Source organism: Danio aesculapii, chromosome 25, assembly GCF_903798145.1.
Source record: "Danio aesculapii chromosome 25, fDanAes4.1, whole genome shotgun sequence".
In the NCBI taxonomy this organism is placed as follows: domain Eukaryota; kingdom Metazoa; phylum Chordata; class Actinopteri; order Cypriniformes; family Danionidae; genus Danio; species Danio aesculapii.
In genome coordinates, this window is record NC_079459.1 from 29378146 (window position 1) to 29450234 (window position 72089).

The following is a 72089-nucleotide window of genomic DNA, read 5'->3' on the forward strand; positions in this document are numbered from 1 at the left end:
TTATTTATTTATTTATCTACTTTTTTATTTACTTATTTATCTACTTTTTTATTTACTTATTTATCTACTTTTTTATTTACTTGTTTATTTATTTATCTACTAATTTACTTATTTATCTACTTTTTTATTTACTTGTTTATTTATTTATCTACTAATTTACTTATTTATCTACTTTTTTATTTACTTATTTATTCTTCTACTTACCTATTTATTTATCTACTTATTTATTTATCTACTGATTTACTTTTTTATTTATAAACTTTATTTATTTATTTATTTATTTTCTTATCTACTTATTTATTTACTTATTTTTGTACTTATTTACTTAGGTATTTATTGACTTATTTATCTACTTATTTATTTATTTTTATTTACATATTTATCTTCCTATTTATTTATTTACTTATTTATTTACTTATTTATTTACTTATTTATTTTTATTTACTTATTTACATATTTATCTTCCTATTTATTTACTTATTTATTTATCTACTTATTTATTTTATTTACTTATTGAGTTATTTTTATCTAATTATTTGTTTATTTGTTTACTTATTTTTTTATTTATTTACTAATTTATTTATCTTATTTATTTATTTGCTTAATTTTTATCTGCTTATTTATCTACTTATTTATTTACTTATTTACTAATTTATTTTTATTTACTTATTTATTTTTCTACCTATTTATTTATTTTCTTATTTGTTTAACAATTTTTTTATTTACTTACATATTTACTTATTTATTTTTTTATTTATTTACTTATTTATTTGCTTATTTATGTACTTATTTACATATTTATTTATTTACTTATTTATTTACTTACATATTTACATATTTATTTTATTTATTTAATTATTTATCAGCTTATTTATTTACTGGTTTACTTATTTATTTAATTATTTATTTATTTACTTTATCTATATCTATAAAGACATACATACATTTATTTATTTATTTATTTAGTTAGTTAGTTAGTTAGTTAGTTAGTTAGTTAGTTACTTAGTTAGTTAGTTAGTTAGTTAGTTAGTTAGTTAGTTAGTTAGTTAGTTAGTTAGTTAGTTAGTTAGTTAGTTTGTTAGTTAGTTATTTAACAGTTGTAATAGGGCAGGGGTTCCCAAACTTTATTTTGACCAGGAGGGGTGGAGATTGGTGGAATGTGTTGATTTTGGGATGTAGGATTTGCTGTTCAACGGGAAGGTGGCTGAGATCGGGGGGCAGCTTGGAGTGACCGAATAATCAAGGTATTGTTATTCATATTATTGTGTATTATTTGAGCTACACAGTTTTTTGTTTCTTTTTTTATAGCTGTATTACCTCGTGTGACTGGACAATGTAAACAATGTAACAATTCACACCATTTAATACTGGCTTATTACCTGCCTATTTTTAATATATTAACTCTTTATTAGCACTTATAAAGTTTGATCTTAATTTACATCCCTCATCCATCCCAATACCTAAACCAAATTACTACCTTACTAACTATTAATAAGCAGCTAATTAATATTTTATTGAGTTAAAAGGCTTAGTTAATGGTTAGTTCATAGCGTGAAATGAACAAAATGAAAACAAAATAATTATTTTTTCAACACACTATACAAGTTCCTCATAATATTCCTAGTCTACATTCTTGCATACTTTTTCTTCACACTTTACATTTCTTACATCTAACCCCCCCAAAAATAATATTGGCCCTCATACAAAAATATGACCTTTTCAGCAAATGATTGAGACATGTTTCTGGCCCCAGAATTCCCGAAATACGGAGAGCGCTTTCACCCTGAGGGGTGTGATCCAACACAAGGGTTCCTCTCATGCCTCTCGCCTCAGGCTGGAGAAACGTCTGCGCTTCTCTGTTTATTCAAGGTTTTTTTTTCAAGCTGGATTCGAGCCAATAGCAGGACGCAGTGAATGATGAAATTGTGAGGGCCTCTTTCCTAGAGTCTGGGGCCCGGAGAAACTGAGATGTGAGAATATGTAAAGGAAAGGCTTAGAAAAAGACGCGCAGTGCACTGAAGGAAAAGAAGTTTGAGAACACTGTGGCACATGTCTGCTTGAAATATTGAGTCACTGGACAGTCATAAACATGCCAAAACTTACAGCTTTTTTGGCCTTCAGAATGAAGGCTGGGTTGCTGGAGGATCTTTGAAGATGTTTGACTTGTGTTTTAGCTTTGAAGCTTTTGTGGAAGCATTGTTAATGGGTAGTTAAAGGGATAGTTCACCCAAAAATGAAAATATTGTCATCATATACTTATTCGCTTGTAACAAACTGGTTTGAGTTTGAGAAAGTGTTCATATTTTCAATGAACTCCCTTTATAAGTAATATAGAAACACTTTTGTTTGGGTTTTACACTACCTGACAAAAATCTTGTTGTCGCAACAGAATAATAACTTGACTTCTAGTTGATCATTTGGCAAAGTGGCAGAAGGTAGATTTTCTGCATCCCAATCATCACAAATACTGCAGAAGACCTACTGAAACCCGCATGGACTCAATATTCTCAGACAAATCAGTCAAGTTTGGTGAAGGAAAAGTCATGGTTTGGGGTTACATTCAGTATGAGGTGGCGCGAGAGATTCTGCAGAGTGGATGGCAACATCAACAGCCTGAGGTATGAAGACATTTGTGCTGCCCATTACATTACAAACCACAGGAGAGGGCAAATTCTCCAGCAGGATAGCGCTCCTTCTCATACTTCAGCCTCCACATCAAAGTTCCTGAAAGCAAAAAAGGTCAAGGTGCTGCAGGATTGGCCAGCCCAGTCACCAGACATAAACATTATTGAGCATGTCTGGGGTAAGATGAAGGAAAGAATCTTGATAAACTCTGGGAGTCCTGCAAGAACACTTTCTTTGCCATTCCAGATGACTTTATTAATAAGTGATTTGAGTCATTGCTGAGATGTATGGGTGCAGTCGTCCACGCTCATGGGAGTCATACACCATATTAAATCTTTCTCCACTGCAGCATGACTTTATATTCTATACTGTACATTATTTCTGTTAAGTGACAAGACTTTTGTCTAAGCAAAGTCAGACCTTACTGTCCTAATTAAAGAGTTAATAATCAAGGCATGATTATATTTTATTTAGGTAAAACTAAGCGTAATCTAGAGGCCTTTACCTTTCATATAAGCCACTTGTGATACCAAATGATCAACTAGAAGTCAACTTATTATTTGTTGTTCCTAAAACTTGGATAGGCGACAAGACTTTTGTCAGGCAGTGTATTTGTTTGATTTAGGACTGTACAGCCACAGTCATTCACTGTCTGTCCTGGAGGGAGTGCCAGAGTGCTAGATCTTCCTGATTCTTTATTAAACGCTGACTCAAAAGAAGGGGATAAATGAATAATGTCAAATTAAACATTCAAATGCATATTAAGTGACCTACTTTTTGCTTCAGACCATTAAAAATGGGTAAAAATGAGACATTCAGCTGCATTGAGATCCTAAATATTTCTGAGAGATAACCATATTGGACCTTAAATGGATAGTTCAACCAAAAATTTACATTTTACTCAAAAAGTAAATTTTACTGTAACAGTTTTAAAATGTACTCAACCTCAAGTGGATCAAAAGCTTAACACAAAAGAAGATATTTTGGAAAATGTTTGAAACCTGTAACCATTGATTTCCTATTGTAGGAATACAAAGTGAAGTGAATGGTTATGTCACGGATTGGTCAGGCTCTCACGATCCCCACTCACGAAGATCACCATCACCTGACTTCTAATGAGCACACAGCTGCATCACATTCACGAGCACCAGATAAAAGCACAGCACTCCAGTCGCTCATTGTCCGGGCTCGTCTCGACGAAAGCGGACAACTGAGCGACCACTCAGCGTAGTCATCCTCAGCTAAAACAAACGCTTTACTTACCTGTTCTCTTTGTATTCCTCCTAGTCTTCCTGGTCCACCCGAATCGTCCTGTCTTCCAGTCCTTCCAAGTCTGTGTCATCCTCTGTCAGCTGTATCTGGTGTGTGCTGTCCATCCTCGTGTATTCCTGTTACCCAGCCACGGAGGAAAAGACCCCAACATCATTCCTGATCCTCCTGGCTATCCTTCATGTGCTCCTTGTTGTCATTTAATAAACACCCTAACGTTTCCTTACCTCTGTCTCCTGTCCGCTTCATAACAGAAGCCCGGACCAATAACGACGACAACATGAGCACCCCCGATCACTTTCAAGAGCTGGTGGACCAGTTGAAGCGGATTCTACAGCCACCAGCTCCACTTTCCAACGCACCACCAGCACCGAGCACTTCCGCCTCCACAGTTTCTTCTTCGGCCCTTCCTTCCAGTCCCATGGCCCGACCAGCGCCCTACTCAGGCGGAGCGGGGGAGTGCAATGGTTTTCTGTTACAATGTTCCCTCATATTCGAAATGCAACCTTCTCTATATCCCACAGATAAGTCAAAGATCGCCTACATCGTATCACTACTCTCTGGGCCTGCACTTAAATGGGCTGAGACGATCTGGAACCAAGCCGGGCCGGTCATGAATTCCATCACTACCTTCACGGAGTATTTCAAAGAGGTGTTTGGACGTTCTGATGGGGAAGTAGCCGCTGGAGAGCAGCTGTATCATCTAAAGCAAGGTACTCTATCTACACAGGAATATGCTCTCCGGTTTCGCACTCTAGCAGCTGCAAGTGGATGGAATGAGAGATCGTTGTTGACCACGTACCGGCTCGGCTTGGAACCCACTCTCCGAATCCAGCTGGCCACATTAGATGATACTATGGGTCTGGAGAGATTCATCCAACATTCTCTCCGATGTTCCGATCGTCTCCGTTCCTATCAACAGGACACCATCACCCCCCTCGTCTGCACTCCTCCAATCGCCTGAGTCAACAGCCTCTCCAGAACCAGAACCCATGATAATAGAGTCTGGAAGACTGACATCAGCGGAACGACAGAGGAGGCTGACCCGGGGTCTGTGTCTATACTGCGGTGTCAGTGGACACACCCGTATGGAGTGTCCCCTTCGTCCCATTCGGACTTCAGTGAGTGTATTCAGTACGAATATTGAACAATGTAAACCACTTACTACCACCGTACAAATAACTACTGCCTCTATTTCTCTCCTTGTCACAGCCCTCATCGACTCCGGGTCAGCAGGGAACTTCATCTCCCAATCCCTCTGTCGTCAACTCCACCTACGTACTGAGGCGTCCTCGCATATATACCAGATACAACCGATAACCCAGTGCACTCGATCTTCGACCCGTATCCATCGACAATGCGAAGACATCCTTCTTCAAGTGGGGTTGTTACATCAAGAGAGGATTCAATTTCTGGTTCTGGAGGGTGCAAATATGGACATCATTCTAGGGCGCCCGTGGCTGGTGAAGCACGATCCCATCATCTCTTGGGGCACAGGAGAGATAAAGAAATGGGGATCTGGATGTACACCTACCTGTTTTCCAAATCTCCCTCTTCAAGGTCGGAACCCCCATTTCTTTGTTTACAACATCGGTCGAGAGTCCTCCTGAGAAGCAGTCTATCCACATTCCTAAGGAGTACAGCTCCTTTCATGATGTCTTCTGCCCCAAGAGAGCTTCCCAGCTACCGCCGCATCGGCCATGGGACTGCGCGATCGACCTAGTTCCAGATGCCCAGTTGCCAAGAGGTAGGATCTACCCGCTCTCGCTTCCAGAGAATCAGGCAATGGAAGATTACATAAGGGAGGCTCTGAGTCAGGGGTACATACGTCACTCAAAATCACCAGCCGCCTCAAGCTTCTTCTTTGTGGCCAAGAAGGACGGAGGGCTGCGTCCATGCATCGACTACAGGGTCCTAAATAACGGTACAGTAAAATACCGATATCCCCTTCCTCTGGTACCAGCCGCTTTGGAACAGCTCCGAGAAGCTAAAGTCTTCACTAAATTGGACCTCCGCAGCGCGTATAATCTGATAAGAATACGTGAGGGGGACCAATGGAAGACAGCATTCGTGACCCCTACTGGCCACTATGAATATGAGGTCATGCCTTACGGTCTGGTCAACGCCCCCCTCCGTATTCCAAAACTTCATTCATGAAGTCCTCCGGGAGTTTCTTCACCACTTTGTAATAGTGTACATAGATGACATCCTCATTTACTCCCGGAGTGAGGCCGAACATCGCCAACACGTTGCGGAGGTCCTACACACATTGAGAGAACATCACCTCTACCTCAAAGCGGAGAAATGCTCATTCCACCAGAAGTCGATTCATTTCTTGGGATACATCATTGACCAAACCGGTATACGTATGGATGGGAAGAAAATTGAGGCTGTTCTATCCTGGTCAGAACCCACTTCCATTAAGGAGCTCCAGAGGTTTCTTGGGTTTGCTAACTTTTATAGACGGTTTATCAAGGACTACAGCAGGATTACATCACCTCTCACTAATCTCCTCAAGGGTAAACCCAAAGGACTGGAGTGGACCAAAGAAGCAGCCGCAGCCTTCCGCCTTCTTAAGAAGGAGTTCACAAGGGCCCCACTCCTGACTCATCCTGACCCAAATCTTCCTTTCGTGGTGGAAGTGGACGCATCCACCACCGGCGTCGGGGCAGTATTATCCCAACATCATGATACACCGCCCCGACTGCATCCCTGTGCCTATTTCTCTCGGAAGTTGAGCCCGGCGGAGCAGAATTACAGCATAGGAGACAGGGAGCTTCTAGCAATCAAGCTAGCCTTGGAGGAGTGGCGTCACTGGTTGGAGGGAGCCAAACATCCGTTCCAGGTGATCACAGATCACAAAAACCTCCAATATATCAAAGAGGCCAAGAGACTATGTCCACGTCAAGCCAGATGGTCACTTTTCTTCTCACGTTTTGATTTCTCCATTTCCTATCGTCCAGGACCCAAGAATCTAAGAGCAGACGCTCTCTCTCGTTTACACGAGCATCACGATCATGAAGAACTCCCAACGAAGATTCTTCCCGAACACATCTCCATTTGTCCGATCACCTGGAACGCTCCTCCAGTCGTTGCCACTCCGGAAGCCCCTGCTCCGCCGGGATGCCCTCCTCATCGGCAGTTCATACCACCTGAACACCGGGTAGATCTGATCCACTCCTTACATACCTCGCTAGGCACTGGACATCCAGGGATCAACAATACTCTCTCGCTAGTATCCCAACGATTCTGGTGGCCAAACATGGCAAGGGATGTGAGGCAATATGTTCAGGGCTGTAAGGACTGTGCCCAATCCAAGAGCCCACGTCATCTACCCGCTGGAAAGCTCCATCCCTTGCCGATTCCGAACCGTCCCTGGTCACACCTAGGAGTGGACTTTATCACTGACCTCCCCTCGTCAGAAGGTAATACCTGTATTCTAGTCATCGTAGATAGATTCTCAAAGTTTGTCAAACTAATCCCTCTGAAAGGTCTTCCCACAGCCTTTGAAACAGCCGACAATATCTTTAATCAAGTCTTCAGGTCATTTGGTATTCCAGAAGATATTGTGTCGGACAGAGGTCCACAGTTCATCTCACGTCTATGGAAAGCCTTCTTCAAGCTCCTAGGTGTGGCCGTCAGCCTCTCTTCTGGATATCATCCCCAAACCAACGGGCAGACAGAGAGGAAGATTCAGGAGGTGGGACGGTTCCTGAGGACCTTCTGCAGTGGTCACCAGAGCTCCTGGAGCCAGTATTTGGGCTGGGCAGAATATGCCCAAAATTCACTGCGGCAACCCTCCACCGGACTCACGCCATTCCAGTGCGTCCTGGGCTTCCAACCACCGCTCTTTCCCTGGGATGGCGAACCATCTGATGTCCCCGCAGTGGATCACTGGTTCCGGGAGAGCGAGAGAGTCTGGGCCGAGGCTCATCAACATCTGCAGAGGGCAGTCCGTCGAAGCAAGGTAACCGCCGATAGAAGAAGGTCTGAAGAACCCAGATACACACCCGGACAAAAGGTGTGGCTATCCACCCGGGACATACGCATGCGACTGCCCTCTCGCAAGTTAAGTCCCCGATTTGTTGGTCCCTTCACCATCGTGGAACAGGTTAACCCCGTCACCTACAAACTACAATTACCCTCTCACTACCGTATTCACCCTACATTCCACGTATCACTCCTGAAACCCTATCACGATCCTGTTCTTCCCTCCACAGAGCCTGACCACGAAGAGGAACCCCCTCCTCCACTGCTCCTAGAAGAAGGAGCCGTCTACGCAGTGAAGGAGATCTTGCGTTCCCGACGTCGTGGTGGCCAGTTGGAGTACCTGGTGGACTGGGAAGGGTACGGCCCCGAAGAAAGGACATGGGTTCCCAGAGCTGATATTCTCGATCCTAGTCTCATGGTGGAGTTTCATGAGAGCCACCCTGAGTTCCCAGCGCCTAGAGGCAGAGGGAGACCACCACGGCGTCGGAGGTGTCGGCCCTCAGGAGCGGGCCCTGGGGAGGGGGGGTACTGTCACGGATTGGTCAGGCTCTCACGATCCCCACTCACGAAGATCACCATCACCTGACTTCTAATGAGCACACAGCTGCATCACATTCACGAGCACCAGATAAAAGCACAGCACTCCAGTCGCTCATTGTCCGGGCTCGTCTCGACGAAAGCGGACAACTGAGCGACCACTCAGCGTAGTCATCCTCAGCTAAAACAAACGCTTTACTTACCTGTTCTCTTTGTATTCCTCCTAGTCTTCCTGGTCCACCCGAATCGTCCTGTCTTCCAGTCCTTCCAAGTCTGTGTCATCCTCTGTCAGCTGTATCTGGTGTGTGCTGTCCATCCTCGTGTATTCCTGTTACCCAGCCACGGAGGAAAAGACCCCAACATCATTCCTGATCCTCCTGGCTATCCTTCATGTGCTCCTTGTTGTCATTTAATAAACACCCTAACGTTTCCTTACCTCTGTCTCCTGTCCGCTTCATAACAGGTTACAGGTTTTCTGCATTTTTCAAAATGTCTTCTTTTGTGTATTAAAAAAATGAAACCCAAACAGGTTTGTGACATGTGAAGGAGGACTAAACTATGACAGAATTTTAATGTTAGAGTGAATTATGTCTTTAAATGATTACAAAAGTTCTTATATAATGATTAAAAAAAGGAGTTCATTAAGGGAAGGACTAGTGTCTGGACTTCAAAACAAGAATTAACAAGACCGAAGTGGCAGAATCCTGACAGAGAATGAGAGTCTGTGCTGCCTTTATTGGAACTTTATTAGATTAAACATTGGATTTTTTTGTACTATTTACTCATGGAGCCAAACTAAAATCCCTGTATCTTTGGCATTTAACCATATAAGGGATAAAAATATGCAAACCATGCTCAGTCTGAAAATGTACCGCTATATACATATTGGTTTTCGCAAATCCACCAGAGGGCGCTGTGTACGCTCTTTGAGATCTCAAATTTCTCTCAAGAGAGTTGTTCATGCCTGCTGTTCTCGTGTAAATCCACCAGAGGCCGCTAACAACTGACTGACTGACCGATCGACTGACCCACCATCCTCCTCCTCTAAACCCAACCAATAGTGTTTTCAAAAGCACCTATTGACCCGCCCACCGACTTCCCTAAAACCAACAGACAGTCTTAAAAAGCAATCCAGAAAAACAAAAACCCTTGCCTGATTTTTGCCACAGTTTTAGATTCTCACCCTGTTATTTACTTGTTTATTTTATTTTTTGGCTTCTGTTTTTCTTATCCGCTTTCTGGAACTGTTCTTTCGAACCCCATTGTCTTGGTCAACTCCTCTCTGCGTCTCAAGTCCGGTGACGCACATGGCCAGCCACTGGACAAACTGGTAGCATACGGAGGTAAGCGATCAGTTATAGTTTGATTCAAGGGATAGTTCACCCATGAATCAAAAATTTTAATGAAATGTGGTTCTATACCTTTCAGTTTCTTGCTTCTGTTGAACACAAAAGAATAAATTCTGTCATTTACTTACGCTTCACCTGTTTGAGTTTATTTTTACTGTTGAAGACAAAACAAATGATTTTGAAAAATGTTTGAGTTGCCTCATTTTGTTGAACACACAAAAAAAGTTATTTTGAAGAATGTTAGAAACCAGTAACCATTGGCTTTCATAGTAGGAAAAACTAATTCTATGAAAGCCAATGGTTACAGGTTTCCAACATTCTTCAAAATAACTTTTTTGTGTGTTCAACAAAATGAGGAAACTCAACCATTCAAAATCATTTATTTTGTCTTCAATAGAAGAAATAACCTCAAGCAGGTTTGGAACAAGTGAAGCGTGAGTAAATGATGACAGAATTTTCAGTTTTTGGTAAACTGTCCCTTTAAGGTTGCTTAAAAGGGATAATTAAGTTGCATCATCCTGTGATGATTCATTTGGATCTAACAAACACTGCAAATAACTAGTCTTATTTTTATTCCGAAGTTTATGACAACAAGCTTAGGTAAGTTGAGCAGCAGTGAGTTGTGAGTGTCTATTATGCAAGTTATGTGTGCTGTCTTCATTGAGTGTGGGAACATTCTCTGGCTCTTTTGCATTCATGTAAAGTGTTTGAGTGGTTTGTGTCTCCCTGAGCTGCAGGCGTCCTCACAGCGATCAGCAAATGTCATTATTTTCTAGCATCTCCACAAATACATCTATGATGCTCACATTTGCAAATATTGTGAGTTAGTTTGAGAGAAAAAGAAGTCTAAAAGTGTCATTACCGCATTGTTGTCTATCTATCTATCTATCTATCTATCTATCTATCTATCTATCTATCTATCTATCTATCTATCTATCTATCTATCTATCTATCTATCTATCTATCTATCTATCTATCTATCTATCTATCTATCTATCTATCTATCTATCTATCTATCTATCTATCTATCTATCTATCCGTCAGTCAGTCAATCAATTAATCCATCCATCCATCCATCCATCCATCCATCCATCCATCCATCCATCCATCAATCAGTCAATCTATCTATCTGTCTATCTATCTATCTGTCTGTCCGTCCGTCCGTCCGTCTATCTATCTATTTTTCTATTGTTCTATCTTTCCATCTGTCTATACATCTATCTATCTATCCGTCCATCTATCCATCCATCCATCCATCCATCTATCTAATTAACCATCAATCTATCTATCTCTATCTATCTATCTATCTATCTATCTATCCATCCATCCATCCATCCATCCATCCATCCATCCATCCATCCATCCATCCATCCATCCATCCATCCATCCATCTATCTATCCATCCATCAGTCAAACAATCAATCAGTCAATCTATCTGTGTCCTTCCGTCCATACGTCTATGTATCGTTCTGTCTATCTATTTTTCTATTGTTCTATCTTTCCATCCATCTATACATCTATCTATCCATCCGTCTGTCTGCCGTTTTTCTGTCCATCTATCCATCCATCCATCATCCATCCATCCATCCATCCATCCATCCATCCATCTTATTATCCATCTATCTATCTATCTGTCCGTCCGTCCGTCTATCTATCTATCTATCTATCTATCTATCTATCTATCTATCTATCTATCTATCTATCTATCTATCTATCTATCTATCTATCTATCTATCTATCTATCTATCTATCTATCATGACGTACCTGCCAGTCTGTCTGTCTTATTATTCTGTCTGTCAATCTGCTTGTCTTTATCTATCATTTGATGTAACAATCATTCTATCCTTCACATTCATTCTGTCTCTCTGTCTATCTTCCTATCATTCTACCACTCCATATATCCCCTGTTCTGTCTAATGAATATTCCATTCAAAGATCTGCTCTTCTATTTAGTATTTACATGAGAAAACTACAAAATATGTCCAACAGATGTTTCTATTTATTAGAATTGCTACTATCATTATAACAATTACAGTAAGAATTTAGATGGTATTAATGGATTAGTAAATGTTGAAATGTGATTAATAAATGCTGTTCATAATTAGTTCATGTTAGTAAATGCATGAACTAATGAAATCTTATTGTAAAATGTGACCATGAATATTAATCCAACAGAGGATGATGCCAAATCACTGAACCGCTGAGTGTGACAGTTTGTTGACTTGTATAGATCAGTCTTTTTGACAAGAATATTGTAACCCAAAACCTTTGCTGCACAGATAACATATTCAAACAGCAGCCTGTACTCTGTCTCCTGCACTGTAAGGAGGAGTCCGCAGAGCAGCCTTTCGATTGGTTCACTGCAAAATCAGCACCTACTGAAGTCATTTGCATTGTGGCTCATCACACTCTACAGGTGTCTAACCTGTGATTTGCTCAGTCCAGCACTAATGCCTCGATTTACGGTCCACGTTCGGGACGAGTGGATTACCGTCCCATGTAAAGATGCCACCAGCACCGTCAAATGGTTGGGTTTCGAAGCCCTCAAACGATACGTCAAGAACAAACCTGACAACGGAGGAATCAAGCATGTCAAAGAAGTGTGTTTCATGGTCAGGAGGTGTCAGGGTTTTGGGCTGCTGGACAATGATGATATCATAGAAGATGTGCTCGAGGATAATGACTTTGTTGAACTTGGTAATATGAATTATTTGTTGGCTGTTTGTGGAGAGATTGGTCGACAGATTGAGGATGTTACAAAACTGTTGAATGTTGTTTTATGATATAAAGGAGTAATGTGTGTTTTATTGTCGTCTTCAGCTATTGAAGGAGATACAATGTCACAAGATTTCATTCCAAGTCAGCCTGCGACGTCGCATCTGTATCTTTTATTATGGCTTTTGGGTACAGTTTTAATTAATTAATGCATATAGATGATTCATTCAGTTGATCAAACTAGCAGGGATTCAATCTATAGATCAATATTTGCAATGAAAACCCCCAAATTGAAATGTGATTTTAAAGGCTTATCGGGACAGTTTTTCTAAAATTATAACCAAAATCATAAAGATAAAACTCTTTTCATTACTTGAAATGAAATAAACATTAATTTAAAATTAAATAGATTTAATTTTTGACTTAAATGTATTACAGTATAATATTTTAACTACAATTTTTATTATTATGTCAAACTTATTTTTATTATAATTATTTTTAGGGGTTTTTCACCTTTAATTGGAAAGGACAGTGGAAGTTACAGACAGGATAGTATAGACCATTTCAATGTAGTGTTGTCATTGGCCATTAAACATGTTCTGCTTTTTGTCAAACAACTGCATTATTGTAAAAAGAGGCAATTCAATCATGACTTAACATTATAATAGGGATCATAACATTATTTATCAATATGTAGATCTTTTTTGATTCTCAGAAGCTACAGAAATTAAATATGTATAACAGGAAATATGTTAGGACCATTGCTATTGCTTACATCCCTCAAAATGGTCTATAGGGAGCTGAGAGGGAAAGGGTCGCCAAAAGACCTCAAACCGGGAATCAAACTCAGGTCACTGTGAACACCACGGGGCTTTATGTCAGTGCACTAACCACTAGGCTATTGACGCCGACATTAGTTGACATTAGACAACTTCTTGATTAAGTAAGTTGAATAAAAATAAAATGAATAAAATACAACTTCAAGTAAAATACAAACTACATTATGGAAATATAGACTTAAGTCAGTGTAAAATAACAACAAAAACTATGTTTAAAGTTACAATGAAAATATAAAATAATACAAATAAAAAATGCATTAATAGTTAATATTTATGTCTAGATATCTTGATATAGTTAATATATTAATAGTTAATATTTAATTAATATATAGTTAAGTTAATATCTTAGTTAATATCTATATCTAAATATTATTATTATTTTGATTGTTAATATATAATTATTATATACAGTGCATCCGGAAAGTATTAATAGCGCTTCACTTTTTCCACATTGTTTTTGTCACAGCCTTATTTCAAAATGGATTTAATTCCTTTATTTCCTTAACATTCTACACACAATACCCCATAATGACAATGTGAAAAAAGATTTGTTGAAATTGTTGGAAATTTATTAAAAGTAATAAAAAACCTGAAAAATCACATGTACAGAAGTGTTCACAGCCTTACTCAATACTTTGTTTATGCACCTTTGGCAGCAATTACAGCCTCAAGTCTTTTTGATATAATGCCACAAGCTTGGCACACCTGTCTTTGGGAATTTTTGCCCATTCCTCTCTGCAGTACCTCTCAAGTTCTATCAGGTTGGATGGGAAGCGACGGTGTACAGCCATTTTCAGATCTCTCCAGAGATGTTCAATAGGATTTAGGTCTGGGCTCTGGCTGGGCCACTCAAGGACATTCACCGAGTTGTTGTGAAGCCACTCGATTGATACTTTGGCGGTGTGCTTTGGGTCATTGTCCAGCTGGAAGATGAACCGTCAAGAGCACCTGCAAGAAGCAGGTTTCCATTCAGGATGTCTCTGTACATTGCTGCATTCATCTTTCCCTTTATCCTGACTAGTCTTCTAGTTCCTGCTGCTGAAAAACATCCCCACAGCATGATGCTGCCACCACCATGCTTCACTGTAGGGATGGTATTAGCCTGGTGATGAGTGGTGCCTGGTTTTCTCCAAACGTAACACCTGGCATTCACTCCAAAGTGTTCAATTTTAGTCTCATCAGACCAGAGAATTTAGTTTCTTATGGTCTGAGAGTCCTTCAGATGCCTTTGGGCAAATTCCAGGTGGGGAGTGACTTCCGTCTGGCCACTTTACCATACATGCCTGATTGGTGGATTGCTGCACAGATGGCTGTCCTTCTGTAAGGTTCTCCTATCTCCACAGAAGAACGCTGGAGCTCAGACAGAGTGACCATCAGGTTATTGATCACCTCCCTGACTAAGGCCCTTCTCGCCTGATTATTTAGCTTAGATGACCAGCCAGCTCTAGGAAGAGTCCTGGTGGTTCCAAACATCTTCCTCTTACGGATGATGGAGGCCACTGTGCTCATTTTAACTTTCAGAGCAGCAGAGATTTTTCTGTAACCTTCCCCAGCCTATGATAATCCTGTCTCGGAGGTCTAGAGACAGTTCCTTTGTCTTCATGCTTGGTTTGTGCTTTGACATGCAATGTCAACCCTGGGACCTTATATAGGTGTACGCCTTTTCAAATCATGTCCAATCAACTGAATTGACCACAGATGAACTCCAATTAAGCTGCTGAAACATCTCAAGAATGATCAGTGGGAACAGAATGTACCTGAGATCAATTTAGAGCTTCACGGCAAACACTGTGAATACTGATGTACATGTGATTTTTCAGGTTTTTTATTTTTAATAAATTTGCAACAATTTCTAAAAATCTGTTGTCACATTGTCATTATGGGGTATTGTGTGTAGAATTTTGAGGAAATAAATTAATTTAATCCATTTTGGAATAAGGCTGTGACATTAAAAAAAATGTGGAAAAAGTGAAGCGCTATGAATTCTTTCTGGATACACTGTATAATAAAGTTAATATCTATATCTATATATTGTCTTATATAATAAAATCAAAAATTTCAAATTGGTCATTTCAGCTTATATAAGTTCATCTTAAATACATATATTCTTTTTTTTTCATTATTATTTTGCTGCATTTTATGACATATTTCTTAAATGAATTATATTAAAACAATGCATTGAATTTACAGTTCTCGTTGCAGCTTCATGTAAAAAACTTTTACCTTTCAAATATTCACCCTGTCCCACTTTTGAAATCATTGCTTTATTGTTTGGCGAAATATAAACTTGTGTGTAAATGATTCTTTCATCTTTTGGAAAGTTTCTTTAATGTGTAAACTTTAATCACTTCTGTATATGTCCTTAATGTGAGTGTTAAAAACAGAACGAGAGCATACAGAGAACCAGAACAAGTAAGTATTTAGTCATTCTTAGTACTAAATGTACAACACTGTTACCGTCATTAGCACTGTCTGTCTTCAGCACATTACTCTGGATGGAAACAGCCTGACCTCAACCGATCTGGTGAATTTGGGCAAAGGCCTCTATAAGATTAAGGTACGTGGATTGATGATCATGGATGTAAAAATGAGTTTTATAGTCAATAACATTTATAAGATATATTTTAATCTGCCCCTCAGCTGACCCCAGAGGCCGAGCAAAAAGTTGTGGAATCCAGAGAGCTTCTGGACACCATTGTGAAAGAAAACAAAGGTGAGCCCAACACACTACATTGATGAGAATGGGAAATATACAGTGGTAGTAAAAATTTTCTTTTAAAAATATTTCCCAAATGATCTTTAACAGAGCAAGAAATTTGTCACAGTATTTCCTATAATATTTTTTCCTCTGGAGAAAGTCTTAATTGATTTATTTCGGCTAGAATAAAAGGTTAAAATTATTCACCCCCTTAAGTAATTTTTTTTTTCAATTTTCTACAGAACAAAGTATTATGTTTATAAATGTGTTGAAAAAAAATCTTCTTTTCATTAAACAAAAATTTGGGGGAAAATATACAGGAAATATATAAAAATTCTGACTTTATGTATGTGGTTTTCCCTCAAAAAATGAGGTTTCAAAAGTGGGTTTTCACCATAAAGAACCATTCGGGATCCTCTCACAATCATTCAGTGAACATTTCTTTAAAAAAAAGATTTCTACACTGTAATCATGCAAAATCACTGGGAAAAACAAGAGAGCAACCAGACCAGAGTTCATTTGAACTGAAGTAAACTATGTAAATCAACATTTTAACTTTAATAAAACCTGGACAAGTGTCTTAATTGTTCATAGAGTCATAGATCCCAAGAGAGAAATTAGATTTATTCTTATATACATTGAGCCAGAATGTTATTCAGTAGATGCACTAGCAAGCACTTAGAACACCTTAGCAACCACAGAAACCACGGTATATGACATTATAGCAGGAATTGTCAGAATCAGAATCAGAATCAGTTTTATTGCCAAGTGTGCTTCACACACACAAGGAATTTGTTTTGGCTACAGAAGCTTCCAGTGTACATAAAGTGACAAGTGACAACACAAAATAATAACAAAAACAAAAAAATAAAATAATAATAAAAAATTATGAACATTAAACAGATGCGGTTAGTGAAGAAACCTGGATGTTGAGTTGTATGTACAGATTGTTATAAATATACAGGTTATAAGGTGCTGTGTACAAGTGCGAATGTAGAGAGTATTGCATTGTATATTGATATAAGGTGCTGTGTACAAGTGCGTATGAGAAAGTATTGCACATATTTATTGCACAGTAGGGGAATATTTAACTGTTCATAAGGTAGACAGCCTGAGGAAAGAAACTTTTCCTGTGTCTGGCTGTTTTTGTGCTTGGTGCTCTGAAGCACCGACCAGACGGTAACAGTTCGAATAGGTAGTGTGCTGGGTGTGAGGCGTCCAGAGTGATTTTGCGAGCCCTTTTACTCACTCTGGAAGAGTACAGTTCTTGAAGTGTAGGAAGGGTCATAAATGCTGTTTGTAAAATCATAAAATTAGCTGACATTTTTACATCAGCATGAATGTATAAATATTGCTCATTAATACTACATAAAACTTTCTTTTTATCAAATAATATTCTGGCCTGGGTGACACGGTGGTGCAGTGGGTAGCACGTTCGCCTAACAGCAAGAAGGTCACTGGTTCGTTGGCATTTCTGTGTTGAGTTTGCATTTTCTCCCCGTGTTCGCGTGGGTTTCCTCCGGGTGCTCTGGTTTCCCCCACAAGTTCAAAGACATGTGGTATAGGTGAATTGGGTAAGTTAAATTGGCTGTTGTTTATGAGTGTGTATGGGTGTTTCCCAGTGACCCTGGCATCCGCTGCATAAAACATATGCTGGATAAGTTGGCGGTTCATTCCGCTGTGGCGACCCCAGAATAATAAAGAGACTAAGCTGAAAAGAAAATGAATGAATGAATAATCTGGCCCATTTATGATTCATTCATTTATTCATTTTCTTTTCAGCTTAGTCAGCTTAGTCCCTTAATCCAGCTTAATCCAGGGTCGCCACAGCGGAATGAACCACCAACTTATCCATCATATGTTTTACGCAGCGGATGCCCTTCCAGATACAACCCATCTCTGGGAAACATCTATACACACTCATTCACACACACACACACACACACACACACACACAACGGACAATTTAGTCTTCCCAATTCACCTGTACCGCATGTCTTTGGACTGTGAGGGAAACCGGAGCACCTGGAGGAAACCCACGCGAACGCAGGGAGAACATGCAAACTCCACACTGAAACGCCAACTGACCCAGCTGAGGCTTGAACCAGTGACCTTCTTGCTGTGAGGCGACAGTACTACCTACTGCGCCACTGTGTTGCCCCATTTATGATTCTTATTTGTATTTTTTCCAGTTGTGTATGGCATCACTACAGGGTTTGGTAAATTTGCACGGACTGTCATTCCAGTTAGCAAGCTCAAGTACGTATATTATTTCAAAGTTGTTCACTAGTTTTTCCACTCCTGAAACCTTTTGCATTGAAAATAAGGCGTAATTAAAACTGCTATTTTTCTGTTACAGGGAACTTCAGGAAAACCTTCTGCGCTCGCACTCATCAGGTGTGACATTCAAGTGAAATACAGTGGTCCCTTGTTAATCGCGGGAGTTACGTTCTAAAAATAACCCGCAATAGGCGAAATCGGCAAAGTAGTCCGGTTTATTTTTTACAATTATTACAGATGTTTTAAGGCTGTAAAACCCCTCACTACACACTTTACACACTTTTCTCAGACAGACATTAACATTTTCACACTTTTCTCTCGTGTTTAAAAACTCAAAGTTCAAAATTTCATAGAAAAATAAGTCTAGTATTACAGAATGAAACCAGAGATCAAAACCTGTTGTCAGGCACAAACATTCATCGCTGTCAGCAAAAGGTTCATAAAGCTTTAATGTTGGCAACCAGTGTAATGTTTTGATCCACAAAACTAAAGCAGACTCCATCATTAAGGGGATCCCACAATGGATGCGCCGCGCACATGAACAGAACTGAAATCGTATCTGGGCACCACAGACAGCCACTGACTTGCAGCGCCGGTGTGCATACTCTTATATAAACCTATATTTACTATTCTAAAATGTATGACGCTGTGTGGTGCACGGTGTGTGACCCCCCTTTTTTCGATGGTCTTGTTGCGGACAGTTATGGCCCTTTTTGCATCCATGTTGGAACTCACACTGCTAGCGATCGAAGATTTATGTTAATTTGGAAAGCTGAACACATTCTGTACAGGAGACATGGAGGAGATGAATTAACAATGGTCTACAGCCAATCAGGATGCAGAACATATTGCGCTGCAAGTTTTTAAAAAACCATGTCAAAAAATCAGCGAAACTGCGAGGCATCGAAAGGTGAACCGCGTTATAGCGAGGACCACTGTATACACAGACTTCTTTTAAACATTATTTTCTTAAAAATATCCTTAAAGGAACACTGAAACACAAAAACAGTTGAGTTTTACCATTTTTGAATCCATTCAGCCAATTTCTGGGTCTGGTGGGAGCGCTTTAAGCTTAGCTTAGCATAGATCATTGATTCGGATTGGACCATTAGCATCTCGCTCAAAAATTTGGAAAATACTAATTCTCCTATTTAAAGCTGGACTCTTCTGTAGTTACATTGTGTACTAATACTGACACAAAATGAAATCTTTCTATTTTATAGGGGATGTAGCTAGGAACTATACTCAAAGTCCCTTTAAGGCAAGTCATTTCACTCGGCGGCCATCTTTGAAACATCTCTCGGGCAGTATGCTCGAGCATTCTGTCTGAATGGGGAAACATCAAATTCTTTAAATCTGTTTGCCAAGCGTATGATTACGTTATATATTTGGAATCACTAATAAAATTAAACATCAACCGTCTCAAGTTTCATTTCTAAACAAACAAAATCAGCATATTTTTAGGTTGCCTAAGCTAATACGCATGCGCACCTAAAAGGAACAAGATCACGACACCAACCTCATTTATGGTCATTCTAATTATTATCATCCTCTGATAATGTCTCGTCTGATCGTGCTGGTCATCAGAAGTAATCCACAGCTTGGTCTTGATGGCGAATCTCATCCAGAAATGACAGCGGCTCTTTTTTTACACGTTTGTGGGCGTTCGAGTAGTTGCTGTCATGTGATGTGCGTTTGACAGGATGGACTATACCTCGCGTTCGTTTTATACAGATTACAAAACAAAAAAACCTTTGTTTTTTGTTTTCAAGTGCACTTGGTTCATTTAAAAGTACAGATTTCTAGCTTTATGAGGATATATTTCTTATGTTTGTGAAGCAAGTATTCGCTGAGATTCCAGTGCGTTTGTTGACCACCAAACTGTCGTAAAAGCACGCAAAAAACTGTTGTGCTTTTCCCCCAAAGAAACGTCAGTCTATAGTTATCGATGATTGGCTCCTGTACTAGTAGGCGGGGCTTCATTTGCCATATTGACTGTTACATTTTTCCTCATTCTAATCTATACGAGTAACACATCTTGTGTATTCTATAGTCTTTGCTATACTCTGATGCCGGCGTAATAATCAAGGAACTTGATTGGCTGCAGGAGGTGCAATATCAGCCTACAAATAATCAGCGTTTCATTTTTCCATCAGGTTTCAGTACACAATGTAACTACAGAAGAGTCCAGCTTTAAATAGGAAAATTACTGAAACTCTTTAATCATTTTTGAGCGAGATAGCACTGCTGCTCTTATAGTTGTGTAAATTGCTTCCTTGTCCTCATTTGTAAGTCGCTTTGGATAAAAGCGTCTGCTAAATGACTAAATGTAAATGTAAATGAGATGCTATTTGTCTAATCTGATTCAATGATCCATGCTAAGCTAAGCTAAAAGTGCTCTCGTCAGACCCAAAGATAGACTAAATGGATTCAAAAAATTGTAAAACTCAACTGCTTAACTCTAAGGATGTGGTAAAATGAGCCTATTTCCAAATCAACATAGTATCAATAATAAGAACCAATCATAGAGCAGCATATTGGTATAATTATATACTAATATAGCTGAAAATTCACAGAAATAATTACATTTTTAAAACAATAGACATTTATTTTATATTGTAACAGTATTACACAATATTAACCCAACTGTCATCAAATTGAGGGAGTCTTTTTTCTTTATACACTCACGGGTCAGTTTATTAGGTAGACCTGTCCAACTGCTCATTAATCAGCCAATCGCATGGCAGCACCTCAAGGCATTTAGGCATGTAGACATGGTCAAGACGATTTGCTGCAGGTCAAACAGAGCATCAGAATGAGGAAGAAAGGTGATTTAAGTGACTTTGAACGTGGCATGGTTGTTGGTGCCAGATGGGCTGGTCTGAGTATTTCAGAAACTGCTGATCTACTGGGATTTTCATGCACAACCATCTCTAGGGTTTACAGAGAGTAGTCGGAAAAGAGAAAATATCCAGCGAGCGGGAGTTCTGTGGGTGAAAATGCCTTGTTGATGCCAGAGGTCAGAGGAGAATGGCCAGACTGGTTCCAGTTGATAGAAAGGCAACTAACTCAAGTAACCACTTGTGACAACCGAGGTATGCAGAAGAGCATCTCTGAACACACAACACGTCCAACCTTGAGATGGGCTACAGCAGCTGAAGACCAAACCGGGTGCCACTCCTGTCAGCTAAGAACAGGAAACTGAGGCTACAATTCACACAGGCTCACCAAAATTGGACAAGACAAGATTGGGAAAATGTTGCCTGGTCTGATGAGTCTCGATTTCTGCTGCGACATTTATATGGTAGGGTCAAAATTTGGCATCAAAAACATGAAAACATGGATCCATCCTGCCTTGTATCAACGGTTTAGGCTGGTGGTGGTGGTGTAATGCTGTGGGGGATATTTTCTTGGCACACTTTGGGTACATTAGTACCAATTGAGCATCGTGTCAACACCACAGCCTACCTGAGTATTGTTGCTGACCATGTCCATCCCACACTGTACCCATATTCTGATGGCTATATCCAGCAGAATAACGCGCCATGTCACGAGTTCACTGTACTCAAATGGCCTCCACAGTCACCAAACTCAATTCAATAGAGCACCTTTGGGATGTGGTGGAAAGGGAGATTCGCATCATGGATGTACAGCCAACAAATCTGCAGCAACTGCGTGATGCTATCATGTCAATATGGACCAAACTCTCTGAGGAGTATTTCCAGTACCTTGTTGAATCTATGCCATGAAAGATTAAGGCAGTTCTGAAGGCAAAAGAGGATCCAACCCGGTACTAGTAAGGTGTACCTAATAAAGTGGCTGGTCAGTGTAAGATTTCTAAGATATTGGCTCAAAAATGGTCCTGTCATGAACTGACTGACATTATTGAACCCCCTTTGATCCTGTTTGCCATATGATTATTATTTTTGATTATCTGTCAATGTAGGTCTGGGAAGCCCTTTAAGTCCCGAAAGAACCCGAATGCTGCTCGCTCTAAGGATTAATGTTTTGGCCAAAGGACACAGCGGGGTTTCACCGGAGACGCTGCACAGCATGATACAGGCCTTCAACGGTACATTTATCCTTATTTTAGCTGAAGGAGACTATTGTTGGGGTTTTTTACATCTCTGGCATGGCATATGAAACATGGTGTGTCATTTCAAAGAATACTTTTATGTAAGCTCCTGCATCTTCTTCAAATAACATTAGCAAACGCTTCCTTTGAACTCTTCTCCTCAAGGAAGTTTTTGTACTTGAGGTGTTTTACTGTTTCCTCTGCTCTCAGCCTCCTGTTTATCCTACGTCCCGGAGAAAGGTACGGTAGGAGCAAGCGGAGATTTGGCCCCTTTGTCTCACCTCGCCCTCGGCCTGATGGGAGAAGGCAAGATGTGGTCGCCCAAAAGCGGCTGGGCGGACGCCAAATACGTGAGCTTATTGCCATTGGACGCCGTGGACTGTGAATCAATAATGAAAACAGCATGTAAACATATTTACTGCTCATTTATCCGTCAGTCACGTCTGACCTTTGAATTGCCCGCAGGTCTTGGAGGCGCACGGTCTGAAGCCCATATCTCTGAAGCCAAAGGAGGTACGGTTAATCCCCCCATTGTGCAGTCAACATGTTTATCTCTGTTGACTTAGAGCTGTTTTGTGGGTCAGAAATGGATGTCCTTGACCTGCATAGATTTTTAACAGTGGAGCTGCTCTTGGAGGCAATTCAACATTTAAATCTAGTCTCTTTTTTTTCTTGATTTGTTAGGTATGGGTTTGAGTAAAATTTAAATGTTTAAATCTATGAAGATCTGAAAACATTTATTTCAAATTTAACATTTAAAAATTGCTGGAAGTAGCTTTTGTTTTATTTAATTTAATTAATTTTTATTTTCCTTTATATTTTATTTAATATTTTAGATTTAATTAATTTAAATTATTTTTAGTTTTATTTTAATATATTTATTATTAATATTATATTTATTTCATTTAGTTTTTTATTTTTATTATTTCAATTTAATTTCATTACATTTTTTTTATTAAATTTTTTATTTTATAAAATTTTATTTTATATTTAATTTAATTATATATATATATATATATATATATATATATATATATATATATATATATTTTTTTTTTTTTTTTTTTTTTTTTGTATTTTATAAAAAAATTTATTTAAATTTACTTTACTTTATTTTAATTTAATTGTATATTTTATATTTTATTTTATAGTTTATATATTTTTTTTATTAAATTATATTAAATATTTTTTTATTTAATTTTAATTTAGTTTCATTTAATAATTTCTTTAAGTCAAATTTTATTTTATATTTTATTTCATTTTAATTTATTTTATATTTTATATTATTTTTCCTTTTATTTTATTTTATTTTAATTTAGTTAAATTAAATTTTTTTATTTAAATTTACTTTACTTTATTTTATTTTATAAAATTACATTTAAATTTTTTTATTTAATTTTCCTTTATTTGATTTTTAGTTAAATTTTTATTTTATTTTATTTTTTATTTGTTATTTATTAAATTTTTTATTTTATTTAAAAATTTATTAAAATATATTTTATATTTTATGTTATTTTTATTTAATTGTGTTTTATTTTTATTTAATTACATTTTTATTTAAATTTATTTTATTTTATTTTATTTTATTTTATTTTATTTTATTTTATTTTATTTTATTTTATTTTATTTTATTTTATTTTATTTTATTTTATTTTATTTTATTTTTTATTTTTTATATTATTTTATTTCAATTGGCCAGAGTGGAAAATCTTTTCATTTCAACAGTTTTTTTTCTTGTTCTGGAGTTAAAGGGACAGTTTATCCAGTAATAAAAACTTCATATGCTCATCAAAATTTCTACTAATGTTTTGCTTCTTAGATTTTTACACACCTGAAACTTGTCTATTGCGCTTGTTCACTGCTGCTCTTATAGTTGTGTAAATTGCTTCCTTGTCCTCATTTGTAAGTCGCTTTGGATAAAAGCGTCTGCTAAATGACTAAATGTAAATGTAAATGTAAATGTAAATCCTACTTCCAAAAAAAAAAGTGGAGAAATCCTTTAATAAAATGTTCTGGGTAGTTACTGAGACACAAATCTTATTGGGTGGTTTCTACAGTATGTTTACGTCTATATCTGTTATCTCTGTCCACAGGGTCTGGCTCTGATCAATGGGACACAGATGATCACTTCTCTGGGAGCAGAGGCCGTGGAGAGAGCGGAGGCCATCGCCCGACAGGCTGACATCATTGCTGCCCTGACCCTGGAGGTCCTTAAGGGCACCACCAAGGCCTTTGATAGTGGTGAGGAAAAAAGAAGAAGTGTTTGATGTGCTGGATGAGAGCAGACATATTTAGACACTGTTTTTCTGTTTTGCAGACAGAAATTGTAAACAATGCAGGAAACTCTTTCAGACTTGTCAGACAAAACATGACTTGGGAGACAAAACATAGGGTGCGTCTCAATCAGCTACCTGATGAATGAAAAACGTGAATGTTGGCAGGTATGGCTAATCGGCCATTTCAAGGGGTGTTTCAATCACAAAATTCTGGCAGCATTGTTTCATTGTGAGTAACAGTGCTCACTATGAGTTGGTGTTTACCGGAAGTTGCTGAAACTTTTATTTCAGTATGTCGATGTACTTCCAACTGTAACGGAATATTGAATAGAGGGCGGGGCTTTCTTTTTGCGGATGTTTCACTAATCGCTAACTAGCGGTTATAGTAGCGTAGTTAATAATATTGTGACTGCGTCAATCTGACATCATCAGAGAAGGAGCGCTACTCCAAACGTGGAAGCAAATGATCAGACTTTAAAAATTACCAACTTTTTTTTCCAGTGGATTAACACACACACAGATTAGGCACACAACGTGATATGACGTTAATTTAGGTCTATTTTGGTTGCAACTTCAGGTCATTAAAATTTAACATCAATTTGCCGTCAAATGCCGACATCAGCTGGCATCTAATACTGACGTCAGCTAGCGTTAATATTTGGTTGGTTGTGGCTATAACTAATAAAATCCAACATCATTTTGACGTCATGATATGATATCCATACAAGACCAAAGTCTAACATCAGTGGATGTTTATCTTTGGTTTTATGTAGTTTATTCAATTCACCTATACCGCATGTCTTTGGACTGTGGGGGAAACCGGAGCAGCCGGAGGAAACTTACACGAACACGAGGAGAACATGCAAACTCCACACAGAAATGCCAACTGAAATAGCTGGGACTCGAACCAAATATTAAACCAATCTTATAGAATTGAACTAATTGGATCTGGCTTTTTCTACAGCTAGATTTACTACCTGACAAAAGTCTTGTCGTCAATCCCAGTTATAAGAGCAACAAATAATAACTTGGCTTTTAGTTGATCATTGTGAAAAGTGGCAGAAAGTAGATTTTTCCGATGAATCATCTGTTGAACTGCATCCCAATCATCACAAATACTGCAAAAGACTTATTGGAACCCACATGAACCAAAGATTCTCATAGAAATCAGTCAAGTTTGGAAAAGGAAAAATCATGGTTTAGGGTTACATTCAGTATGGGGGTGTGTGAGAGATCTGATGGCAACATCAACAGCCTGAGGTATCAAGAGATTTGTGCTGCCCATTACATTACAAACCACAGGAGAGAGCAAATTCTTCAGCATGATAGCGCTCCTTCTCATACGTCAGCCTCCACAGCAAAATTCCTGAAAGCAAAGAAAGTCAAGCTGCTCCAGGATTGGCCAGCCCAGTCACCAGACATGAACATTATTGAGCATATCTGGGGTAAGATGAAGGCGGAGGCACTTAAGATGAATCTGAAGGATCTTGATAAACTCTGGGAGTCCTGCAAGAACGCTTTCTTTGCCATTCCAGATGACTTAACAAAAATCGAAAGGTTACAAACAGTTAATGACAAACTTCAGTGGGATTTTTATTTATTTGTATTTTTTTTTAATGTACTGACTCATGATCTTGGGAGCCAATTGAGATGCACCCATATTTGTGGATGTTTTAATACAGATATAAAGTCAGTCACAAATGAAGCTCTCTTCTAGTTCTCCATACTTTGGTTATACAGTGGTGAATGACAAGAGTACATTTCTTTGCAGATATTCATAAACTGCGACCTCATCCAGGACAGAAGGAAGTGGCCATGCGCTTTCGCTCACTGTTGGACTCTGATCACCACCCTTCTGAAATCGCAGGTCAATTTTGCTGTGTTCGTGTGCTTCATTTGGTGTTCCAGTTGTTTTATCATTTGGCGGCAAAATCGAATTTCTTTCTTTTTGATAACTGTAGAGAGCCATAGGTTTTGTGACAGAGTTCAAGATGCCTACACCATGCGCTGTTGTCCACAGGTAATGCAAGAGCTCATTATTTGTGTTGTTATAACCAGAGTTAAATATTTTATATGCATTGCGTTTGTATGGAAGACTTTTTTATGAAGTGGACTTCAATTATTCAGTAAAGTTCTGCCAGAAAAAAAATCTGAATTATCAACATATATTAATGTAAAACGTTTGATGTAACAAACTGGTGTTTCTCTTAGTTTGATTGGTTTGTATTGTATTTATTATATTTGTATTATTCTCAATGGTTTTTGCCATTAAGATAGCCAATGAAGCTGACATGGCATTTAAAAAAAACCCAATATGATATGATACAATACAACACCAGGATTATCATCAGAGACTAAAACATTTTTCATAATATGGACATTAATACAGCCACAAGACAATTTGAGATAATTTTTTAAATGAATCTAAACTTGTAATGAAAACAAATGACAACAATTAAGCTAGTTTAATTAACAGCAAGACTGGTTGAATCTATATTTCAATTCAATTTCCCTTAACTTAACCTGAACCTAAATGAAAATTACATTTAAACCTGAATAGTAATATTTAATAAAAAGAAATCACACAACCAAAATACAATATACAATTAAATTAAATTTAAATTATAGCAAATAAAAGGGTTTGTAAATAATACATTTACAAAAGTTGGCCCAATGTTAACTGTATTTTAATTCAGTTTGCTTTAATATTTTGCAGGTCCACGGAATCGTCAATGACACGATTGAGTTCGTCAAGAAAATCATTAATACAGAAATCAACAGTGCCACAGATAATCCTGTATCCTTTTTTAATCTGAAAGTTAATCACAATATCTCTTGCTTATGTGACCTCAAATTCTCACGAAAAATGAAGATATTCCGGACACTTTTTTTGTATCATTAGCTATGTTTCCATCCAAAGATGCAAATTAAATTCATGCGCAAAACTGGAATATTGCACTAAAGATGTGCAAATAAAGCAGCCTTTCCATTCAATAAGTCAAAGAGAACATTAACTGATTAACTGGCGCCAAATATCTAAAGTAATAACAGAATTTGTTGCGGTTGGAGAAAGTTCGTGAATATACTTTTTTATATATAATAAATTACTTGCGCTTCAGAAGACAATGCCGACAACCTCGGTACGTGTGGTAGCATTTGAAGGCGTGAGACACGAAGCAAGAGAGGCTCTTAACAATTCTGGAGGATATTAATAATATAATAACACTGATACTGAAATGGTTAAGGTGTTTTTGAATGACCAAAACAACATGTTTTACAATGCAGTCAGCATGCTGGTTTGTCCATTCACACACATTTTTATCATCACATGATCTCTTATAACAAAATCACATGACCTTTTTAAAGCACAAACTGCAATTTGTTCGGTAAAAGTGTTTCCTTCATAGTTTATGAGGATCTTTTCTTATCGGATAAACAGTTTATCCTACTCAGTTATGCGCATATGTTTTTATGCACATTCTCAAGATAATGCATCTCAAAATTATGCATCTTGGCGTTTCCATCAACCGTTTTTTTATGCGCATATCCAAAATGCAGATAAAAATAGGTCAATGGAAACATAGCTAATGATTGTCTGATTGGGCTCCTGCTGGTCAATGCTGTTACTACACCAGCCTATTTTTCATTCCTGGCCTTAGAGTTGCCATGAAACGAAAGTTAAAATTGTCCTTTTTTTCCTACTATTGAAACGGTCCTGAAATGAGAAAAAAATGTAGGGCTGTGCATAATTTTGTTCTTTGGAAACCAACTAGATTGTTGAAAGACGGGCGTTGCTAACAAAATAAAGGAAGATTGACGATTGGACGAGTTCCGAGTAGAAAAGAGGCACACCCTGATAGTCCTGCCCTAAAGCTCTGATAGCCCAGCCCTAAAGCACTGATAGCCCCTGATATCCCAGCCCTAAAGCACTGATAGCCCCTGATATCCCTGCCCTAAAGCACTGATAGCCCCTGATATCCCTGCCCTAAAGCACTGATAGCCCCACCATAAAGCACTGATAGCTCTGCCCTAAAGTACCTATAGCCCCACCCTAAAACACTGATACCCCTTCCCTAAAGCACTGATAGCCCTGCCCTAACGCACTGATAGCTCTGCCCTAAAGCACTGATAGCCCTGCCCTAAAGTACCTATAGCCTCACCCTAAAACAGTGATAGCCCTGCCCTAAAGCACTGATAGCCCTGCCCTAAAGCTCTGATAGCCCTGCCCTAAAGCTCTGATAGCCCTGCCGTAAAGCACTGATTGCTCCGCCCTAAAACACTGATAGCCCAGCCCTAAAACACTTATAGCCCTGCCCTAAAGTACTGATAGCCCCGCTCTAAAACTCTGATAGCTCCGCCCTAAAACACTGATAGCCCAGCCCTAAAACACTGATAGCCCTGCCCTAAAGTACTGATAGCCCCGCTCTAAAACTCTTGATAGCTCTGCCCTAAAGCACTGATAGCTCTGCCCTAAAGTACTGATAGCCCCGCTCTAAAACTCTGATAGCTCTGCCCTAAAGCACTGATAGCCCTGCCCTAAATCACTGATAGCCCTGCCCTAAAACACTGATAGCCCTGCCCTAAATCACTGATAGCCCTGCCCTAAAACACTGATAGCCCTGCCCTAAAACACTGATAGCTCCGCCCTAAAACCCTGATAGCCCCGCTCTAAAGCACTGATAGCCCTGCCCTAAAGCACTGATAGCCCCGCCCTAAAACACTGATAGCCCCGCCCTAAGGCACTGATAGCCCTGCTCTAAAGCTCTGGTAGCTCTGCCCTAAAGCACTGATAGCCCCACCCTAAAGCACTGATAGCCCCGCCCTAAAGTACTGAAAGCCACGCCCTAAAGAAATTCCTTGTAATCAGAATGTGAAGAAAAGTTGTTTTAAGGGGACAGGAAAGGTTATGGTGCTTGATTAAAGTTAATGAGGGCAAATTAATTTGTACAAAATAATGAAAAGCACAGAAGCATTGATTAAAACAAGATCTACTATATACATATAAAAAAAGAGTCCATTTTGATTTCATAGCGACTATAAAGTCTGCATGAACCGGAAGCTGCGACCGTTTTTTTTTTTCCTATTGTGACGCAGTTCCTAGAGAGACGGAGTAATAAATGAGAAAACAGTGGGCTTGGCTTGTTTTTTCTTCCGCAAGCTGATTGGATGTAGTAAAGTCATTCAAAAAGATTAGGAAAAGGTTTCGGGAGAGTTATTGCAACCTAATAGACTCCTCCTCCTCACCATTTTTGTTTGCTGACAAAACTGATAGCTGGAAGGGGTGTGGTTAAGTATGTTAGCCACGCCCAATACCTCAGACAGACATAATCTGTCTTTCATTTAAAACAAACAAGTGCATTTTCAGATGTGGATTAAAGATTACAAGGGCAAACTATTTGTGTTTCCTAATGACATGCACAGATGAATTGTTCACCACAAAACTAGCAATGTAAGCTTACAAAATCATATGGTTGCTTTTGATTTCATTTGCCTTCACTTTAACTGTAAATCAGATGGTGTTTGCAGAGAGAGGGGAGACCATATCTGGTGGAAACTTCCATGGAGAATATCCAGCAAAGGTATCTCTCATCATACCGCATTTAGCAAAACTGTTTGGACAACGTCCATGTTCATTCTCTTTTTCCTTTCTTATAGGCTCTTGACTATTTGGCGATCGGGGTGCATGAATTGGCCTCCATCAGCGAGAGGCGCATCGAACGTCTCTGCAATCCCTCTCTCAGTGAACTACCTGCGTTTCTGGTCAACGAGGGAGGCCTGAACTCTGGATTCATGATTGCGCACTGCACCGCTGCAGCTCTCGGTTAGCATCGCAAAGTTCAGGAGAGCGTAGTTCCTTAACCAAATAGTGGAAAAGTTTAATTTTGACTACTGTACTGGACTCATGTTGACCATTAACTAAAATGGATGTATTTGTTTATGGGTTGTTTTTTTTTTGCAGTTTCAGAGAACAAAGTGCTTTGCCACCCCTCCTCCATTGACTCTCTGTCCACTAGCGCGGCCACCGAGGATCACGTGTCCATGGGAGGCTGGGCTGCGCGTAAAGCCCTCAGAGTGGTGGAACATGTCGAGCAAGGTCCAAAACAAGACACTAACCTCACATTTACCCACTGACATCATTTACTGTTTCATTTAGCAGAAGTTGTTACTGTTATGGCGCCCCCTAGTGGAGCTCCAAAGCACAAATTGTAAAAACACTATTAAACTCTAAATGCCAGTTCTGTTTTGAAGAATTGGTGGGCAAAGTTGCTTTCAGATGAGTGTTATTTCAGCGATATTTTGCATAACAAATCACCACTTATCAGGAAAATATACATATACATGTACAATGTAAGAAAACAGAGTATCAGGACTTTTTTAACAATTAGCAAAAGAAAAATAATAATAACAATAATAATAATAATATATACAATAAACATCCCTCTTCCCCCTTTATTTGTATTTAATTAACATTTAATTTTAATTTCATATTATATTTTATTTTATATTTTATACTTTATAATTTTTTTAATTAATTAATTAATTAATTTATTTATTTATTTATTTATTTTGATAATTTTTTTTATTTAATTTTAATTTTATTTTTATTCAATCATTTTCTTTTCAGCTTAGTCTCTTTATTAATCAGGGGTTGCCACAGTGGAATGAACCACCAACTTATCCAGCATATGTTTTACACCACGGATGCCCTTCCAGCTGCAACCCATCACTGGGAAACACCCATACACTCTCATTCACACACATACACTATGAACAATTTAGCCTACCCAATACACATGTACCGCATGTCTTTGGGCTGTGGGGGAAACCGGAGCACCCAGAGGAAACCCACGCGAACGCAGGGAGAACATGCAAACTCTACACAGAAACGCCAGCTGACCCAGCCGAGGCTCGAACCAGCGGGACAGCACTACCTACTGCGCCACTGCGTAGTCCTCTTTTCAGAACAATTAATTCGTTTTAAATAAATAATTTGCTAAATTAAAATTAGTGTAATCACATTAAATCAATGAGAGAATGAGCTCCCCGCGGGAACAGACAGAAACCAAGATGGCAGAGCCTTACATTTCTATAATGAAAGTATTCTCATTATTTTGAACACCAGGAAGAAAAGGGGATTAGTCTCAATAGACAGTGATTTTACTAAACTAAAACAGACGAAAACACAAAAGTAGCAAACACATTGCTTTCAACTTTCATTCATTTGTATATACGACATGTTTAGCGTCAGGAAGTTCTTAGAAGGTAACGTTATTCTAATATTTCTTTATTAGTTTATTTTTTAAAGGTAATTGAAGGTGTATGTTAAACAGTGTGTTGTTAAATGCAGAGCTCCTCTATTTAAATAAAAAAAACAAGTTAAAAGAAGCAACTAGTTACTTTTTGGGGGAGTAACTCAATATTGTAACGCATTACTTTAAAAAGTAACTTTCCCCAACACTGCAGATAATACAGAAGGAAAAACAACAGCAAAACAAACTAAAATCCGTGTTTTACATCAATATTTATGACCTCTCTCTTGTTATTCATCAATCAACACATTTCCAAATTCTCCACATTTTAGGAAGAATTATTTGAAGAATAATCTTGATTCATTAGGGTATAAATGAAATGTAAAAATCAGATGTGACAGTGAAATATTGACACAAAGCTTCTCTATCATCCCTTTTCAAGAGTTCACACTTAGCTGATGATTCATCAAAAGCTTGTTTGGCATGCTGTCCCGGGAGAGAGCCCCGAGCTCAAGGGATCCTCGAGCCCGGGGCTTCCTCCCGTTTGCAGAGCGAGAGGGGAGCCTGAGCTCGGTGGATCTCAGAACTCCCCGTTTGCAGTAGCTAAGGGAACACGTGAGGAAAAAGGGGGGCTAGACAAATGCTTGATTGTTATGCATGATGTATATATTTGGATGGTGGGAGGAAACCGGAGAACCCAGGGAAAACCCACGCAGACACGGGGAGAATATACGAACTCCTCACAGAAACACCTACTGACCTGGCAGGACCAGGGCTGGCAGTGTTCTTGCTGTGGGGCAAACAGTGCTAACCACTGGGCCTCCGTGCCGCCCGATCTATAGTGAAGGAGGAGAATGGGGAGGAAGGGGGGTTTCTTCCAAACGAAGATAAAATGGACTGAAGACTGTGGTTATTTATAGTAGCTTATGGCTCATATGATTGGATGATACTGATTAGCTTAATACGTGACCGGCTGTGATAAATCATAAGCACGTGATCCTCTCGAAATTAGTTTATGAATAAACCCCACTTATATGGTCTGTTTGAGTAATATGTACATCTATAGATTTAAATAGATTTACCCTCATGTTTTCATTTCCTAAAAATAATTTTGACCTCATACTATTCAAATATGAATAAAATAAAATAGATAGATATTTTTTACATTTTTTGTTTTCTTTCCCCGAATGTACAGATAGAGATCAGAAATGGGTTATTTTGGAGCTATCTAAGCTGCCCTGTTTCTGTGTTCTTACAGTGCTGGCTATTGAATTGTTAGCTGCCTGTCAGGGTATTGAGTTTCTACGCCCGCTACGTACCACGACCCCACTGGAGAAAGTGTATGACCTCGTGCGTGCTGCAGTAAAGTAGGTGGAAGGATAATACACTAACTCCTGAACCACCAATATATTGAACTTTCTGGTTAATAATTATCAAAGCTTCTTTCCTTCATTCATCTCTTCTTTTCTCTATTCCTCAGGCCCTGGATTAAAGACAGGTTCATGGCTCCAGATATTGAAGCAGTCCATCGGCTTCTCGTAGATCAGAAGGTTTTATTTCTATTCATTCTTTGATTTGAATTGATTTTCAATTTGACAAAACAATATCGATTCAGGAATCTATTATTAAAGGGATAATTCACCCAAAAATGAACATGCATTCACTATATTTATCTTAGCCTAAGTGATCGTCAAGTGGTTTCTTTCTATTACTTAGCAAAAAAATGAAGATATTTTGAAAAATGTCTGAAACCGGTAACCATTGACAAACCATTGAAGGTAAAACAAATGCCATGAAAGTCAATGATTACCGGTTAACAGCAAAACCTTTTTTGGAATGTTCAGTTTTAAGGTAACTGACCCATAATGTGCGAGCTTTAATTCAGAGGAAATGATCAGTAATTTGCCTCCCGTCTTATACGGTAGCTTATGTTGGCATGTATGGCCTGTTTTAAATATGTCTTATTCCTTAAACATGTTTATTATTTAAAATGAGCTGAAACAACACAATTCTTGCGATTTCATTGGGACAGCTTAATTTTTATATGTTCAATCCACATAAATTTGTTAAAAGTGTTAAGTTAATTTGTGTTGGGACAATATGAGTGAATTGTGTGGAACCCTGCATTTTCTACAGTGTTGTTAATCATCAATCCTCAATTTTATTTTGTAGTTGTACGTTCCCATCTTTTCTACACTAACTGCATTGCACAGTTAATGCTTACCTTGTGCATTTTGTGTTTATATTTAGGATTTATTGTCGGTGTTTATTATTCAAATTAATAATAGTTTATTATTTATAGCGTAAAAATAAAAGTAAACAATTTTGTCTGGTTAACAAAGAGCTTAGGATGACCAAGAGGCAACACTCAATAGAACGCTTACATTGCAACAGCAGTGCCCAGCAACAGACCTGAATTCCGCCATTTTGGAGTGAAAGAGGTCAGCTGTCCATTGGATCTTATTGCTGTCGTGATGACAAGCAGCTGCTTTGTTTTTTATTTATTTATTTAAAAAGCGCATTAAAGCTGAGATACAACCTGAAATACGACAATACAACACTCACGATCACAATCATCAGCACGTTTAATAGTTTATTTTACAGACTTCTAATATGCTGTTGCTCTATTGGAATTTTAATTCCAAAATGGCCACCGCGCCCCCTTCAGTGGCTGTTTCCCAAATCGCACTAGAGTGTCGCCTCTTGGTGATTCTATGCTCTTTGTGGTTAATGTAAAAGTGTATTCCAGTAATAGCTGTGTGGCAGTGTATCAGTTATACGTGTTTATATTTAAATATTGATCCCATATCTGCAAAACAATTGTTTTTAAAAGTAATATTGATAACCAATTGAATCATGTAGATGAGAATGAAATCAAAGTGCCAAACTGAGAATACCCAGCCCTTGTAAAAACATACTGTGTGTTTCCTTCTGAACAAAATAAACAGTGGTGATCAGTGCTGCCAGGGTTGCAGTTTTCCTGCACAATTTGCACATGCAGTTGCTGGAATAAATATGAAGTTGCGGGTTGTGTTTTTTAGGCTACTTTCATAATGTGCCGCAACCGCCAAAACGTTTATTTTTGGCGAATACAAAATATACTAAATGAATCATTTCTTAATTGACATTGGTCCGGCAGTGTACACCTGGCAACCCAAAAAATGCTGCAAGTGAGTGAGTAAAACCGTGTGATGACACGTCACATATTAAATTCTGCCATAGGAATATCGCTTGGTGTCAGTATAATGTATCTATAAGTATGTGTACAAAATATCATAGATATGGTAAACCATTTTAAAACCATATTTTCTTATTGTGGGATTCCAGCAAAAACTGGGCCACTTTTCATTCTTTTTGGGCAGGATTTGAGTTGTCATAGGGCTGTAAAATTTTCTTGAACCTGGCAACCCTATCACTGGTAAAACGGTACTTAAGGAAACATCTGATCATTGTGACATATGTGACAGGTTTTTTTTGCGCTAGAGTCCGAGAGTCAGAGTGATTTGATTTGTATCTACCGAGATGCCGAATCTTGATCCGACACTTCTATAATACATAAAAAAAGAATAAATAAGAGCGAAGAAACAGATCCAGCATGTTCCTTATTTGTCATTTAATTCATCTTATTTTAACATTCAGCAACTCTGTTAACAAACAGAGCACTTCTGTGTGGTAGCTTGAACAATCAAGTAATAAATAACATCAGTTCTTCACTTTTGGACTTTAGTGCAACAGTAAATAGAAAAAGAATCTAATGTAAAAACAAATAGCACCTCAACTTAAAATACCTGACAGGCAATCCCAAGTTTACATATCTCACAGTTTCTATGGGAGTGTTGTCGTCATCAACTTTATAATACCTCCAGACTGCAGACATACTCGCGCTTTCCACTTCAAGCTACTTCAGTGTTCTACTTTGCCAACATTTAACCAATATCGTCTCTGCAAAGTGATGTCACACCGCACGCATTGAATTATTAGCCCTTCTGTGAGTTTTGTTTCTTTTTCAAATATTTCCCAAATGATGTTTAACAGAGCAAGGAAATTTTCACAGTATTTCCTATAATATTTTTTCTTCTGGAGAAAGTCTTGTTTCTTTTATTTGGGTTAGATTAAAAATGACAGTTTTTAATTTTTATAAAAACATTTTAAGGTGAATATTATTAGCCCCTTTAACCTTCCTGACATGTTCGGGTCAAATCTAACCGAGTTACAACTAAAACAATATTTAATATCTGAACCAGCATTTCTATTCAATGTTTGATGTAATCACAACCAAAACACAAAAAGAGGGCAGGATATAGTGTAGCTCCTCCCCTTTAAAAAAACAAGCAATTAGCGCTTTGTTAAATCACCGCTCTGGCAGTGAGAGTGGTTGAGCTCAAGTGCATCAAATAAGAAGCGTCTAGAAGGAGGCGGGGCATGTCAGATATTTAAACAATATTTTGTTTTACATCTGATTGCCTCAAGGCCTCATGATATCCTCCTCACTATGCTCTTGAACATATAAAAGCTATGATCACCTCTTTCATAGAATTTTTTTACTCACCCTTGTTACACCTGTGGTGTTCCCGGTCAAAAGTGACCGCCATAGGAAATGAATCAGAATCAGAAAGAGCTTTATTGCCAGGTATGTTTACACATACGATGAATTTGTTTTCGTGACAGAGCTTCTACAGTGCAACAGGATAACAGAGACAGGACAAAAAACAGATAATAAATATATTTAAAAAAATAGAAGTAAGTAGTGAGTGCAAATATACAGATTTACAAGTGTATGTACATGTTTATTACTATATACAACGTTATTTGTGCAGCTGTTATGTGCAAATTGGCATGTAAAGTGTGTTGTTAAATAAGTGTATATGTGTATAAAAGTGTATGGCAAGTAGTGATGTTGGTTTCGCAATTATTATCATCAAGTGTTCATGAGATGGATTGCCTGAGGGAAGAAACTGTTTCTGTGTCGGGCTGTTCTGGTGCGCAGAGCTCTGTAGCGTCGACCAGAAGGTAAAAGTTCAAAGAGGCAGTGTGCTGGGTGTGAGGGGTCCAGAGTGATTTTGGCTGCCCTTCTGCTCGCTCTGGATAAGTACAGTTTTTGGGGAGTAGGAAGGGTTGTACCAGTGATTCGAATGGATATCCAATTCAAAAATGACCAAAATATAATTAGTGCAAGTTCTGTGTACATACCCTCAGTCATCATTCCCTACATTAGAACACTAATACAGTCCAATTGAAGGACTGAATGACAGTTTGAGCACTCAGTACACAGGAAATGTTTGTTTGCGCTATGCTGGCTGAAAAGTCATTCAGATGGATTAAAATTTCAATTTATTTGATCAGACCCAGAGATCATTATTTTAACAAGCTGTCCATTGATAGTGAAACAAAGTATTTGGATTTCTTCATCTATTGTTCAATTTGTAAATATTTTCAGTGCCTATTTGTTTTTTCACTGCAATTATTTTATGTTTAATTCTATTAATTCTATTCTATTGTCAAATTCATGTTAAACACAACATTAAGACATTGTTCACAGCTAAAGAATGTTGAATAAAAATTAAAATTGTGGGTTTTTTTTGCTATTTTAAGAGCAGTAAAATAGACTGGTCAATTTTGACCGGGAACACTTAAGTAAGGGTTGAGATGTGAACACGACACGAGGGTTAAGCTATATTTTTTCAATAGTCTACAGAACAAACCATCATTATACAATGACTTGACCAAACCTAATTGCCCTAGTTAAGCCTTTAAATGTCACTTTAAGCTGAATACTAGTGTCTTGAAAAATATCTAGTCAAATATGTACTGTAACATGGCAAAAATAAAAGAAATCCGTGTATATGTTATTAGAAATGAGTTATTAAAACTATTATGTTTAGAAATGTGTTGAAAAAAAACTTTCTGTTAAACAGAAATTGGGGGGGGGATATACAGGAGGTCTTATAACTCTGACTTCAACTGTATATAGGCTTTCATCAGAGCAGTAGTATTATAATATTTCTACTGAAGACTATAAGAAAGTCATTAACTCTTAAATTCTCACTCCGTCTTGTTTCATTCCTCTTGCAATCAGGTGTGGAACATAGCAGGGCCGTACATTGAGAAATACTGTATGGAGTACATCCCAGAATCTCGGCCCTCATCCCCCACGGCCTTCGCTCTAGACCCGCCCCCGTCACCAAGGAAACGGGTCAGGCTGGAGTGACAGGGATGGCGTCCTGCTGACACTGTCCTATAGTGTCGCATTCAGTACATTTATCATACATTTATATCAAGCAAGCTTCAGCATGCTGTTGTTTTTATGAAAAGAGAGAGTCGTGAGATGATTGTAAGACTCAATCCTCTGCTGTAAGACGTGATCATATTTGGCCATCTGTCGCTCCTTATGCAGCTTTTTGTGTGGTGTTAGTGAATAAATGTCTTGTGATTATCAGGATTTGTGTGTTTTTTGACTTTTCCAGAAGGTGACGGACGGATAGAGTCTGTTGCTGTGTTTTCATTCAGAAACTGAAACGGCTGTAAAACAGTTGCATCAGTCTGCTCTGAAAAGGAAGGGTCTTTGAACTTCCTGACTTGGAGGTATTTTGATAGATGGAGGGATGTTGGTCTTTCTACCATGTGATGTATGTTTAACTTTCCCTAAGCATTGTTTTTGGCTCCTTTGCAGTTCTCTTGACGAATTTGATGAGCATGTTCATTGTATTAGTTACATGTTTGTTCGGGGAATTGAAAGCAGGAGGCTTAGTTTTACTGGTAACACTTTACAAAAAGGTTTTATTAGTTAATGCAGTGTTTCTCAACCACATTTCTGGAGGCCCATCAACACTGCATGTTTTGGATGTCTCCTTTCTCTGACACACCCATAACAGGTCTTTCAGTCTCTGCTAATGACAACCCAGGCTCATTCTGAAAACATACCTCTATGTACATTTCTGGAGACCACGAAATACATCCCTGGGGGTACATTTTTTTGCAGTTTTTGTTTTCACAAATCCATGAGAAGCCGCTTTGTATGCTTTTTGAGATGTCAAATTTCTCTCGCCAGTGCCATTCGCGCCTGCTGTTCTCAAATAAATCCACCAGAGGCTGCTGTCGACTGACCAATCAACTGACCCACCCTCCTTTCCTAAACCGAACCAATTTTATCGATTGACTCGCTCACCCCACTTCCCTAAACCCAGCCAACAATTTTCAAAAGCAATCCAGAAAAGGAAAAGCCCTCATCTGATTTTCACCAAGATTTACCAGATTCTCACCCTGTTATTTACTTGTTTATTAAATTTTTTGGCTTCTGTTTTTGTCTTGCCCACTTTCTGAAATCATTCTTCACCAGACTCGAACCCCATTGTTGTGGTCAACTCCGCTTTGTGTCTCAAGTCCGCCGACATACATGGTGAGCTAACGGGACAAACTGGTTACAGCAGGAAAGCCGTCCATACGGAGGTAAGCGGTCAGCTGGTTAGCGCGAAAAGGAATGGCGTCATACCGCCTCTTAGCGTTGGTGTAAAAAACGAAATGCAGCCATACGTATCTCTGGATACATAATTCACGATCTCCAGAAACGTATGTAGGGCTACGTTTTCAGAATGAGCCTATGTTGGCTAATGAGCTGATGATCTGAATCAGGTGTGTTTGTTTAAGGAGACCTGGAAAATGTGCAGAGCTGGTGATCCTCCAGGAGCGCAGTCGAAAAAACACTAGTTAATGCATTTGCTAACATGAACAAACAATGGACAATACATTTATTACAGTATTTGCTCATGTTAGTTAGCGCTAGTTAATGAAAATACAGTTCATTTTAACTCACAGCGCATTAACTAATGTTAACAAGCATGAAGCACTTCCAAAGACTTTGCAATGCTTAACGTTCCTGTAAAATGCTTTGAAATGTGCATTTTTATTCAATGTTTGATGTAATCTCAACCGAAACACGAAAAGAGGGCAAGATATAGTGTAGCTCCTCCCCTTTGAGGAGTGGTTGAGCTCAAGTGCATTAAATAAGAAGCGTTTAGAAGGAGGCGGGGCATGTCAGATGTTAGTGAGTGTTTGATTGGTCAAGACTGAAGTATGAGGTGACATGAATAAAACCGTTGGTCCGTTTAGGCGGAAGTGACAAACTACAAACTTTACATGTTTATATCAGTTTTATATCTTCCGCATGCAAATTTTGTCACTGTTTTGGTGCACACTAGCTTATAGATATCCTAAAAACTAACAATACTGATACTAACAAATAAAAAATGTTGTTTTAATTTCATGGAACCTTTAAATCTACCACATTTAAAGTGCCTTTTCAGCCAGATTATTTATTTTTGCAATATTTGACTGACAGAATGACAACAAAACTTAGCCCTATATACGTTTCTAGAGATCGCGAATTATGTATCCAGAGGTATGTATGGCTGCATTTTGTCTTTAAAATGAATGCTAGGGGGTAGTATGACGCCATTCCTATTCTCGCTTACAGCTGACCGATTACCTCCGTATGGATGGCTTTCCCACTGTTATAAGTTTGTTCAGTAGCTCGCCATGTACGTCAGCGGACTTGAGATGCAGAGAGGAGTTGACCACGATGACAGGGTTTGAGTCAGATGAATAAACGGTTCCAGAAAGCAGGTAAGATGAAAACAGAATCCAAAAAAATAAAATAATCAAGTAAATAACAGGGTGAGAATGTGGTAAAATCTAAATATGTGGTAAAAATCAAGCAAGGGCTTTTCTTTTTCTGGATTGCTTTTTAAAACTTTCGGCTGAGTTTAGGGAAGTGGGTGGGCGAGTCGATCTGTGCTTTTGAAAACACTATTGGTTGGGTTTAGGGAAGGAGGAAGGTGGGTCAGTCGATTGCTCAGTCAGTCAGACATTAAGGCCCAATCCCAATTCTATTTTTGTACCCCTTCCCCTTGGCCCTTACAACCAAGGGTTAAGGGGAAGGGCTTCAAAATTTTCCCCTAAGAAATAGGACAGCACTACAGCTCCTGCACACGTCACCTGCATGTCATCACAATCTCCTGCTTCATATGAGATCAGACGATGGCGACTGCTGTAGTTATTCCAGTTGTGTTGTTTATTGGTATTTAGCTTCAGGAAATCGCTGAAGACATATATTATGTTATCATAACGATATAATTGACAATAAGATCGTAACTGTACTGTGTATTTACACAGTGGCCATATTATTAAGCACACGAAAACAACGTCAACATTATAGCAGACACGGTTAAAAGCTCATTCTCAGCCTCTAGACTATTCTGACAGGGTATTCCAGTGTCATCGAGTGACAGAATGTTGTGGGACTGCTATACAGGAGTTATTATGGATTATAGATCGCAAAATTTGGTGGTTTTTTTCGCGTTTTATTTTTTTAAGCATGATGGTAAAACACATACGCAGTTATGAACATATTAAAACATGTTTTTTGTCGTAAAAATTCGTAATATGACAAAAAATACTAATTTGTGGATCTCCTTACTTCTGGGTTCAGCAATACTGCCGTTGTGGCTGGTGTATTCTGGGAATTTTTTTTACCCCTTGGTTTCGAGCGTGGTCCTGAAAAATCTTCATTCGAAGGGCTATTCACCCCTTCCCCTTAGCCCTAGGCCTTCAAGCTAAAGAGAATTGGGACACCCCTACCCCTTGATGTGAACACGCAAAACGAGAGGTAGGGGTAAGAATTGGGGGCTAAGGGGTAGAATTGGGATTGGGCCTAAGTCAGTCAAACAGTCAGTCGACAGCAGCCTCTGGTGGATTTACGCGAGAACAGCAGACATGAATAGTGCTCGTGAGAGAAATTTGAGATCTAAAAAAGCATACACAGTGGCCTCTGGTAGATCCGCGAAAACAAAAACTGCAAAAAAACGTTCCTCCTGGGATGTATTTGACACTCTCCAGAAATATATATAGAGGTACGTTTTCAGAATGAGCCTGGGTGGCAGAATGAAGGTTGTTGTTAATATGTGATTGGGTGATGAGAAGTGCATTCTGCGTAAATAGTGCAGGCCGCTCAACAGGGATGTCAGGGGCAGCTGCTGCCATACGAGCTGCCATACTTATGTCCATAACAATACTAGCCAGCCTACCCCTCTCTCTCTCTCTCTGTCTTTCTCTCTCTCTCGGTCTCCTCTTTGTATGTTATTTCCTCTGAAAGGTGGGACTGCTATAGCAACATCTTGAGACTGCGCTAAAATCTCTTGTTTTCGTCTGTGAGAACATTTTCTTGAAAAGCTCAAAGGGAATATCAGCAAAAGGCGAAGACGGAGGAGCAGATTTGCATGTGAAGGTATTGATTATTCTTGTTTTAAATGTTAGATTGTTTAAAGTTTGTCGCCGCACCAAGGATATACAGTTAAGGTCTTTAAATAAACACACACAGACAGAGATTACATTTACAAAATCCATTTTAAATGCATAGAAACATATTAAATACAAGTGAAGTTTCAAATAACTTTTGTGAAGAAAAAAAACTCATAATATGAGTGAAATGATAATCATCATCATTCAGTGTAACAACATTTTCTTTTAGTATTAATTTATATTTATTAACATTCATTTGAGTACAATACAATATTTCAAGTGACATTTAGACCTCATTATGTGACTTTACATGGCATACAATTGACATACATTCCTGCCAGGTGTACAAACTATACATAGTACTCAAATTTTGTTGGTAAAATAACAAAAATCAAAATGAATAATAATAACAATAATAATAAAAATTAAAAAGGAAAAATCGAAGCAACTATTTGCATCCAGGGTGAAAACGTGTCCTAATATAATCCTTCCAGAATAATCTCAAATGATCTTTATTATACACACTAACAGCTTATTCATGTAGAGAAGAAACATGTTTCTTCTGACCCACTGGTTCATATATAATTCTGATTATATATAATATATTTCAAATTATATATATATATATTTATAATATTAAATATTTTCAATTGAACACAATGATGACTTGTGTGAGTTGTAATTTTGTACTTACTCTATCTGTTTTATGTTTAAACATTTATTTCAACACCTGTAGAAATTCTTGTCATGTGTGCCTATAAATACACTTATTTTAAAATAATGTAAATATCTATTAAAAATGTTGAAAATATAGTGTATTGTTTAATTTATTTACCTATTCACAGATATGATGCTTTACATCTGATGCTGTAGATTACAACTGTCAATCTGTTTCTTGCAAAATGTTGTGTATGTAATTATACAGTACTCGATACTTGAAGTGGATCAAAACCTTTCATCAAGGTTGTCCTAAAACTATTCAACAACCCATTCTTGTCTTATAGGACAATTTTGAAAAAAATATATATTTTTGATCCACTAATGCTGACTACTGTATGATTTTCAGATGAATGAGGCAGTTTTTGTCATCAACTGGAAAATCAAGGATTTTTCACAGTATTTCCTATAATATTTTTTCTTCTGGAGAAAGACTTTCGGCTAGAATAAAAGAAGTTTTTAATTTTTTAAATATCATTTTAAGGTCAATAGTATTAGCCTCCTTATGCAATATATTTTTCAATGGTCTACAGAACAAACCAACATTATATAATGACTTGCCTAATTACCCTTGCCTAATTAACCTAGTTAAGTCTTTAAATGTCACTCTAAGCTGAATACTAGTATCTTGAAAAATATCTAGTAAAATATGTCCTGTCATCACGGCAAAGATAAAATAAATCAGTTATTAGAAATGAGTTATTAAAACTATTATGTTTAGAAATGTGTTGGAAAAAAATGGGGGGGAAGAAATATCCAGGGGGGTTAATAATGCAGGAGGGCTAATCATTTTGACTTCACCTGAATATATATGTGTGTGTTTAATATGTGAGAGACATGAGTCTGGATGACGACACGCGCTGGCTGGAATGGGTCACCAAGCAGTTCGAGAGCATTGCAGGAGAAGACAAAGAAATCGACCTGGATGAGTTTAAAACAGCTCTAAAGGTTAAAGAGGTGAGGTCATTGCTCATGGACAGTCTTTTTTATTATCACCCAATGATAACAGTGGATTTTTGTATACTTTAGAGAAGATTGATTTATTACTTATTCCAGAAAATACCTCAGTGTGATCATCTTTTGTTGCAGTCATTTTTCGCGGAGCGTTTTTTTGCCCTGTTTGACTCTGATGGCAGCAGCTCCATCAGTCTGGATGAACTTCTCAAGGCTTTAGATCTTTTGATTCACGGCACTGAAACAGACAAACTGCGCTTCCTCTTCCAGGTCTACGATGTGGATGGTGAGGAGTAAAATTCGACTTTCATATTAATTCTCAGACGGGTGGATGGAGAGAGAGATAAATTGATAGATTGATGGATGGATTGCCAAAATGATACAGTAGATAAATGGACGGATGGATGGATGGATAGATAGATAGATAGATAGATAGATAGATAGATAGATAGATAGATAGATAGATAGATAGATGGATGGATGGATGGATGGATGGATGGATGGATGGATGGATGGATGGATGGATGAATGGTTGGGTGGACGAACAGAGGGACAGACAGTAGGATGGATGGATAGATGGAAGGATAAAAAGATAGACAGTTGGATGGATGTACTGATGGTTGGTTGGATGGATGGATGGACGGAAAGATGGTTGGTTGGATGGATGGATGGATGGATGTACAGGCGGGTGGATGGATGGATGGATGGATGGATGGATGGATGGATGGATGGATGAATGGTTGGGTGGACGAACAGAGGGACAGACAGTAGGATGGATGGATAGACGGAAGGATAAAAGATAGACAGTTGGATGGATGCACTGATGGTTGGTTGCATGGATGGATGGTTGGACGGAAAGATGGTTGGATGGATGGATGGACAGGCGGTTGGATGGATGCATGGATGGACAGACATTCTATGGAAACATGGTTGGATGGATAGATGGATGGATGGATGGACACATGGTTGGATGGATGGACAGACGTTAAATAGGTGGATCAACAGATGGATGGACAGAGGGTTGGATAGACAGACGATTGGATGGACAGATGGTTGGATGGAAACATGGTTGGATGGATAGATGGATGGATGGATGGATGGACACATGGTTGGATGGATGGACAGACGTTAAATAGGTGGATCAACAGATGGATGGACAGAGGGTTGGATAGACAGACGATTGGATGGACAGATGGTTGGATGGAAACATGGTTGGTTGGATGAATGGATGGAAGGGCAAATGGATGGATGGATGGATGGATGGATGGATGGGCAGGCAGGCGGGCGGGTGGATGAATAGATGGATGGGTGGATGGATGGATGGATGGATGGATGGATAGAAAGATAGATAGAAAGATAGATAGATAGACAGACAGACAGACAGACAGACAGACAGACAGACAGACCTGCATTAATATTCCTGGTTGTTCCTGCCATAACATTCTTACACAGGACTAACTGAAAAGTTGAGCCAGCAAAAACAATGAATGTTGATCCAGGAAGATGTAGGTAAATCATGCGAAGCTCGGCTACACCCAGTTTTGAAGCATTAATGTAATAAATGTGTTAGGCAGTGGATCCATAGACCCAGATGAGTTGCGAACGGTTCTGAAGTCCTGCCTGCGGGAGAGTGCGATCTCCCTCCCTGAGGAGAAGCTGGATGATCTGACTCTGGCACTGTTCGAATCTGCCGATAAAGACAACAGTGGCTCCATCACCTTTGAAGAGCTCAAGGCAGAGCTGGAGACCTTCCCCGAGGTCATGGAGAACCTCACCATCAGGTGGGACACAGTTTTGCTAGGGTATTATAGTTATATTAGTGGCACAATTGTGAGTTTAACGGTTTTTATTTGCCAGTCAAAAAAATGAAACAAAGTGCTGGGAAACAATTACTCAGACATACACTGTTTCTTTTAGGAATGAATCAGCATTTTGAAATAATCATTTCAGTGATTCAAAGACTCACTCTATGCCATTTAGATTAACACATGATTCATTGTATTATAAGCTTTTAAGTGAATGAATCAATTACTCAGACATACACTGTTTCTTTTAGGAATGAATCAGCATTTTGAAATAATCATTTCAGTGATTCAAAGACTCACTCTATGCCATTTAGATTAACACATGATTCATTGTATTATAAGCTTTTAAGTGAATGAATCAATTACTCAGACATACACTGTTTCTTTTATAAATGAATCAGCATTTTGAACTAATCATTTGAGTAATTCAAAGACTCACTCAATGCCATTTAGATTAGCACATGATTCATTGTATTATAACAAAGCTTTTAAGTGAATGAGTCAATTACTCAGACATACACTGTTTCTTTTATAAATGAATCAGCATTTTGAACTAATCATTTGAGTAATTCAAAGACTCACTCAATGCCATTTAGATTAGCACATGATTCATTGTATTATAACAAAGCTTTTAAGTGAATGAGTCAATTACTCAGACATACACTGTTTCTTTTAGGAATGAATCAACATTTTGAACTAATCACTTGAAAGATTTAAAGACTCACTTTAGATGCACATATGATTCATTATAGCAAAGCATTTGAGCGAATGAATCAATTACTCAGACATACACTGTTTATTTTAGGATTGAATCAATATTTTAAACTAATCACTTGAGTGATTCAAAGACTCACTCACTGCCTTTAGATGCACATATGATTCATTGAATTATAGCAAAGCATTTGAGCGAATAAATCAAATATTCAGTCTTTCCCAGTTTCTTTTATTAATGAATCAGCATTTTGGACTAATCACTTGAATGATTCAAAGACTCACTCAATGCCATTTTAGATTAAGATATGATTCATTGTATTATAACAAAGCTTTTAAGTGAATGAATCAATTACTCAGATATACACTGTTTCTTTTAGGAATGAATCAACATTTTGAACTAATCACTTGAATGATTCAAAGACTCACTCAATACCTTTTAGATTATTATATTCCTTTAGGAATGAATCAGCATTTTGAACTAATCACTTGAATGATTCAAAGACTCACTCAATGCCTTTTAGATGCACATATTATTCATTATATTATAGCAAAGCATTTGAGGGAATGATTCAAATACTCACTTGTACCCAGTTTCTTTCATGAATGAATCAGCATTTTTGAACTAGTAACTTGAATGATTCAAAGACTCATTACATGACTTACATGATCATTCACTCAAATTCATCAGTCTGCAGCAAATCTCAAATCTTGCTTCCACTTTGTGCATGTTTTTACCCAGTGCCGCCAACTGGCTGAAACCTCCAGATCAGGAGCAGAACAAGCGTAAAACCCCCCGCTACCTGACACGTGCGTACTGGCACAACAACAGTCGCAAACTCTTCTTCCTCTGCCTGTACGGTCTCCTGAACATCTTCCTCTTCATCATGGCCATGCTGAAACATGCAGACGGAGGACTCTGGATTATGCTGGCCAGAGGCTGCGGTCAGTGCCTCAACCTCAACTGCACTTTTGTTATGGTGAGTTGAGCTCAAAGATTCACCTGTTATGTCATTTATGTCAGTGCTTCTCAACCACATTCCAGGAGGACCACCAGCTCAGCACATTTGCCTTGTGTCCTAAACCAAACACGCATGATTTATATCATCAGCTCATTGGCAGAGACTGAAAGGCCTGTAATGGGTGTGGCAGACAAAGGAGACATCCAAAACATGCAGTGCTGGTGGTCCTCTTGAAACATGGTTGAGAAACACTGGTTTATCTGATAATAGATGGTTTTGGGTTGGTCTGAACTGTAGGTGCTGATGTTGAGGCGTTGTCTGACGTGGCTGAGGGCCACTTGGGTGGTCAGGGTCTTGCCTTTGGACCAGAATATTCTACTGCATCAGATCGTAGGTTACGCCATCTTGATCTTCAGCATTGGACATACGGGTGCTCACATCCTGAACTTTGGTAATCATTAATAATATCACTTAGTCATAATAGTTGAATGAATTGTTTTAGGGATTTTTTTTTCCGTGAGATCCAAACAGCACTGTTTTCAACAATTTTTTAAATATAATAGTTTTAATAATTCATTATATTTTGTATTACATGTTATATAATATTTTGTCTTTGCCATGATGACACTAGATAACTTGTTATTTTGCCAGAAGCTATTATTCAAATTAAAGTGCAATTTGATTTCTTAAACTTGGTTAATTAGGCAAGTCATTAGTTTGTTTTGTAGTCAGTCAAAATAATAATACTTTTTTTTTAACTGGGCTAATTATATTGATCTTAAAGTGGTGGTCCAGAGTGTATTTTTAAGGCTTGATTGTGTCTATAAAATGCAAAGCAACATGTGCTTATGCTTCATTTGTGGAAAACCATGTTATTTTTTAAAATATCTTACTTTAATTATATACAGCTACTCAGCTAACATGAAAACGACTGTCATATTTACTAGTTCCTCTGAAAGGCCCGCCCTCAAGAGGCTCTGATTGGTCAGCAAACATTATGTGCTGTGAGTCGCAGATCAGCTTCACGTCACCAAATAAAGCGCCATGCGCCTTCAGGCACGCGCTTTTGCGCTGTCTAAACAGTCAGTCAGATGGGCTGCCAGCCATATCAGTTTGTGCCTGATTCAGACAGAAAATGACACAGAGGACACAGATGAACTTCACGCCTGCTCTCTAAAATAAAATCCGACAAGTGTCTTTCACATATATTCAGAATAAGCATGTGTAAGTAATATGAAATGTTCACATATATATTGTGAGTTTGTTATTTGAGATGTAGAACGCAGGGAAAGCGGCCGCATAGAGAGACACTGCAGCGCTGCTGAAGATTGTGGGTATTTACAGCGGTTTGACTGATAAATATGAATTTGCAGCTGAATTGTTAGCGATGCCGAACAGCATTTCCCATTGTTTACATCCTTGCCACAACATTCTGTTAACGCTAGAAACTATGCATTTAATTGATCACAAATAAAAATGCTTACAGGTTGTGGCTCACAATCCACAGCTTCGTCGGTTGGAGGAGTTTTTTGCCGAATCCAGCACTAAACTGGGAGAGATTCTGAAAACACTCCTTTGTGAAATGCTAGCTATGTTATTTTTTTTAAATAATTCTCTGGAACATAGTTAAAATTAAATTGTAAGCACTTCTCTCTTTGTGTCGTGTCCTTTGGATGCTCAAATACAGAAACAGAAGGAGCTTAGTGGAAATAGCAGCGTTTGGACGGCATTTTAGCTTTCTCTGCTATACCATTACAGTGCCTCTGGCCACAGCCCTTTGCTGCATGGGGTATACGCGGGGCGAATGCACAGTAACTGAAGCATTTGTGATCTCACTAGCACGGATGTATTTATTTTTTGTAGTCCCCAAATGTCTACCTTTGCATTGAACTTTGAGCATATTACATTCAGAGATGTTGTTTATGTTCAAAATATGATATTGTAGTGGACCACTCCTTTATTTATTTATTTTTTAATGTAAAAGCCACTTTATTTAAGCCAAACTAAAAGAAATAAGACTTTCTCCAGATGGAAAAATATAATAGGAATAAAACTCAGGGATTTCCTTGCTCTGTAAACAACATTTGTCACCATTCAAATTTCACAGGAGCTAATAATTTTGTATTCTTTTGCAATTGTAGATAAGATGCACACTTGAGCTACTTAAAACAAACTTTGGTATCCTGTAACAAATGTAGACAATTTAGGAATATTTAGAAAAATTGTAAGCTCCAAATAATATGGACAAAAGTTCCATTTTAAGGACAAGAAATTTTACGTTTGAGGTGTATTCTTCCTTTAAATTGACCATATCAAGTATTTCACCTCACAACGAAACAGATTAATGCACACGTTCTGTATGTTTTTAGCCCGTTTGTCTCAGAATGATGGCGCGTACCAGCTGTGGGAGTATCTGTTCACCATTCGCCCTGGCATCGGCTGGGTCAACGGCACTGCCTCCATTACTGGCGTAGTAATACAGATTCTCATTGGCCTGATGGTGGTCTGTTCTAGCACATTCGTCAGACGCAGTGGACATTTCGAGGTGATGGCTTCAGCGGACGTCTGTGAAATGACATGTTTTTATTAATATATTGAATTTCATTTTATTTGATTATTTATGTATTTTTGTCATCTTTATAGTTTTATGTATTTTTTATAATATTTATTAGTTTGTCTTTTCTTTTTCTGTACTATTTCTATATAGTTTTTATTTTTCTATGTATGTTGTACTTCAGTTTAAGCAAAAAACAAATATACTATATACTATAATGCTAAAGCTAATTCATGGAACCAAACCAAACCAGATTGTTTTCTGTGCAGGTCTTCTACTGGTCTCATCTGTCCTACATCTGGGTTTGGGCTCTGCTGGTCGTCCACTGTGCAAACTTTTGGAAATGGTTTGTGGTTCCAGGAGTGGTTTTCCTCATCGAGAAGCTTGTTGGAATAGCAGTGTCCCGTATGGGTGGCCTGTACATAGTTGAAGTCAACTTATTGCCCTCAAAGGTATACCGTTCCAGCCAATGTACATATTTTCTGTGTTTTCTGTTTGCTGGCACATTCATGAGCTTCCCCTTGACTGGCTTTTATGTGTGTTTTAAAGGTGACGCATTTGGTAATCAAGAGGCCTCCGTTTTTTCAGTTCAAACCTGGGGATTATGTGTATATAAACATCCCCACTATCGCCAAATATGAGTGGCATCCGTTTACCATCAGCAGTGCGCCTGAGCAGCAAGGTAAAGTACACTAAAAGTTGACTAAAATTGTAGGCAACTTGCTGCAGAGCTTTTTTAGTTGACTCGACTTATTATTATTACTTATAATTACTTATAATTATTACTATTATGCCCCTAAAACCAATGAAGAAATGCACAAAACAGACAATAAGCAAGTTTGTTTTGCATTACTTGACATATTTTTGCTTTCAAACTACACTACCTGACCAAGTTTCAGGAGCAACAAATAATAAGTTGACTTCTAGTTGATCATTTGGTATCAGAAGTGGTTTATATGAAAGGCAAAGGCCTCTAGATTATGCATATGTCTTATGACTTTGCTTAGTCACTTAACAGAATAAATATACAGTATAGAATATAAAGTCGTGGTGAAGTGGAGAAAGAATGAATATTGTGTTTGACACCCATGAGCTTGAAGGACTGCATCCATACATCTCTACAATGACTCAAATCATAATAAAGTCATCTGGAATGGCAAATTTCCTCTTCAATGCCTCCTCCTTCATCTTACCCCAGACATACTTAATAATGTTTATGTCTGGTGCCTGGGCTGGCCAATCCTGGAGCCCCTTGACCTTCTTTGCCTTCAGGAACTTTGATGGAGGCTGAAGTATGAGAGGAAGCGCTATACCTTCTCCTGTGGTTTGTAATGTAATGGGCAGCACAAATGTGTTGATACCTCAGGCTGTTGATGTTGCCATCCACTCTGCAGATCTCTTGCACGCCCCCATACTGAATGTAACCCCAAACCATGATTTTTCCTTCACCAAACTTGACTGATTTCTGTGAGAATCTTGGGTCCATGCAGGTTCCAGTAGGTATTCTACAGTATTTGTGATGATTGGGATGCAGTTCAACAGATGATTCATCTGAAAAATCGACCTTCTGCCACTTTTCCAAATGATTAACTAGAAGTCAAGTTATGATTTGTTGCTCTTACAACTGGGATCGACGACAAGACTTTTGTCAGGTAGTGTGTGCATGTTGAACTAAACATTGAAATAAAACAGCATTTTAAACAAACTGAATGTCCTTCCCTCAAACAAACAGAAACGTTGTGGCTGCACATTCGTTCAATGGGCCAGTGGACAAACCGCCTGTACGAGTATTTCAGACAACCGGACGCTCAGACCATCAGCAACAAGAGGCTGACAGCCAGCCTGAGGAGCAGACGGCACCAAAGCAGAGCGCAGGTCCTGGCTTTCCTCCAGCATCCACATCAAACTAAACACACAGTCAGCGAGGTTCAGTTCTGCTGGGGTTTATTGATGCGCTTCATTATAAGTGGGCTCGTTTTGTAATCGCATCATTGACATTACCGAGACTTATTGAATCCTTTAATTCTCTCTACGGGCTTCTCTCCAGTGTTTTTTTTTTGGAACAAATGTTGCTGTCCATTAAATTGAATGTTTTCTGTTTTTAATTTACGCAAGAACTGTCAGTAATATTTTATAATAAGAATGTATTAAATAAACATTAGGGCGACGCGGTGGCTCAGTGGTTAGCACTGTCGCCACACAGCAAGAAGGTCGCTGGTTCGAATCCCGGCTGGGTCAGCTGGCATTTCTGTGTGGAGTTTACATGTTCTCCCCGTGTTGGTGTGGGATTCCTCCGGGTGCTCCGGCTTCCCCCACAGTCCAAAGACATGCGCTATAGGTAAATTTGGTTAAGCTAAATTGGCCGTATGTGTGTGAATGAGTGTGAATGGATGTTTCCCAGTACAGGGTTGCAGCTGGAAGGGCATCCGCTGTGTAAAACATATGCTGGATAAGTTGGCGGTTCATTCCGCTGTGGTGACCCCTGATGAATAAAGGGACTAAGCCGAAGAAAATGAATTAATTAATTAATAAACATTAACTTACAATGAGCAATACAATTGCTATTCAGCAGATCTTGCTACAAATAAAAATATAAAATATTATAATAATTTATGAAAATTATATATATATATAATAACCAAAATAAATAATAATAATTATTATTATTGTTATTATTATGGATTAATAATTGTGTTATTTTATTGTAATTGAGTAACTATGTGGGGGTTTAATATGTATAATTTAAATAAATGTAAAATTAGAAATTATTTTGGAGAATATTTTTTTTCATTTTAAATATGACGTTTATATTAACATTCATTTCCTTTTTTTCATAATAAACGCACTTTTATTTTTATGATTTTAGTTAAATAAATGTGAACCAAAATGTTACGTTTACACTTCTCCATGCAGGAGGAAATGTTCCGGTCTGCAAGCTGCAGTGGATCTGTGGCATCTAATAAGGATGATGCTGTTGAACTGACCATGTACCGGACAAACGGGACCCGAAGAAACTCCCAGAACCCCGTCTGTGACCCAGCAGCCCAGGCCGAACTAGGAGATGCTTCTTCGGCCACCAGAGAAGTCAGTTTTCTGTCTGAACATAGTAATGTGTAGAACCTGTATACATGCACAATACACAATAAGCATAATAATTTTCCTTTGTCTTCCAGCTGACGGCAAAATTAAGTGAAAACCACAGATATTGTAACATTAAGGTAGGTAATATGTTACAGTTCTAAAAAACAAAAAGTACCATCAGGGTGTGAATTATAGGGGGGTTGGGAGTGTTTGACTCCTCTAAATAACACTTGATTCTCCTTGAGGACATCAAAATAAGATGTGTGGGGGATCTAGTGGACAATAATTTGCATTGATCTGTATCTTAAATAGTAATATTAAGAACAATAGTAATAGATGATATAAATATACATTTGATCACCCCGATAACGGTTCATACTATTGTTAATGCATAATCAATGCAAGAAAACACCTAATGGGAATCTGAAATCATGGAAGATTGCGAATAAGTGTTTGTATCTACATATAGTCTAAAAGTAAAGTCAAATTAGAGTCATAGTGTGTATTTAATAAACGCCTATGCTCGCAGATGGAGGTTAAACAGTCAAAGAGTAGGCATAATCTTTCATTATAATTCATTTTTTGCTGCAAGAGTGCAAACTTGTTTCCATTTGGGGAAATTTGCCATATTATGTTTAAAAATAGGTTGTCTTTGAGGATCTGTCGAAGTAACCCATGACTTTTGGTCAGATTCTGCTCATTACCACATTATGTATGTAGAATATAGAGTCAAACAGCCGTGACTATGGACTATCCTGTCTGAAAATTCAGCAAAAAGTCCTACATGATGGTAATACTGCAAATCTTAGTTCAATTTGAGTTTACTGTGACTTTAGAAATTAAGGTCATCAAAAATCTCTGTTTACATGGTCGACTCTTAATCAGAGTATTGTTTTAATCATGTTACAATCTGAGTATCTGTATCCATGTAAACATACTGACTGGCAATAATATGACCACTTTAATGTCTCCGTTTCTAGTATTCCTTCTCACTTTATTCAGAAAATGTCATCTGATTGATTGCTGATTGTTGTTTTAATGAACTGTACACATCTGGCTTCCCCTTTTATTTTTTTGTTAGTGTTATGTGGACGGACCTTTCGGCACTCCAACTCGACAGATCTTTGCATCTGAGCATGCAATACTTATCGGCGCTGGAATCGGTATCACTCCGTTCGCATCCATTTTGCAGAGCATCATGTTCCGGTGAGACACATGCAAACTCCCTTCATAGTTCTTTAAATAATAATAATAATAATAATACCACATTTAACCCTTAATAACCTAAAGAAAATGTCATGGTCTCACGTTCCAGCTATCGTATGAGAAAGCAGAACTGCCCCAACTGCAGCTACTCCTGGTGTGAAACCATCAAAGACAATGAAATGAAGCTGAGGAAGGTAAATGTGATTCACAGTGAAGTTCTCTTTCTGATCAGAGCAATGTTGCTATGTTTGTATGAGTTCTTCTATTTGCATTCCATTCATGTTAGTTTATATATCACAGTAAAGCTGCTAGTTTTATTCCAACCAGGCTCATTCTGAAAATGTACCTCTATATAAATTTCTGGACAGCACCAAAACATCCCAGGAGCTACGTTGTTTTGCAGTTTTTGTCTTCGCAAATCTACCAGAGGTCGCTGTGTATGCTTTTTGAAATCTTACATTTCTCTTGCGAGTGCCATTCGCGCCTGCTGTTCTCGTGTAAATCCACCAAGGTCGCTGTCGCCAGCCTGATTCACTGACTGACTGAATGACTATTCGACTGAGCCACCCTCCTTCTTCCCTAAACTTAACTGACAGTATTAAAAAGCAATCCAGAAAAAGAAAAGCCCTCGCCTGATTTTTACCACGTTTTCAGATTTATTATTTACTTGATTATTTTATATTGTGGCTTCTGTTTTGTCTTACCCGCTTTCTGGAATCATTCTTTACCAGACTCAGATCCCGTTGTAGTCAACCCAGGCTCATTCTGAGAACGTAGTCCCGAGGATGTTTCTGGAGACCGCAAAATACGTCCCAGGAGGTACCTATTTTTGCAGTTTTTGTTTTCGCGAATCCGCGAGAGGCTGCTGTGCGCGCTTTTTCCCGCGCCGTTCTTGCGTAAACGCGCTAGAGGCCGCTGTCGAATGACCTTCCGCCTGTCTGCCTGGATGACAGGATGATTGATCGTGCAACCGGCCAATCGGCTGACCCACCCTCCTCCGTCCCTAAAACCAACCAACGACAATTCACAAAAGCCGTCCAGAAAAAGAAAAGCCCTCGTCTAATTTTTACCACGTATTCGGATTTTAATCACATTCTCACCATGTGACGAACTTGTTCGCTTCATTTTTTGGATTTTGTTTTTGTTTTCTTACCTGATTTCTGGAACCGCTCTTCCCCGGACTCGAACCCGGTCGTCGTCGTCGCCGTGGTTAGCCCCTCTCGAGTCCGCCAAAGTACACGAAGAGCTAACCGGACAAACTGGTTGCAGTTGGAAAGCCCTCCACACGGAGGCGAGCGGCCGGCCGGCAAGCGCCAAAAGGAACGGCGTCACATCGTTCGCTTAAAAAAATGAAATGTAGCCGTACGTACCCCCGGCTACGTATTTCGCGGTCTCCAGAAACGTCCACGGGACTACGATCTCAAAATGAGCCTGGGTTGGTTGTAGTGGTCAACCCCTCTCTGCATCTCAAGTCCGCCTGTGTACGTGACGAGCTAACTGGACAAACTGGTAACAGCGAGAAAGCCGTCCATATGGAGGTAAGCTGTCAGCTGGAAAGCACGAAAATGAACAGCGTCATACCACCCCGTAGGGTTCATTTTAAAAAACAAAATGCAGCCATACATACTTCTGGCTACATAATTCACGATCTCCAGAAATGTATATAGGGCTACGTTTTCAGAATAAGGCTATGTTGGTTTTATTTGTACTGTATAAAGCCCTGCTAACACTCTGCAATTTCGATTTGGTCATCTAAAGGTTCCTTCACACCAAGCATGATAAATTTATTAAATATTATTTAAATAATAAAAATTGGTTTATTTTTAGATTTTCATTCAGCATTTACCACTTGTAACAAGCAGTCCTTATTGTGCTACTAGCGCATCTGACCAGTGAATCTGAACCAGCTCGTGTGATCTTTGTTTTTACATGTATCAATCTAGTCAAACGAATTTAGCAATCGCAATCAGTGTAGTGCCATAAGAACAACACAAATTATTTAAGGGTTGTGTCTTGGTTGCTCTTCAGTCTGACATTATGACAACTGAGATCTTACAGTTTAACATCGTGATCTTTTCTGTACAGTCCGACAAGCTACAATTTGGGAAGAACTGTGAGAAAAATTGCACCATTTGAGCCAGACTTAAATGATTAAATATGAAAAACAATCTCAGCATCTATTTCAGTTAGAATTTGCTTTGTTTGCTACATGCTAGAAAGAATTTAATTTGTCAAAAAAGCTGTAGTGAGCTCCTAATAAAATATACAATAAAAATATTTATTCATTCATTTTTCTTCGGCTTAGTCCCTTATTTATCAGAGGTCGCCCCAGCGGAGTGAACCACCAACTATTCCAGCATATATTTTACGCAGCGAATGTCCTTCTAGCTACAACCCAGTACTGGGCAACACCCATACACTCTTTCACACACACTCCGCCCAATTTAGTTTATTCAAATCATCTACAGCTAATGTGTTTGGACTGGGGGAAACCGGAGCACCCAGGGAAAACCCACATAAACATGGGGAGAACATGCTAACTCCACAAAGAAATGCCAACTGGCCAGACAGGGACTCGAACTCACTACCTTCTTGCTGTGAGGTGACAGTGCTAACCACTGAGCCACCGTGTCGCTCAAAAATGATTTTTAGTTTGTTTTTCATTCTGCATTTACCACTTGTAACCAGCAGATGTCCTCAGTGTGCCACTAGGGGATCTGACCAGTGAATCCAGCTCGTGTAATCTTTATTTTATAATGTTACAATCTAATCAAACGAATTTAGCGACACATTCAGTGTAGTGGCATAAAAACAAACTATTTAATGGTTGTGTCTTGGTTGTTCTTCAGTCTGACATTATGACAACTGAGATCTTACAGTTTAACATCCTGATCATTTCCATACAGCCTGACAAGCTACAATTGTAAAGAATTATAAGAAAAAGGCATGTAAACTCTACACAGGAATGCCTGTGGCCATTCGTTGATAATGCCAACTGGCCTAGTCGGGACTCGAACCAGTGACCTTCTTGCTGTGAGGTGAATGGAATGAACTAAATGAGTGAAACGACTTCTTATCAAAGCAAATAAATGTAGGGCGGGACTTGATTTTCTCCTTTGGGAGTTGATTGGATGGTTAGGTGTTTGTGGTTTGCTATTGGTCGATCTTGAGAGTGACAGTCCTTGCCCTGCCGCAGGTGGACTTTATTTGGATCAACCGTGATCAGAAGTCCTTCGAATGGTTTGTGAGTCTCTTGACCAAACTGGAGATGGACCAGGCAGATGAAGAGGCAGATGGTAAAGCACAACCAAATATAAAATAAAGAAATGGGTTTGGCACAGAATAGGCAGCAGCCATGCTTGTTTTTATGTCTTCAGGTCGGTTTTTGGAAATGCACATGTACATGACATCAGCCCTCAGTAAGAATGATATGAAGGCCATAGGTCTGCAGATGGCTCTGGATCTGCTGGCCAAGAAAGAGAAGAGAGATTCAATCACTGGGCTTCGCACACGTACTCAGCCAGGAAGACCAGATTGGGCAAAGGTAAAGAAAAAAAAGCACGGTATTCTGTTTGGTTGTTTTGTTTTATTCTGCGTATGTCTTCTTGGGACAGTTCACCTAAAAATGAAAATTTACTCACCATTTACTACTTTTTTCTGTTAAACACAAATGAAATAAGATAGTAAACCGTAGCCATTCACTTTCCTTCGGCTTAGTCTCTATTTCAGAGGTCGCCACAGCGGAATGAACCGCCAACTATTCCAGCATGTGTTTTACACAGTGGATGCCCTTCCAGCTGCAAACCCAGTATTGGGAAACACCTATACACACTCATTCCAACACACTCATACACTACGGACAATTTAGCTTATTCAATTCACCTGTAGCGCATGTCTTTGGACTTGTGGGAGAAACCGGAGCACCCGGAGGAAACCCAAGCGAACATGGGGAGAACATGCAAACTCCACACAGAAAGCCAGGACTCGAACCAGCGACCTTCTTGCTGTGAGGTGACAATGCTAACCAATGAGCCACCGTGCCACCACTAATTGACATTCAAAGTAGGAAAAAAAATACAATGTAAGTCAATGATTCAAACATACTTCAGAATATCTGTTTTTATGTTTGACAGAAGAAAAAGCTTATTAAGATTTAGAACAAGTGGAAAAAATAATGATAGAAATAGTAAATAATGATAGAATTTTTTTTTTAAAGTGAACTGTCCCTTTAAAAGGTGGTTTTGTCAATCAGACAACAAGCGGAATAATACTGGTGTAAACAGAACATAAACTGTTTTAAACATTTCACTGAATTACTGTCATTGTTTAAACCAGAGATGCCCTAACTAGGGCCCGTGGGCCAAAGTTGGCCCTTTCTGTCATTTGATTTGGCCCGCCACAGGGAAAATGATTGGGAAGGGTTGAATGCCTTTAACACATATTCTCATTTCTATTTTAATGTAACCTTATGTTTGTTTGTTTTATTGTTGAGCTATAAAAAAGCTAACTGAAATGAAATGTTTGAATTAAATGTTGTAAATGAATCAGATTTTTTAAATAGCTACATAATATCACTTAACTCATAGGGGACAAAGCAGAAGACATCAGCATGCAAATCAAGGCAAAGGCAGGTTCAGCTTGACTAGTGTATTCAGCATTGAACTTCATTGTTTCATAAATTGATTTTTTGAAGTTTGTTAAAATAATATACATTTTCAAAAAATTAGAATGCGTTAGGAAATTTATTTTTTATTAATTTATTAATCCAGGGTCGCCACAGCGGAATGAACCACCAACTTATCCAGCACATGTTTTTTACACAGTGGATGCCCTTCCAGCTGCAGCCCATCTCTGGGAAACATCCATACAAATTCATTCACACTCATACACTATGGACAATTTAGCCTACCCAATTCACCTGTACCGCATGGACTGTGGGGGAAACCGGAGCACCCGGAGGAAACCCACGCGAACGAAGGGAGAACATGCAAACTCCACATATAAACGCCAACTGACCCAGCCTAGGCTCGAAACAGCGACCTTCTTGCTGTGAGGCGACAGCACTACCTACTGCGTCGCCCCTAAATTAGGAAATTACTTATGGCAACTTTAATGTAATTTGCTTGGATTTTGGCCCTTCATAACAAAAAGTTTGGGCACCCACGGTTTAAACACTTACTCGGTCAAATGCATTCGAACAACAACAAAATAAAAAATTGCCATACATTTATATATCGATAGAAAAAAATATGATTTATTTGATGATTAAATTCTTGATGCATTTCAGGTTTTTCAGAAAGTGTCTGAGGAGAAGAAGGGAAAGGTTCACGTGTTTTACTGCGGTTCTCCAGCTCTGGCCAAAGTCATCAAGGCCCAGTGTGAGCATTTTGGGTTCCACTTTTACAAAGAAAACTTTTAATTTATTACTTCAGGTGTTTTTAGGTCTTACTTCATCTATTTTTTGTCCTAAATACTAATAAAAAATCTGACAATCTGCTTTTGCTGATATGTTATGTCTGTTGTATGTTTTGTATAACTCACATTGTCATATGTCTTATTTTCTTTCATTATTTGTGTTTGATGTTGTTTTTGAAATGGCCATTCTGCATATTATGCATTGTGTAAAATTGTATTGTACATAATAGCATGAAGTAATTTACCACAGAATATTCATTCATTCATTTTCCTTAGTCCCTTTATTCATCAGATGTCTTCACAGCGAAATGAACTGCCAACTTATCCAGCATATGTTTTACACAGCGGATGCCCTACCAGCTGTAACCCAGTACTGGCAAACACCCATTTCATTCATGTTCATTTTCAAAATGGGGTGTACTCAATTATACTGAGCAGTGTATATAAGATATAGGAAATGAAATTATTTTATTTAATAAAAAATTAAACATTGTTATTTGAATCATTATATATTAAGTAGTATCAAAATATAATATTATATAAAAAAAATTAAAATCCAGATTATTATTTTATTATTTTACTAAAGAAAAAAATTAAATCCCAAATCATTGCCTATAAAATGATTTCATAGTATTGTAGCAGGTTACCTTTTATTTATGTTCATATAATTAAAAAGCTACATTTGGGTCTAGTTAAAAATCTTCAGCTTAGTCCATTTATTCATAAGGGGTCCCCCAGCTGAATAAACCGCCAACTTTTCCAGCATATGTTTTACACAGCAGATGCCCTTACAGCTGCAACCCTGTATTGGGAAACATCCATACACACTCATTCACACACATACACTATGGACAATTTAGTTTATTCAATTCACCTGTAGCACATGTCTTTGGACTGTGGGGGAAACCAGAGCACCTGGAGGAAACCCACACCAACATGGGGAGAACTTGCAAACTCCACACAGAAACGCCAACTGACCCAGCACTCGATCCAGCTACCTTCTTTCTGTGAGCCAACAGTGCTAACCACTGAGCCACCATGTCACACTACCGAAGAATATATAAATAGTAAATAAATGGAAAAAATTAGTTACCACATATCCCTGCTGAAAAATCCAGCTTAAACCAGCCTAGGATGGTTGACTGGTTTTATTAGCTGGTCGACCAGCCTGGTTAAATCAACTATGTCCAGCTTAAATGAGACTGGTAAAGCTGGTTTCAGCTGGCCATTTTTCAGCCTGACCAGCTAAGATCAGGCGGGAAATGACCAAAACCCCTCTAAAACCAGGCTGGTCGACCAGCAAAAGCCAGCAACCAGCCTAAGCAGGTTTAAGCAGTTTTTTTTTCAGCAGAGATGTAAATACAAATAACAAAAACACAATATTTCCACACAAACACACACTTAGAAGTAGCTTTTTAATTATCTGTTGATGTTTGTACCTGTTGAATTACTACTACATCTGTATGTGTGTATTTTATAGCATGAACAGTCCTATATGTACAGTTTAACATAAATACTGTTTCTCATTGTTTGAATGTAATAAGCGATGTCACTTACCTGTAACACTGTGTTTCTGTTCTTTTTCAAACTGAGGGGAATGTCATATTTCCTCAGTAATAAAGTTATAAAGCCAGGCATCTGTTTTCTTGGCTTATAGAGACATCTTGCGGTTATATGCGGCAACACAACACAAAGCAGCACCTTATATTATGATCTAATTAAAAACGCCATCCTCATTTAAATTTCCATTAATATTCAAATCAGAAGTCTGAACGTGTCATATTTAAATTAACCGCAGAATTCTAGAAATATTTAAATTATTATAATAATATCAACAACAGTAATTATCACCAAACAAAAACTATTAAATGTTTTTAGATACACAGATTACGATTAAAACAAATCCATTCGTTGATAAGCTTGCCACAAAACGCGGGAGTCATCGTGTGTTTATCAGTTATAATATTCAGTTATATCACACCTATCTGACATAAGATTGGCTACCGCGGAGTTTCGTCACCTCCTATTGGCCAGCACAGCACAGCGGTTACTATATTGCAGATTTGCAGCGAGAGGAATCTCTGCATTTATTTTTTCTTTGTCTTCTTCAATATTGAGCGTTATTGGCGCTCACACGGACGCTGCGCCGGTTTCAGGTGAGCTTGAATATGATTTTCTTCTGTATTGATTCTCTTCATGTTATTCAACGCCCTCGGTAGCATTCAAAATCACATGAGCTTCAATTCAGACTGATGCGATTAGATTTTATAATCATTCGCCTGTGTGTATGTGCTGACATGCTGAAGGATTAGTGCTGAGGATAGTTTCCCATTCATAATTTGACTACAAGTTGAATCTATATATCATGTAACAGCACATTAATGTATGATATTTTCACATTTAAGTGATCAGGCTTTATGATATTATCAATTTATTGGTGATATTTTAAAATGGTGCACCCATATTTACCTTCATCTGCAGATTCTGCACCTGAATCGCTCGAACAGGGTTTGCTGAGGTGTTCCTCATGGCTGGGATCTGACAATGCGCTGTCTGGTGGCTCGAATCAATCACAAGACTCTGATAGTCATCTGTGCTGTGTTTGCCCTCATCACTATACTGCTGTGGAACAAATGCTCCAGTGACAAAGACCTGCCCTCGCCGATCAGACCTCTGGAGTTTGCAGCCCCCACCCCGGAGAAAGAAGAGGAGAACGAAGGGCAGGCCCCTGAGGCACCTCCTGGATCCAGAGAGGTTGCTTACGAGCAGATCGACTGCCTCATTAATGAAGACGTTCTCATAAAAGGCCGTCGGGAAGGGGGCGAGGTGTATCTGCCCTTCAGCTGGGTGGAAAAGTACTTTGACGTCTATGGGCGACTGGTCCAGTATGATGGGATGGAACGGTTCGAGTTCTCCCATAGTTACTCCCGGGTGTATGCCCAGAGGGAGCCGTACCACCCGGATGGGGTCTTCATGTCGTTTGAGGGCTACAATGTGGAAGTGCGGGATCGGGTGAAATGCATCAGTGGTGTGGAAGGTAGATTACTGAAATTTGCTGAAGCTATCCCTGTGCCTGTGGTAGAACAAAACTCGTATCACGATATAAGTAATCTCATATCCTGAAACTGATAGGTGTTAATTCAATCACTTAATAGCTTATATACATTAAACATGGGTGAGACGGTGGCTCGATGGTTAGCACTGTTGCTTCACAGCAAGAAGTTCGCTGGTTCGAGTCCCGGCTGGGTCAGTTGGCATTTCTATGTGAATGTGAGAGTGTATAGGTGTTTCCCAGTACTGGGTTGCAGCTGGAAGGGCATCCGCTGTGTAAAACATATGCTGGATTAGTTGGTGGTTTATTCTGCTGTGGCGACCCCTAATAAATAAAGGGACTAAGCCAAAGAAAAAAATTAATGAAAGAATACATTGAACATATACTTACATGTAAAAGACAATTTATTTATTTTTATTTCAACGTGATCTTCAGGGCAAATGTTTGATTAGGGAATTTAAAAACATAACATACGTATGAATTATATATTATACACATACGCGCAACTCAGGAGGGTAGGTCATGTGATGATGACAAAATGGTGGATGTACTTCATCCGAATTCCATTCATACTACTCACATTCGTACTGTACAGACCGTACTTTTCTAACGGCCGAGTAGTATATTTGAATTCAAATGCAGTACCTACTGAGTAGTAGGAGGTTTCGGACGCAGCCAATGTATTTTGCAACATCACAATCAGCGATAGAGTACAGTATGAAATTATAGATTTTTTTTTTGTCCAAACAATATTGTAATGAAGTTAGATGGCCATTTGGTCATCAGGAAAAGGAGGCGGAGAACCAATGAACTTTTAAATAATTTATTAATGAAAAACAAAGCAAACAGGTGTTGGCGTGGGTTTCCTCCGGTTTCCACCACAGTCCAAAGGCATGCGCTCTATGCGAATTGGGTAAGCCAAATTGTCCATAGTGTATGTGTGTACTGTATGTCCTGGTCCTCCAGTTTGGGGGTTGAGCATTGGGCTAACAACCTACTTTATTAAAAATGTTATGAAACACCAACAGGGTGTGTCTAAGTATCAACTTAATAATGATATAAAAATTGCCCTGGGTGTAAGTAAGTAAAACAAACAGACGGCAGCTCCTCACAGAGACCAAACTGAAACCAAAAGCAAAACATTAAGTGCCCAGGTCTGGTTCTCTCTCGTCTCCCAGCAGACACACAACCTCATAAGACCTTAATATTAGGTTAGATATAGGTTGCCAGCATCTAATAACAATGTTATTTTGACGTCCAATAACGACGTGAAATGACGTTGATATTTTGTTGATTTTAGGTTGTGTTGGAAAGTGATCAAAATCCTACGTCGAGCCAACATCTTAAACTAACGTCATATTGACATCAAATACTGACATTTATTCATCAGGTATGACAACCAAAATCCAACTTTGGATAGACGTCAAAGGTAACGTCCACACAACGTCAAGCTGTAACATCATTAGATGTTTATATTTTGTTGTTTTTAGGTTGCATTGGAAAGTAACCAAAATACAAATTTGTCTGACGTTTGACATTGACGTCAGGCTGACGTTGGGTTCTGACGTCAATCCAATTTCATTTCCACCAAAAATGCAACGTCCCATGTTGATGTCCTGTGCCTGCTGGGCTTCCACTGCTGTCTCTCCTCCTTTTATTATCCAGAACTCCTTCTCCTTAAGACCAGTGCGGCTGTTAGTTCTACCCTGTACGACGGGCTTTGCTTTGTTCCCACGGCTCTCGGCCCCACCCCACTACCACAAGCATATATTGTCATATTGCACAGCCCTATGTTCATTTATTGTATTAATGTTTTAATAATGTAATTGTATACATTTTCTCCTACAGCTGGGATGTCAAACTCAATTCCTGGAGGGCCTAATCCCTGCACAGTTTAGTTCCAACCCTAATTAAACACAGCTGATCAAACTAATCAAGTCTTTCAGTCTTGTTTGAAACCTATACAGATAAGTGTGTTGAAGCAGGGCTGGAACTAAACTGTGCAGGGCTGCGGCCCTCCAGGAATTGTGTTTGACATCGCTGTCCTACAGTATACATGAGGAAAAACTAAATAAATCAGGTCATCTTAGAATATTACAATTCATGTTATTGCAAGAGTACTGCAAGTAGTAGAAACTTAATTCAATGGATGAATCAGAAACTAGCTATCAAAAAAGGCAGCATTACAATGAGGGAAGGCATCAAGGCATGTCCGAAACAAAATTCTGCTTCACCGCTTGTCTGGAGGTACCTTCATCTGGTCAATTTGTAAAGGCAGCATAGATATGTCCCTTGCTGCCTTCGATATCCCACAATCCTGTGCATTCCATTTCTGACAATTGATCTAAAAAATAAACATGGCATCTCGAAGCACCACTTGGTTGTCATTTTGTATGTAAATGCACGTTTCTGACCAATGTTTTGACGTTTCTAGCTAGAAGTTAGTATAGATAATGGCAATGTGTCATTACAGTGTAATCTATTCCAATCCAGCCTGATTCTCATTGATTTTTTATAGGTTTATTCCTTCATGTACAGACTGATTTTCAATAAACTGTAAGTGCTCACACTGCAAATAAAGAAGAAAATCATAAATGGAAATGTTTTCTTGTGGCAGCTCATTGATATCCTGTCACTTACGGATGAGATGGTTCATTTATTTGATCTGCTCCCTCTGCATCTGTGCTCATCTTCCACTTTAGTGCTTGAGACAGAATATAATGGAATACATATTTTCAGCTTCCCAGACACACAAAGTGTTTCTAAAAATAGCTACAGAATACTCCATTTTCTTCAGAGTGTTTGTCAAAAAGTATTACTATAAAACTGGTGGCTTTTTGGTGGCGATTTGAATTGGTTTACATTTTGCATTCCTGAGTGTGTCCAAAAACATGGCGGAATGCAATTCCTTGATGTAGATTCCGATTCTCTAATGTAGTAAGCAAATTCTCCCTTGGTTATTGCCAAAGCTCTCTCTGTTTTGTTGTACATAAGTTTATGAGGTGAAGAGAAATTGGCAAGGCTTAAACATAATAAAGCAAAGTAGAATATAGCCGTAAAGAATTGAGTTCAGCTTCAAGTCTCAATCAAACACACTACAACCAGATAATAAGTGTTTTGGGTGAAGCTGAAACTTACAGGTAGGTGTGTTAAAGCAAAATTGAAGCGCAAGTCTGCGGGGGAGGATGGCTCACCAGGAGAAAAATTGGCTACCTTTGGCTTCAATGGATTCATACTGAGTCATCCCATTTCTGGCATCAACCTTTTGTGTTTTATCGTTCGCAGGTGTTCCGATCTCTACCCAGTGGGGTCCTCAGGGGTACTTCTACCCCATCCAGATAGCTCAGTATGGGCTGAGCCACTACAGCAAGAATCTCACAGAGAAGCCTCCTGACATAAAGATCTATGGCATGTTAGAGGAAAAAGAGGGCGGCTCAAGTCCGTGGGACGTCCCTAAGGGCTGCACGCTCTCCAAGATCCAAGATCAAGGGCGTTCTGGGTTTGTGCACCATTTTGTCACAGCAGGTATGAACTCCGTTTGAAAATCTTAGAAGTTTGAATAGACTGTTTTGCTGTTAATTAACATAGATGATATTCTTTCTATAGAGAACTCTGAAGGTGTCTTTTTAGTCTTGGACAATGTGAAAGATTTCGTCCTGAGCTTCGATGTGAAGTTCATCTCCAATGGTAGCGTCTCTGTTGTTCTGGAGACCACAGAAAAAGGACCTCCTTACATCATACATTACATCACTAGTCCACTTCTTCTTTCCTTGAAAGACAGAGAAGTCATTTACGGTATTGGACCGAGAGCCACCTGGAGCACCGTCAGTCGTGATTTAGTGACAGACTTACGTAAAGGAGTTGGTTTGTCCAACACCAAAGTGGTTAAAGCAACCAAAATCATGCCTCGGCGTGTGGTCCAGCTGGTTCTTAAAGGTTCTGGGTTCATCAGCAATATCACTGTGTCTTCCACTGCACACATGGCTGCCTTCTTTGCTGCCAGCGATTGGCTTCTTCATAACCAGGATGAACATGGAGGATGGCCGATTAAGGTGACTCGTAAATTAGGAGAGGGGTTTAAGAGTTTGGAGCCCGGATGGTACTCTGCTATGGCCCAAGGCCAAGCCATGTCAACACTGGTAAGGGCGTACCTAGTGACGCACAACCCTTCGTACCTTGGGGCCGCAATTCGTGCAACATCCCCCTTCAAAAGGACTCCAGAACAACATGGTGTGAAGGCTACATTCATGAACAAATTTGACTGGTATGAGGAATACCCCACAACGCCAAGTTCGTTTGTCCTTAATGGCTTTATCTACTCCCTGATTGGGCTGTACGATGTGGCGGAGACTGCAGGCAACAAACTTGGTCGAGAAGCAGGAATACTCTTCAGTCAAGGACTGGAATCTCTCAAGTCCATGTTGCCATTGTTTGATACAGGATCTGGAACAGTTTATGACCTGAGACACTTTACCTTGGGGGTTGCCCCTAATTTAGCACGATGGGACTATCACACCACACACATCAACCAGTTACAGCTGCTCGCCTCAATCGATGGCGCCCCCATTTTTAGAGACTATGTGAAGCGCTGGAAGACTTACCTGAAAGGAGGTCGGGCTAAGCACAACTAGACTTGCTGAGAGGGCGATTTAATATGACGTTTAGAACTACCATACTGTTGAGAATTAAGTAAACTGAGAGTTTTACTTTTCAAAGGAAAGGGTGCATATTGTACCCAACTTGATTGCTTTATGAATGTCATGCTTGAGTTGTTGTACAGACTTCAAGAATGTGATTCGCCGTGCTTTATTTCTAAAATACCATGTAATGTTTGAATGCAAGAAGCAACGCACACTTATTCACACACCTTAAAAGGAAGCACAACAGATTTGCTCAATAATAAAATGGCTGTCGATCTTGAGTCATTCAATTAGTACATGTGAGTAGTCACACTAATGATTGTGTGTTATCTATGAATAGTTGATGCTGTAAAATGTCATTATTATTGCATAATGGTACAAATGAGTGCTTTGTATTAGAAATGTTTTAGAATCGTTTGATCTTTGTATTTTAAAGCACAATTCTATCGACACAGCTGCACATTTCCTTCTCAGAATGTAATTATTTAAAGCTTAAATAAATGTGGTATTTTTAAACCAACTTATTTCTTTGTGGAATCATTGTTGCTATCAGAAAAAGTGGGCTGGGAAGCACATATAGTAATAGTGGAGACTGAATGTGTATAGTAACACAACCTAAAAAAAAATACATATATATGTATTGTGGCCAGAAAGTTTCCCAGTTATGGGTTGCGGCTGGAAGGGCATCCTCTGCGTAAAACATGCTGGATAAGTTTGCGGTTCATTCCGCTGTAGCGACCACAGATTGATAAAGGGACTAAGCCAAGAAAGAAAATGAATAAATGGCAAAAAAGTTATATAATAATAACACACTCCACCTGTTATTAGCCTGAGGTGCAATCCATTCTGCAATCGATTAACAGACCTAAAGTAGCTCTATGCTCCCTGCTCTCGATTAGTATGCCTGTCTACGCCGAGCTACCCACAAACCAGTTAGCTAACATAATTTCACCTATAGCCAGCACAATACGTTTTCTCAATGTCCCGATAATCCAAACGGTTTTATTTATATTCTCCTAAATGACGTGAATGTAAAGAGCACGGCGTTTCGGATAGGTCGGTTGTCAGTCCAGGTCGGGTAATAACGATTCAGCTCGGCTAAGCGGCTAAGAAGCGCCTTCGATGACATTTCACTGACAAACACAACAAAACAGGTCTGTAAAATATCAATGGTTTTGCGTTTTAATCTGATTTTCAACAAACTTGGACTGTGGGTTATGATTATGGCACTGTTAAGAATGGCATACGTTTAATTAAATCTATTTTTAAAGCGAGTAAACGGTGGCTAACACAGTAGCTTTCAGTTCAGTTTCCATATTTGGGCGGGCACGGCAGTGAGTAAATTGTTAGTTATACGATCAGAAAACACATCTATTGCCTTTATCCACTCTGTTTGTGTGAATGTTTCATTGTTTGGGGTTGATTTTGATCAAATGCGAACGAAGATTTCACTGACACCGCGTGGATTTAAATGGCTTGTTTGTTTACATGCTTCAGCACATCTGATAGGGCTTTAATTGTCCCCAACAGCACGAGATCTTCCTGGTCTGTGTTTTTAATATAATGTAACCAAGCCAGAGGTAAATTCTAGTGTAATATCGTAGCAAAACACCCAGAGGGCTTTTCCTTTTCAGGTCTGTTGTCAAAAGGCTGGTTTATGGATTGATTAAGGGCCTATTGTAGCCATCATTGTATCTCCTGAACAGCTGCAGCCACATGACATTGTTATTGCATATACTATTAAAGCTTTAAAATGATAACTTTTGTCACATAATAAGTCTTATTATTATTTAAAAAGATGTCATTTAAGTTACAAATCTGAAATATGTTTAGAAATGCAGTCAGGGAATGAGCCTTATACATGGAATGGTGTGCCAGTGTTTTCCTGGACTGTGTTTGTTGATTTAAGCTCAGTTTTTGTGGCTGTTTTCCAGTCTACATGGCCAGCGTTCTGCTGAGTTAGTGTCCGGTCCGAGTGTGAGGAAGGCCGGCGGGGCCGTGGAGCACTAGAGAGGGAGAAATGGCTGTGCAGAACAGAAACTCTGTGCTGATCCTGTCGGGTCGAGAGCGAGGAGCTCGTATTCTGGGCTCTCAGCGGCTCCTGCAGCAGCTGGTGGAAGACCGAACACGCTGGATGAAATGGCAGAGCCAGGTAGGGTATCAGTTTTAATCTTCGTAATGGTTCTCTCTAGCCTACACACATCAGACATGCCTATATAGACTAGGCATGGGTTGATGACCGTTTTCAAGGTATACCGCGGTTTGGAAAAGTGAAGGTTTTAAAACCGCCAAAATGTTCTGCTTTTCCGTTTCTATGGTATATGTAAGGTTTTTTTTTTATGTCAGTACCTTCAGCAGAAAAGATATCCAAAGATACCATTTTAAATTGTAAAGAAATCCATTTTTGAAACTAATGAAGACAGCAGAAGTCAATAATCCATTTGAATTATTTATTCTGACATGTTTACTGCTCCAAAATATTATAAATGGTTCCCAAAATAAAATATATTGTGTTCAAAGGGAAAAAAAGTTGCAGTTTTTACCCAGACATTTAAAAATAATTTATTTTCGTGTTGTAATCACAATACCGTAAAACCAGGATATTTTTATTTAAGGTTGAAATACAGTCAGAACCTTATACCGGCCCATGCCTCATATAGACCACATTCAGTTCTTGCTAAGTGTGTTTTTGCAGCATTTAATTATTGAAGTTTTCCTTCAGCAACGTTTTTTCAGATTTTACTTATCAAATAATTAATAATGGTTCATTTTATGAATGTATTGTATTTAACGAGTGTTTCGGTGAAATATTTGAGCCATTTGTGAAGTTAAATGATTTAGTTCTCCAATCTGACAGCCTACATAGAAGGATGGAATCTTGTAACTATATTAATATTGATGATAATGGTGTGTTGTAGAAATTAAATATTATGCATAAAAACAAAAATAAAAAATAGATTCAAATTTTTCAACCTATTGAAAAATTGTCTGGACATTGAAATATGTTTTGAAAATTAAGCTATTTTTAGGGATTGTGACATACGCAAAACAATCTTGTAAACATGGTAATATTAATGTAAATATTGTGTTATAGAAATGTCATAAATGACACCATAATATAAGGTTCTGATTTTTACATATTATATTAAAATATTTCATTTTTAGCATATTTAGAATTTTTACTTATTGGTGTTGTTTTAGTATAGTAAATAACACTTATAACAGTAGGCAAATTACACATAATTTCTTGATTTTATTTTAATATATTTATATTCGTTGCATAATTAAAATTAGTGGCACATTTGTTAAGAAATGCTTTTAATTTCCAAAATGGACATGCAAGTAAATAAAATATATAGATACAGTGCTTCCCACAGGTTTGGAATATACTTTTGGTGGTAGCTGGATTGAAACACATCCTTTACTCATGGCACATAAATTGTTAACTACATGTGACAGAAAAATTATGTGTTTTTTAGTATGACACTGTTATACACAGTTTCTTTTCAATAGGTTAAAGTTTTAAAAGGCTGTTGAAAACATATTATGCTATTTAGGAGCTATGTACACTTAATTGATACCATTTACCAAATTAACAAAATATACAGCACATAAATAAATGACAGAAAAAATGAATAAAACAGGCAATATCCCTAAAATTGACATTTTTAATAATTAATTTATAATTTGAATAAAAAGTGTAGATTATTTAAATAAGGCAAATGAGTTGATTTATTTATTTATTTTATTTTTTATTATTATTTTTTTTTTCATTCTTTAGATTAAGGCCCAATCCCAATTCTATTTTTGTACACCTTGGCTCTTGAAACAGAGTGTGAAGAGGAAGGGCTTCAAAACTTACCCCTAAGAAATGGGAAAGCACTACAGCACCTGCACACTTCATCATATCATCGATCTCTTGCTTCATATGAGATTGTGACTGCTGTACTTATTCCAGTTGCGTTTTTGTTCGGTATTTATCTTTAGAAAATCACTGAAGGCATATATCATGTTATCATAATGATCTAATGTGGCAGTAAGCTCGTAACTGTATTGTGCATTTACATTGTGGGCATATTCATCTATGTAAACACACGAAAACAACATCAACATTATAGCAGACACTGTAAAAAGGTCATTCCCAGCCACTAGACTTTTCTGACAGGGTATTCGAGTGTCACCGAGTGACAGAATGTAATGGGACTGCTATACAGGAGATATTATTAGAGATTATAGATTTTTTATAGAAATTTATCTATTTTTATTTTAGGGTTTTTTTTTTTTTTTTTTTTTTTTAAGCTTGGCGGTAAAACATGAACTGTGTTATAAATATATTAAAACACTTGCTTGTTTGTGGTAAAAATTCGTAATAATGACAAAAATACTAATTTGTAGATCTCCTTACTTCCGGGTGCAGCTATGCTGCCGTTGTGGCTGGTGTATTTTGGAAAATTTTCTTACGCCCTGGTTTGTAGTGTGGTCCTAAAAAAATCTCAGTTCGAAGGGGTATGTAGCCCCTCCCCTTAGCCCTACACCTTCACGCTAATTTGGACACCTCTACCCCTTCACGAGAACGCGCAAAGCGTAAGGGGAAGGGCTAAGGGGTAGAATTGGGATTGGGCCTAAAGAATCTATTATTTACTTTTTCTCTAGGTCTCGCGGCTGTACGTGCTGTCAGCTGCAAAGCCAAACGGAAAGTAGTCTTTAATAAAAGAGTAATGCAAAAACGCAGCAGCTTTAGAAAGTGAATGCAAAAGCCGACTCCCAGGCATTTTAGGAGATTTTTTACGCCTCA

At 38.4% G+C, this 72089-nt stretch overlaps 5 protein-coding genes across 5 annotated transcripts in view; all 5 read left to right on the forward strand.

The window, feature by feature from the left end:
* The window catches only part of sergef (secretion regulating guanine nucleotide exchange factor), a 168593-nt gene extending 164477 nt beyond the window's left edge, over nucleotides 1–4116 (forward strand). The window contains exon 10 of the mRNA XM_056451741.1: nucleotides 3913–4116. Within this exon, the coding sequence (XP_056307716.1) occupies nucleotides 3913–4098 (186 nt within the window). The 3' untranslated portion in view covers nucleotides 4099–4116. The remainder of the gene's footprint in view (nucleotides 1–3912) is intronic.
* Nucleotides 4117–12152: 8036 nt separating this feature from the next.
* On the forward strand, nucleotides 12153–38340 carry hal (histidine ammonia-lyase). Its single transcript, XM_056451722.1, has 20 exons — nucleotides 12153–12468; nucleotides 12592–12652; nucleotides 15710–15737; nucleotides 15808–15882; nucleotides 15966–16038; nucleotides 18216–18282; nucleotides 18383–18420; nucleotides 22250–22375; nucleotides 22589–22728; nucleotides 22844–22891; nucleotides 24472–24619; nucleotides 26426–26521; nucleotides 26616–26674; nucleotides 27371–27451; nucleotides 30168–30233; nucleotides 30310–30475; nucleotides 30614–30748; nucleotides 33163–33271; nucleotides 33385–33454; nucleotides 37981–38340. Exons 1-20 carry the CDS (start codon nucleotides 12222–12224, stop codon nucleotides 38110–38112), a joined length of 1965 nt encoding a protein of 654 aa, XP_056307697.1. The 5' UTR covers nucleotides 12153–12221; the 3' UTR covers nucleotides 38113–38340.
* Nucleotides 38341–43701: 5361 nt separating this feature from the next.
* On the forward strand, nucleotides 43702–59623 carry nox5 (NADPH oxidase, EF-hand calcium binding domain 5). Its single transcript, XM_056451760.1, has 16 exons — nucleotides 43702–43871; nucleotides 44004–44154; nucleotides 45439–45649; nucleotides 47127–47364; nucleotides 47644–47797; nucleotides 49716–49891; nucleotides 50170–50352; nucleotides 50450–50582; nucleotides 51633–51775; nucleotides 52814–53011; nucleotides 53074–53118; nucleotides 54063–54187; nucleotides 54297–54381; nucleotides 57384–57483; nucleotides 57565–57731; nucleotides 59475–59623. The coding sequence occupies exons 1-16, from the start codon at nucleotides 43752–43754 to the stop codon at nucleotides 59604–59606; spliced, it is 2361 nt and encodes a 786-aa protein (XP_056307735.1). The 5' UTR covers nucleotides 43702–43751; the 3' UTR covers nucleotides 59607–59623.
* A 2047-nt stretch (nucleotides 59624–61670) lies between these two features.
* glcea (glucuronic acid epimerase a) lies at nucleotides 61671–67790 on the forward strand. The gene is made up of 4 exons (XM_056451728.1): nucleotides 61671–61758; nucleotides 62084–62639; nucleotides 65940–66179; nucleotides 66261–67790. Exons 2-4 carry the CDS (start codon nucleotides 62147–62149, stop codon nucleotides 67283–67285), a joined length of 1758 nt encoding a protein of 585 aa, XP_056307703.1. The 5' UTR covers nucleotides 61671–61758; nucleotides 62084–62146; the 3' UTR covers nucleotides 67286–67790.
* Nucleotides 67791–68390: 600 nt separating this feature from the next.
* ambra1b (autophagy/beclin-1 regulator 1b) overlaps nucleotides 68391–72089 on the forward strand; it is a 25385-nt gene continuing 21686 nt past the window's right edge. The window contains exons 1-2 of the mRNA XM_056451703.1: nucleotides 68391–68448; nucleotides 69229–69446. Of these exons, the coding sequence (XP_056307678.1) occupies nucleotides 69315–69446 (132 nt within the window). The 5' untranslated portion in view covers nucleotides 68391–68448; nucleotides 69229–69314. The remainder of the gene's footprint in view (nucleotides 68449–69228; nucleotides 69447–72089) is intronic.

What these genes read in the sequence shown, in the direction of transcription:
- nox5 (XM_056451760.1), top strand. Translation starts at nt 43,752, where the DNA reads ATGAGTCTGGATGACGACACGCGCTGGCTGGAATGGGTCACCAAGCAG. An exon ending in CAGCTCTAAAGGTTAAAGAG is followed by an intron (nt 43,872 to 44,003) that starts GTGAGGTCATTG and finishes CTTTTGTTGCAG; the next exon opens with TCATTTTTCGCGGAGCGTTT. An exon ending in ATGAAATGAAGCTGAGGAAG is followed by an intron (nt 54,382 to 57,383) that starts GTAAATGTGATT and finishes GCCCTGCCGCAG; the next exon opens with GTGGACTTTATTTGGATCAA.
- hal (XM_056451722.1), top strand. Translation starts at nt 12,222, where the DNA reads ATGCCTCGATTTACGGTCCACGTTCGGGACGAGTGGATTACCGTCCCA. An exon ending in ACAGTGCCACAGATAATCCT is followed by an intron (nt 27,452 to 30,167) that starts GTATCCTTTTTT and finishes ACTGTAAATCAG; the next exon opens with ATGGTGTTTGCAGAGAGAGG. An exon ending in CTCGTGCGTGCTGCAGTAAA is followed by an intron (nt 33,272 to 33,384) that starts GTAGGTGGAAGG and finishes TCTATTCCTCAG; the next exon opens with GCCCTGGATTAAAGACAGGT.
- glcea (XM_056451728.1), top strand. Translation starts at nt 62,147, where the DNA reads ATGCGCTGTCTGGTGGCTCGAATCAATCACAAGACTCTGATAGTCATC. An exon ending in ATGCATCAGTGGTGTGGAAG is followed by an intron (nt 62,640 to 65,939) that starts GTAGATTACTGA and finishes TATCGTTCGCAG; the next exon opens with GTGTTCCGATCTCTACCCAG. An exon ending in GCACCATTTTGTCACAGCAG is followed by an intron (nt 66,180 to 66,260) that starts GTATGAACTCCG and finishes TTCTTTCTATAG; the next exon opens with AGAACTCTGAAGGTGTCTTT.